General features: G+C 44.7%; 1 protein-coding gene across 1 annotated transcript; it reads left to right on the top strand.

Annotated features, from left to right (window-relative positions):
• The first annotated feature begins 19,517 nt into the window (after positions 1 to 19,517).
• SESN2 (sestrin 2) lies at positions 19,518 to 46,695 on the top strand. The gene is made up of 10 exons (XM_007522426.3): positions 19,518 to 19,943; positions 31,759 to 31,824; positions 37,491 to 37,688; positions 38,100 to 38,282; positions 38,380 to 38,592; positions 39,510 to 39,660; positions 40,371 to 40,489; positions 40,834 to 41,024; positions 44,100 to 44,244; positions 44,883 to 46,695. The coding sequence occupies exons 1-10, from the start codon at positions 19,860 to 19,862 to the stop codon at positions 44,967 to 44,969; spliced, it is 1,437 nt and encodes a 478-aa protein (XP_007522488.1). The 5' UTR covers positions 19,518 to 19,859; the 3' UTR covers positions 44,970 to 46,695.
• Positions 46,696 to 71,739: the final 25,044 nt, after the last annotated feature.

Consider the following 71,739-nt stretch of genomic DNA (forward strand, 5'->3'; position numbering starts at 1 on the left):
TTGATTGACTGATCCTCTGAGCATTAAGTAGTGTCCTATCCAACAACTGACAACAATAACAATCACAACAACGATAAAACAACGAAGGGAACAAAAGGGGAAAAATAGCCTCCAGGAGCAGTGGATTTGTAGTGCAGGCACCAAGCCCCAGCCATAACCCTGGAGACAAAATAAATAATTAAAATAAATTTTAAAAATTTTAAAAGATTTAAAAAATAGCATTCCATATAATACAATAATACAATTTGAAAAATGTTTCCCAAGTGTATGGCATATCTGTTTACAAGTACCTACCAGAGATTGGTTTGAGGGCAAAAATACTGAAAGAATAGGAGCAGTTGTCTCAGATTTTAAAGAAGGCTTGGAGGAGTCGAGCGGTAGTGCAGCGGGTTAGGCACAGGTGGCTCAAAGCCCAAGGACTGGACCCGCAGAAGGATCCCAGCTCAAGCCCCCGGCTCCCCACCTGTAAGGGAGTCGCTTCTGAAGAGGTAAAGCAGGTCTGCAGGTGTCTTTCTCTCTCCCTCTCTGGCTTCCCCTCCTCTCTCCATTTCTCTCTGTCCTGTCCAAAAAGGATGACATCAATAACAACAATAATAACTACAACAATAAAACAAGGGCAACAAAAGGGAATAAATAAATACTTTAAAAAAGAAAATGTTTAAAATTTTTAAAAATAATTGTCCGGAAGGTGGTACAGTGGATAAAAGCATCAGACTCTCGGGCATGAGGTCCTGAGTTCAGTCCCCAGCGGCACATGTATCAGAGTGATGTCTGGTTCTTTCTCTCCTCCTATCTTTCTTATAAATAGATAAATTCTTTAAAAATAAATAAATAAGTGGGGGTATAGCATAATGGTTATGCAAAGAGACTCATCCCTGAGGCTCTCAAGTCCCAGGTTCAAACCCCCCATACCACCATAAGCCAGAGCTGAGCAGTGCTCTGGTTAAAAATAATAATAATAATAAAATTTAAAAATAAGGGAGTCGGGTGATAGCACAGTGGGTTAAGCACACGTGGTGCAAAGCGCAAGGACCAGTTTAAGAATCCCGGTTTGAACCCTGGCTCCCCACCTGCAGGTGAGTCGCTTCAGAGGCAGTGAAACAGGTTTGCAGGTGTCTTTCTCTCGCCCTCTCTGTCTTCCCTTCCTCTCTCCATTTCTCTCTGTCCTATCCAACAACAACAACATCAATAACAACAATAACTACAACAATAAAACAAGAAGGGCAACAAAAGGGAATGAATAAATAAATATTTTTAAAAATAAATAAGTAAATAAAATAAAGAAGGCTTGGACAAATGATGAATCAGGAGTCGAGAGCATGTGCAAGACTTGGGTTCAAACTTTTTGAATTACATGGAAATACCCTGGGGGAATCTTCATGAATGGTGGAGCAATGCTGTGTCTCTGATTTTGAGAATTAAAAAATTTAATTTCTGTGGATTTTTTTTTTTTTACCAGAGCACTGCTTAGCTCTGGCTTATTGTGGTGCATGGGATTGAACCTGGGACTTCGGAGCCTCAGGCATTAGAGTCTCTTTGCATAATCAATATGCTATCTACCCCTACCCTGGATTTTTATATAATGAAGTTGTTTAATAATTACAAAAAACGGGTGGTAGCGCAGCGGTTAAGGGCACATGGGCTAAGCACACAGAACAGCGTAAGGATCCTTGTTGGAGCACCTGTCATCCCACCTGTAGGGTGGTGGCCTCATGAGCGGTGAAGCAGGTCTGCAGGTGTCTGTCTTTCTCTCCCCATCTCTGTATTCCCCTCCTCTCTCCATTTCTCTCTGTCCTAGCCACCAACAATGACGTCAATGACAGCAATAATAATAATAACCACAACAATGATAAAACGACAAAGGTGGAGAAATAGCCTCCAGGAGCAGTGGGTTCATGGTGCAGGCACCAAGCCCCAGCAATAACCCTGGAGGCAAAAAAATAAAAATTAAAAAAATAACAATTACAAAAAACATTTGGGAGGCAATTTACAATTACTTGCTTATTAAATCGCTTATTCTAGTATACTATTAGTTTAATTTTACAATCAAAATAACTGAAGCAGGAAATTATAAATTAACTTCTTCAGAGTCATACCAGATTTGTACTAATGAGAAATTTACAACAGAACTCCTGCTCCCAGTCTTGAGTTGCAGTTTTAGTGGAGTAGTTCCACTACCTATTAGATCCCTCCCTCTTCAATATGAGTTAAGTCTTGGTGGAAGGGGCAGGGCATGCCTGAATGACGAGGGATAAAGGCAGGGCCCCCTGGCAATACATGCAGAGGTGCCAGTGGTTGGCCTTGATAGTGTTTTGGCTGCCACGTGAACCCACTCCATCAACATGTTAGTGCCTGCCTAGATGATGCAAGCACCCTCTTTTTAAAAAAAACAATTTTAATATATCTATTTTCCCTCCTGCTACCCTTGTTTTATTGTTGTAGTTATTATTGTTATTGATGTCGTCGTTGTTGGATAGGACAGAGAGAAATGGAGAGAGGAGGGGAAGACAGGGGGGAGAGAAAGAGAGACACCTGCAGACCTGCTTCACCACCAGTGAAGTGACTCCCCTACAGGTGGGGAGCCAGGGGCTCCAACCAAGATCCTTCTGCCGGTCCTTGAGCTTTGCACCATGTGTGCTTAACCCACTGCACTACCGTCCCACCGCCGCAAGCACCCTCTTTTCAAGCACCGTCTTTTAGTAGACCCTACTTTGAGTTTTTCATAACAAAGTCTGAAGTTCTCATACAGAGGTACATTGAAATACCTCAAAGGAATTTTTTTAAAAAAATCAATATTCTTCTTCTTCTTCTAGCATTTGCCCTTCTTCCGTAGCCAGTCAACAGCGTCAGGTTGAGCCTGATGTAAAGTTTCGAGACCTCCTTTGAATCTGGAGAGGTGGCAGTCATTGACTATGTGGGTCATAGTCTGTCTGTAGCTGCAGGGGCAGTTCGGATCGCCTCTGGCTCCCCAGCGATGGAACATAGCGGCGCACCGGCCATGGCCTGTATAAATATTCTACGACCTATTAAATCCAAATCTTTAAGGACTGGGGCCTGGACAACAGGTATTTTCAAGAGTTCTCCAAGTTTTTCTTTTTTATTATTATTTTTTTAATTAATTATTTTCCCTCAGGGCCCTGCTCAGATCTGGCTGAAGGTGGTGCTGGGGATTGAACCTGGGACCTCAGAGCCTCATGCAGGAGCATTTTTAAAAATATTTATTTATTCCTTTTTATTGCCCTTATTGTTTGTTGTTGTACTTATTGTTGTTATTGATGTCGTCGTTGTTGGATAGGACAGAGAGAAATGGAGAGAGGAGGGGAAGACAGAGAGGGAAAGAGAAAGATAGACACCTGCAGACCTTCTTCACCGCCTGTGAAGCAGCCCCCTGTTGGCTGGGAGCTCGAACCCGGATCCTTATGCTTTGTGCCAGGTGCGCTTAACCCGCTGCATTACCCCGCGACTCCCTCCACGTTTTTCTAATACGGAGCTATACCACTAGTGTATGGAATCAGGCAGTAGTAGCCCCTTAAGCACAGGTGGCTCAAAGCCCAAGGACCAGCGTAAGGATCCCTGTTCGAGCCCCTGGCTCCCTACCTGTAGGGGAGTCACTTCACAAGTGGTGAAGCAGGTCTGCAGGTGTCTATCTTTCTCTCCCCCTCTCTGTCTTCCCCTCCTCTCGCCATTTCCCTCTGTCCTATCCAACAATGACAACATCAATAACAACAATAATTACAACAATAAAACAACAAGGGCAACAAAAGGGAATAAATACTCAGGGAGTCAGGCGGTAGCACAGCAGGTTAAGCACACTTGTCACAAAGCGCAAGGACCTGCTTAAGGATCCCGGTTCAAGTCCCCAGCCCCCCACCTACAGGGGGGTCGCTTCATAGGTGGCGAAGCAGGTCTTCAGGTGTCTTTCTCTCCCCCTCTGTCTTCCCTTCCTCTCTCCATTTCTCTGTCCTACCCAACAAAGACAACATCAATAACAATAATAATAACTACAACAATAAAGAACAACGGCAACAGAAGGGAATAAATATTTTTTAATTTAAAAATAAATACTTAAAAAACGTTTACAAAATTTTTTTTTAAATGTAGTGGCTGGGTGGTGGCACACCTGGTTGAGCACACGTCCAGGGAGAAGCAAGGGCGAAGGGCCTGAGATAAGAATAGCTTAGCCTGGTCATATAACAGCAAAGTAAGCCAGAGTAACTGTAGCAGAGTGATAAGGGAAGAGAAAACCTGAAGGTGAGATTATGTAATTGTTAGGAATATTTCCACCTCTGGATGTTTCATTCCATTTAGTTTAGTACAAACTGAACTTCTTTTTTTAACTTTTTCTTTTCTCCCCCTGCCCCCCCCCCCTTTTTTTTGCCTCCAGGATTATCTTATCGCTGGGGCTCCGTGCTTGCACTAGGAATCCACTGCTCCTGGGGGCCATTTTTTTCCCCTTTTATTGCTTTTGTTGTTGTTATTGTTGTCATTGTTGTTGGCTAGGATAGAGAGAATTCTAGAGAGGAGGGGAAGACAGAAAGGGAGAGAGAGATAATTCATGAAGATCATCCTAATAAAATTAACAGTAACAATAAGGTGAGAATCTACTTGTTAGGTTTCACACAAAATATTTCATAATGTTATCCTTTATCTGGAGAGTAAAATGAGATACACAGATGGGATTTAAGGGTGTATTACTTTATGCTCTACTCCCTCAAAAAATGAAAAATCAAAATTGACAAGAAATCTAGGAACATTAAGTAATAGGTGGAAAAATGGTACTAATGTTTTCCATAGTGGTTATAACCAATAACATCCAGAAGGAAAACTAGGGAGAGAAAAAAAAAAGAAACTAGGAAAAGATTAGCAAAGTGATAATCCTCTCCTAAAATCAAATGCATGAGCTGGACAGACAGCATAATGGTAATGTGAAAGACTTTCGTGTCTGAGGCTCAGAAGTCTCAGGTCTAATCCTCAGAACCACTGTATGCCATTTTCCTCGTCTCTTTTCTTAAAAAAAAAAAAAAAAAGAAAGAAAGAAAGAAAGGGAGAGAGACAGCAGCAAACCTGCTTCACCTCTTATAAGTGGTCCCCCGCAGGGGGGGAGCCGGTGGCTTGAATCTGGATCCTTATGCCGGTCCGGTCCTTGCACTTTGTGCCACGAGCGCTTAACCCACTGCGCTACTGCCCAACCCCCTCTCTCCCCTTCTCTACCCCTCAATTTCTGTCTCAATTTCTCTCTGTCCTATCCAACAAAAATTAAATGGAAAAAATAGCCTCCAGGAACAGTAGATTCTTAGTGCAGGCACTGAGCCCCAGGGATAACTCTGGAAGAATATATATATATATATATATATATATAGAGAGAGAGAGAGAGAGAGAGAGAGAGAGAGAGAGAGAGAGACCTGGAGCCCTGCTTCACCACTGAGGCTTGAACCTGGGTCCTTGCACATTATAACTTGAGCACTAAGCCAGGTGTGCCACAGCCTGCCCTCCTAACCCCACCCCATGTGCTGTCTCTAAGTTTTCTACTCAAGCTCTTATAGTTTTTGGAGACAATGAGACAGCCAAAGAGAGTGTAAAGAGACCAAAATACTGAAGTTTCCTTCATTCCAATGGAGACCGGGCTTGAATCTGGGTCATACAAATGGCAAACCAGCATACTATCCAAATGAGCTATTTTGTTGACACTCAAAACCCTATTCCGTATCTTTTTTCTTTCTTTCTTTTTTTTAAAAAAGATTTTATTTATTTATGAGAAAGATAGGAGGAGAGAGGAAGAACCAGACATCACTCTGGCACATGTGCTGCCGGGGACTGAACTCACGACCTCATGCTTGAGAGTCCAAAGCTTTTACCACTGCACCACCTCCCGGACCACACCATATCTTTTTTTTTTTTTTGCCTCCAGGGTTATTGCTGGGGTTCAGTGCCTGCAACCTGAATCCACTACTCCAGGAGGCCATTTTTCCCCTCTTTTGTTGCCCTTGTTGTTGTAGCCTTGTTGTGGTTATCATTGTTATTGTTGATGTCCTTCACTGTTGGACAGGACAGAGAGAAATGGAGAGAGGAGGGGGAAGACAGAGAGGGGGAGAGATAGACAGACACCTGCAGACCTGCTTCACCGCTTGTGAAGCAACTCCCCTGCAGGTGGGGAGCCCAGGGCTCGAATCGGGATCCTTACACCAGTCCTTGTGCTTTGCGCCACGTGGGCTTAACTCGCTGCGCCACCACCCGACCCCTATCTTTTTTCTTTTTTAAAGATTTTAATTATTGAGCCGCTGGCTCCCCACCTGCAGGGGAGTCGCTTGACAAGCGGTGAAGCAGGTCTGTAGGTGTCTTTCTCTCCCCCTCTCTGTCTTCCCCACCTCTCTCCTTTCTCTCTGTCCTGTCCAACGACGACGACATCAATAACAACAACAATAATATCTACAACAATAAAAAACCAAGATTTTATTTATTTATTCATAAAGAAGATAAGCAGAGAGAGATATCACTCTGGTACATGTGCTGCTTGGGACTGAACTCTGGACCTCATACTTGAGAGTCCAAGGCTTTATCCACCAACTCACTTCCTAGACCTTTTTCCTTTATTTTGCTCATTTTAAAATATTTTATGTACTGGAGCCAGGTGGTTGCCCACCTGGTTGAGCGCACATGTTGCAGTGCGCAAGGACCCAGGTTCGGCTCTCTTGGTCCCCACCTGCAGGGGGAAAGCTTCACAAGTGGTGAAGCAGGGCTGCAGGTGTCTCTCTGTCTCTCTCCCTCTCTATCACCCCTTCCCTCTCAATTTCTGACTGTCTCTATCCAGCAAATAAAGATAAAAAAATTAAAAAATATTTTATCTATTATTGAACAGAGACAGAAATTAAGAGGGGAAGAGGAGAGAGAGGGAGGCAGACAGAGAAACACTTGTAGCTCTGCTTCACCACTTGAGAAGGTTTCCCCTCCAGGTGGGGAACAGAACCTTGAACCCAGTCCTTGTGCATTGTAATGTGTGCTATCAACCCCGTGTGCCACTGCCAGGTCCCCTCCTTCTTTAAATAAATGCATTTTTCAGGGGCTGAGAGGTGGCTCACCGGGTTAAGCAGACATAGTATGAAATGCAAGGATCTGCTCAAGAATCAGGTTCAAATTCCCGGTTCCCCACCTGCGGGGGTGGGGGGGTTTACTTCACAAGCGGTGAAGGAGGTCTGCAGGTGTCTATCTTTCTCTCTCCCTCTCTATTTTCTCCTCCTCTGTCAAAATTTCTCTTGGCCCTATCCAATTAAAAAAAAAAAGGAGGGCAGGGGTAGATAGTACAATGGTTATGCAAAAAGACTCTCATGCCTGAGGCTCCAAAGTCTCAGGTTCAATCCTCTGTACCACCATAAGCCAGAGCTAATCAGTTCCCTGGTAGAAAGAAAGAAAGAGAGAGAGAAAGGAAGAAAGAAAGAAAGAAAGAAAAAGTTGGTCTCTAGGAGCAGTGGATTTGTAGTGCTAGCATTGAGCCCCAGTGATAACCCTGGAGGGAAAATAAATAAATGCATTTGTTACTTCTTTCGGAACTTGGTTTCAGATTTTCCCTCATTTTCCAAGACCAAGCCCACTCTACCATTAGTGGGTGCCTTTTCCATGTTTATTAAGCTGATAGTGGTTGTTTTGTTTTTATTTTATTTATTTATTTATTAGATATAGTGAGAAATTGAGAAGGGAGGGGGATATAGAGAAGGAAAGAAACAGAGAGACACCTGCAGCCCTACTTCACCACTCTGAAGCTTTCCCCCTGCAGGTAGAGAGACCAGAGGCTTGAACTTGAGTCCTTGAGCACTATGGGTACCTTTTCTTTCTTTTTTTTTATTTCAATTTTTCTCCCTTTTGTTGCCCTTGTTTATCGCTGTTGTTATTATTGCTGTCATTGTTGTTGGGTAGGACAGAGAGAAATGGAGAGAGGAGGGGAAGACAGAGAGAGGTGGAGAGAAAGATAGACACCTGCAGACCTGCTTCACCTCTTGTGAAGTGATCCCCCTTGCAGGTGGGGAGCCGGGGGCTGGAACTAACCCGGATCATTGTAGGGGTCCTTGCGCTTCATACCGGGTATACTTAACCCAGTGTGCCAACGCCCAGCCTCTCAATTTCTCTTTGTCCTAACCAGTAAAATGAAAAAAAAAAAAAAAAAAATCCATCAGGAGCACAGAACTCATATTGCTGGCACCGAGCTCCAGCAATAAAAATAAAAATAAATAAAAATTAAAAAAGGACGGAGGGGGAGTCTGGCGGTAGCGCAGCGGATTAAGCACAGGTGGTGCAAAGCGCAAGGACCTGGCATAAGGATCCAGGTTCGAGCCCCCGGCTCCCCACCTGCAGGGGAGTCCTTCACAGGCGGTGAAGCAGGTCTGCAGGTGTCTGTCATTCTCTCCCGCTCTCTGTCTTCCTCTCCTCTCTCCATTTCTCTCTGTCCTATCCAACAACAACATCAATAACAACTACAATAATAACTACAACAATAAAAATAAGGGCAACAAAAAGGAAAATAAATAAATAAAATTTAAAAAAAATGGACGGAGGGAGACACCGGTAGCATTGCTGCAACACTTGCAAAGCTGTGTGAGGCTTGAGATCGGGTCCTTATGCATTGTAATATGTGCACTCAACCTGCATTGAAAGAAGCTTCAGTGCTGTGACCTCTCTCTGCCTCTTTCTTTTTTTTTTATAGTAGTCAAGTCATATCTCTCTCTCTCTCTCTATATATATATATATATTTTTTTTTTTTTTTTTTTTTTTTAACCAGAGCATTAATCAGCTCTGGTTTATGGTGGTGCAGGGGACTGAACCTGGAACTTCGGTGCCTCAGGCATAAGAGTCTTTTTTGCATAAGCATTATGCTATTTACCCCCGCCCATCTCTTTATTTTTTTAATCTTTATTTATTCCCTTTTGTTGCACTTGTTTTATTGTTGTAGTTATTATTGTTATTGATGTCGTTGTTGTTGGATAGGACAGAGAGAAATGGAGAGAGGAGGGGAAGACAGAGAGGGAAGAGAAAGATAAACACCTGCTGACCTGCTTCACCGCCAGCCTGTGAGGCGACTCCTGCAGGTGGAGAGCCAGGGGCTCCAACCAGATTCTTACAATGGTCCTTGCCCTTTGTGCCACGTGTGTGCTACCGTCTGACTCCCTCTCTGCTTCTTTCTAAAAACAAACAACAGGGAGTCGGGCGGTATCCAACAATGGCACATCAATAACAACAACAATAAATACAACAATAAGACAAGGGCAACAAAAAGGAATAAGTAAACAATAAAGGGACCTGGTGGTGACTCATCAGGTAGAGCACACACTTGAACATGCTCAATGACTAATATGCTATCCTGCGCACCTTTTCATTTCACAGAGAGCGTCTAAAAACACAGTTTTCTCCTTCTGTTCCTTTGCTGCTTGGTGTTTCATTGTGTTGTTTAAACTGCTGATTATTTTTAATCAGTCTCCTTTGCTGAACATTTTGATCGCTTCCTGTCTACAGTTGTTACAACAGAACAACGAAGAGGAGTAATACCAATTAAAGGCAAAATAAGTCAATTAAGAGTTAAAATAATAGGAAAAAATATTTTTTAAAAAACCCACAAACGCTGGTAGGAATATCATTATCATTTCGGCTGTTTGCCTTAATATATTCTGTATTTTGAAATTTTCTACAATAAATTTATCGCTTCTAAAATGGATTTAAAAAAAAAAAAACGCTCGTTAAAAAGTAAAAGAGAAAAAAAAAAAAGGAAAACCTTCCCTGCCTCTTACTCCCCCACGAGGAGGCGGGGCCCGGTGGAGGCGGCTCCGCCGTATGTCTGCACCAATCAGAGCCCGGTTGGCAGGCCAGCCAGAGGGATTTGGAAACTCTCCCGGCCACGAAAATAGCTTTAGGGTTTAGTTTCCTTAAGAAGCCTGGAAGCCTGGGCCTATCCTGCGTCGCTGAGGCCTGCTATTGGCTGCCAGGTAACCCCGCCCATCTCCCTGGTTATTGGTGCAGGAGGTTTACGTCAGGGGAGCCTGTTGCTGAGCAAAAAAGTAGACCTGTTGGTTTTAAACTCATGGTACACATTAAGACTGCAAAGGTAAAAAAAAAAAAGGTAAAAAAAAAAAAAAAAAAAAAAAGACTGCAAAGGTACCGGCCCTCCTCAGGAGAAGAAGCGACAAAAACCAGCTACCGTTTATTCATTTCTGATGAATGTCGGATTCTGTGTTCCAAACTTCTAGTTATTCATGGTTATAAACACCTTTTTTTGAACACCCACTATCTGCCAATCTCTGACCTAGATACTTTAAAATAAGAACAGTACTAGCAAGATAAGTGATAATTGCAGCTTATAGAACACTTCATCTGCATCAAGCCACAAGGCTTGATGTTTAGGAATTTGTATGCGTTAGTTTTGTTGTTTGCTTTGTAACAATTTATGGGTGAGATCAAGAGGAAGAGAGTATCACTTTGGCACATGCAACCCCCAGAGATTGAACTCAGGCGCATGCTTGAGGATCCTACGATTTATCCTCTGTCCCACCTCCCTGCATTGCTTGTCTTCACAACAATCCTTGTTGTTGTAAGCTTTATTGCCCCCATTTAACACAATAGGAAACAAGTTCAGGGAGTTGATGTGATTTACCCAGGTTCACGCAGTTAGTTAGAAAGGGTTAAAGCTGGAAACTGAAAATCCATTTTAAGGAATTGATTTGTTTGAAAGAATAGAAATTGAGAGGGAAGGAAGATAGGGAGAGACAGATATACTGCTTCACTGCTTGTGGGAGAGGTGGAGGTTGAACCTCGCCTGGTCCTTGTGCATGGTAATGCATACACTTAAGCAGGTGCACCACTGCACAGGACCTCAAGTTATTATTATTATTAATTATTATTATTATTTCACCAGAGCACTGCTCAGCTCTGGTTTATGGTGGTGTGGGGGATTGAACCTGGGACTGTGGAGCCTCAGGCATGAGAGTCTCTTTGCATAACCATTATGTTATCTCTCCCCCACCCTGTCATCAAGTTATTTTTTTTTAAAGATTTATTTATTAACTAGAAAGAACCAGAGCAATGCCACAGATAGAACTCTGGAGCTCATTCTTGAGAGTTCAATGCTCTTGCCACTATGCACACCCGAGCTTGCCCAAGTTAATAAATTAATTGATTATTTATTTATTCAGTTTACTGCTCGGCTTGTGCTTATGAAATACCGCTGGTAAACTGGTGTTATCTCCAACTCCTTTCTTCAGAGATAGATCTCAGGGTGATGGTCTGAGGATGGGGTGTAGTGAGAAAACGAGTAAAGAGGGTTGAAATGTGAGGCTCTAGACAGTCTCTTATGGTGCTAATGATTTACACTCGGAGTGGGGTGTGTGTGTGTGTGTGTGTGTGTGTGTTTGGGGAGGGATTCCAGTATCTTCGGATCTCATATACTGGAGGACCTAGACAAATAGTTTCTCTCTAGGCCTCAAGCTTCCATCCTGTCAATAATGGAAAAAACCAAAACAAGGCGCAGTGCATTCGGACTGGGATATCTTTTGGGAGTCTGGTCCCTGATAATGGAGGGATCCAGCAACCGCACGATCTTTATATAATTGTTGTCTAGCCTCTTTTCGGATATTTAGGTGTCTTTGGTCCTAACCATCCTATAAACTCCAAAGTGCATGGGCCCCAAACCTACCCCACCTTCTGTTCTGAATTATGGTAGAATTCTGTCAGTAGGGGGCGCTAGGGACTCAATAAGTCAGCAAAGCCAAATTGGATTTCTTAGTGATTAATCAAAAGCACCCAGTCAGTTTAATTTAACAGGACTAAGTGAAAAAAAAATTTTTTTTTTTCAAACCAAAAGGTTTCTGTCCTCAGTATGCAGTCAAGGAAACCAAATCATGTACTGCCCAACAACTGTGCTTTCCAACATGTGGGAAGGACCAGAGTTAATTTCCATTCCTTTGTTTTACAGATGAAGAAACAGACTAAGAGCTAGAGGGGAAATTACCTTAGGTCATGTAGCTGAAAACTAGCATCTTAGTGGCCTAGGTAGTGTTATTAGAAAATTGGTGTTAGTTTCAGGAAGTTTATGGTAATCTTGCCTCTCCCCATGCCCCCAGGCCAGGAGACAATTTGATTTTGGTTGTGTAACTCTACTGTTTGAGAGATTTGTCAAGAAGGTGACCAAAGAACCCCCTCCCCCAACATTTAGCACACAATGCCTGCCTAGTGAGTATAGTCATTAAAATGAATGAATGAATGAATGCAAGCCTCTGAGGCTTAGTCAGCTTTGACTTCATCAAACCTGTTGCAGTTGGCTTTCTTTCTGGAAATCTCTCAGGAAGCATGGATTGTTATTCTAAGATGGGATGGGAATCATGGCAAGATAAGTAAAAAAAGAACTCTTTTCTCATCTAGGTTGATAAGTCAGCCCCAGGATGGTCAGTGTGCATAGACACTATACTAAAGTCATCCCAGACTTGGGGATTATAAAATTAATTCAGGAAGAATGAATACAAAACAAACGAAAATTCCAATAGGGTTAAAATCCTGAAAGGGTCTAAAGTGGAAGAAACCTCAAAAACATTCCAGATTCTCTCTATCCAATCTAGATGAACCAGTCTTCAGGGCTGGATGGTGATTGAGGAATAAAAATAATAATTTGACCAATCAGTGGCCTCAGCATAGCTGATGCAAGAGCAGAGTGTGGATGGCAATAGGAGGTGGGGACCTTTACTGAACCAAAAACGCCAGGTGTGGGGGAAAGGAGGGAGAAGCCCAGATAGTGTCACCAGACCAGACTCTACTGGGCCTGAAGCTTCCTCACTGGATTTCCAGAGGTCAGCACAGTGCCTGCCACACAGTACATAGTCAATACATGTTTACTGAATGAATGAGAGAGGGAAAAAGCCAGAGAGCTCTGACCAGCAGTTTGCTCTGAGTAGTTTCAATGATTCACCTTTTCACTGGTTCCTTTTGTTGTGGTTCCAGCTGCCCTAGGCCACCTACAGATGAGAACTTGATTTTCATGGAAACTGTCTAGTAAAGAAAGTGTGCTGGCCCATCAGTTAGAGGCCTGACATTTATGTTTCTCACTCCCTGGTAACATATTGGAATTCTACTCTACCTATCAGCTCCTACTACCAGCCTGTAAATATTGTGAATATTTCACATATTCAGGTCCTTCTCTCATCAGAGATACAGTGGAGTTTCTGCTTCGGAGTCATTTCTTACTCAACAGATTACTAAACTATCTGACTTGGGTCAACAAACTTCTTGAACTTCAGTTTCCTCATCTATGAGGGCATAATGCCTACATCACCAGGTTGTGGTAAGAGCTACTGAGATAACAGATGTATCCTGGACTAGTGGAGCTCAGTAAGTGGCAGTATCTGTGCCTCTTTTGAGCTTTTCTTCCATGGAGATTGAGACACAAATGCATAACCCACTTCAGATTATTAGTATCTCTTGTTTTTCCTTTTTACAAAATAACTTGTAAATGAAGCCTTGGGAATGATTTAATCACTTAACTATTCTTTTTTTACCAGACCACTATTCAGCTCTGGCTTATCCTGGTGCGGGGGTGGGGTGGGGGTGGGGGGGGTGGGGGTGGGGGTAGAGGGTGGGGTGGGGGGAATTAAACCTGGGACTTTGGAGCCTCAGGCATGAGACTGTTTTGCATAGCCATTATGCTATCTACTCTCCACCCTATCACTTAGCTATTCTATTTTTTTAAGAATTTATTTATTCATAAATAGGAGGAGAGATAGGAGAGAAAGAACCAGACATCACTGTGGTACATGTGCTACTGGGGATAGAACTCAGGAGCTCATGGTTGAGAATCCAATGCTTTATCCACTGTATGACACTTAACTATTCTAAAAAGAGTTACTCTGTAGAGGATAGTAACTCATACTCATTCTGAAAATCCTTAACTGAAGATTCAGCATGTGCTAGTAGGGATCACAGAGACCATTAAACACAATCCCCTGCCTTTAAAGAGCTCTGGAGGGCTGGGAAGTTAGCATAATGGTTATGTAAAAAGTCTTTTATGCTTGAGAAAGCAAAGGTCCCAGGTTTAATCCCCAGCACTTCCATAAACCAGAACTGAGAAGTGCTCTGGTAAATGAATAAATAAATATAGGAATAGAGAATTCTGGCATAGCCTGGTGCAATCTAAAGAAGATATTTTGTAACCTTGGCATGAAGTTTCCACTTTCTGAGTTTAAGATTCCTTACTTTACAGAAGCTGTAATAATATGCCACTGTTAGAGGGGAGGAGGAAGATACATAAATATGACAGCAAGGCTGCATCAACTTTAAGGATCCATGGTAGTACAAGAAGTAGTCACAATGTTTGGAGGGCTAGTAGTGATTGCATTCCCTTCAGTTGAAGTCACTTTTGTTTGTTTGTTTTAAATGTTTTTATTTATTTATTATTGGATAGAGACATGAGGAATTGAGAAGGGAGGGGGCAACAGAGAGGGAGAGAGAGAGAGAGACCCCTGCAGCCCTGCTCCACCTTGTGTGAAGCTTCCCCCCTGCAGGTAGGGACCAGGGGCTTGAACTTTCAACTTTGCGCACTGCAATGTGTGCACTTAACCAGGTGCGCCACCGCCTGGCCCCCTTGTTTGTTTGTTTAAAACTTTTTTAAACAAACAAATGCGTTATCCACTGTGCTACCTCCCAGACCACTGTTTTAGACTTTTTAAAAAATATTTATTTATTTATTTATTCCCTTTTATTGCCCTTGCTGTTTTTTTTGTTGTTGTTGTTATTGCAGTTATTATTGTTGTTGTCATTGTTGGATAGGACAGAGAGAAATGGAGAGAGCAGGGGAAGACAGAGAGGGGGAGAGAAAGACACCAGAGACCTGTTTCACTGCTTATGAAACGACAACTCCCCTGCAGGTGGGGAGCCAGGGGCTTGAACCTTGATCCTTACACCAGTCCTTGCACTTTGCGCCACCTGCGCTTAACCTGATATGCTACCGCCTGACTCCTTAATTTGTTTTTTAAGGTGATGTGATTTTATTTTATTTTTATGTGAGGCAAATAGACTGCACTGTTCAGGATTAAACTCAGGGCCTCATGCACGCCAGACATGTGCTCCACTGCTAAGGCACCTCCCTGACCTAGGAAGTGGCATTTTGAAGCCTTCATTTAGGTCACAAACTCAATGTAGGTGTTGGATGCTGGGTAGAATTTAAAGAGAAGAGATTTTCAGAGATAACTACAAGAACTGCCAGAAAGACATGAAGGCCAAACAAGGAACATGGATGTAGCAGGACCAGACAAGTAAGTGAAGGCAGATTTTGAGTTCGAGTATAGGGGTGCTCGCCTTTATTCTATAACCGATTCAATATTAGTAAAATGTTTAAATCTGACATTGACATTAAAGAGTTAATTTTTATTTTTATTTATTTATTTTTTTTCTTTTCCTCCTTCAGGGTTATTGCTGGGCTCGGTGCCTGCACCATGAATCCACCGCTCCTGGAGGCCATTTTTCCCCCCTTTTGTTGCCCTTGTTGTAGCTTCGTTGTGGTTATTATTATTGCCCTTGTTGACGCAATTCGTTGTTGGATAGGACAGAGAGAAATGGAGAGAGGAGGGGAAGACAGAGAAGGGGAGAGAAAGATAGACACCTGCAGATCTGCTTCACCGCCTGTGAAGTGACTCCCCTGCAGGTGGGGAGCCGGGGGCTCAAACCGGGATCCTTACGCCGGTCCAAGCGCTTTGCGCCACATGCGCTTAACCCACTACGCCACCGCCCGACCCCCTTTATTTTTATTTTTAAGTAGAGTTGCTCAGTTTATGGTGGTGCTGGGGATTGAACCTGGGACCTCTGTTGCCTCAGGCATGAAAGTCATTTACATAACTATTATGCTGTCTCTCAGACTCCAAAGCAAAGATTTATTATTTATGAGAGAATTTCATGAGACAGAGAAGAACGGAAAGAGACAAGCTAGAGCACCACTTTAGTGTATGTGGTACAGGTGATCAAACTGGAAACCTCAGGTACACATGTTCAAAGATACAGCGATAGAGCTATTGCTGCTGGTCACTTTGATTTTAGTTTATGGGAGAAGTGACCAGAGCACCACTCTGCTCCTTCATATACAGCGTGTTTGTAGTGGGGACCAAACAGGGCCTCACATATGCAACAAATGCCACCTCCCTAGTCACATGAATTAATTTTAAAAATGAAAGCTGAGGTGGGGGAGACAGCATAATGGTTATGGAAACAGACTCTCATGCCTGAGGCTCTTAAGTCCCAGGTTCAATCCCCAGCCCACCATACCAGAACTGAGCAGTGCTCTGGTATTTCTCTCTCTGTGTGTGTGTCTCTCTCTGCAGCTCTCTCAAAAATAAAATAAAATAAAAATGAAAAGCTGAATCTATTTATAGAAAGTTTGTCTTTTTTAATATATTTATTTATTACTGGATAGAGACAAATAGAAATTGAGAGGGAAAGGGAAGACAGAGAGAGGGAAAGAGACAGAGAGACACCTGAAACCCTGTTTCATCACTTGTGAAACTTTCCCTCTGTGGATTGGGAACGGGACTTGAACTTGGGTCCTTATATACTGTAATGTGTGCGCTTAACCAGGTGTGACACCACCTGGCCTCTTATCTATCTTTTTTTTTCTTTAAACTTTTAATTTTATTTTTATTTTTTTAATTTTTTGATATTTATTTCCTTTTGTGGCCCTTGTTGTCTTGTTGTTGTTGTTATTATTGTTGTTATTGATGTCATCTTTGTTGGATTGGACAGAGAGAAATGGAGAGAGGAGGGGAAGACAGAGAGGGGGAGAGAGAGAGACACCTGCAAACCTGCTTCACCTTTTGTGAAGCAACTCCCCTACAGGTGGGGAGTCCGGGGCTCTAACCCGGATCCTTACCTAGGTCCTTGCGCTTTGCACCACGTGCGCTTAACCCACTGTGCTACTGCCCGACTCCCTGTCTTTCTTTCTTTCTTTCCTTCTTTCTTTCAAGACTTACTTATTAATGAGAGGAGAGAAAGAACCAGACATCACTCTAGTATGTGTGCTGCTGGGGGCTGAACTTGGGACCTCATATTTGAGAGTCCAGTGCTTTATCTACTGTGCCACCTCCCAGACCACGCCTCTTATTTTTCTATTTTTAATCAGAACAAGGTCAGCTCTGGTTGATGATGGTGTTACGGCACTGAACCTGGGATCAGGGGCCAGGTGGTGGCCCACTTGGTTAAGGGCACACACTACAGTGTGCAAGGACCCAGGTTCAAGCCCCTGGTCCCCACTTACAGAGGCAAAGTTTCATGAGTAGTTAAGCAGGGCTACAGGTGTATCTCTCTCCCTCTCTATCTCCCCCTCCCCTCTCAATTTCTCTGTCTCTATCCAATAATAAATACTTAAAATATTAAAGGGAAGACTTTGAACCTGGGAGCTCACAGCTTCAGGCATGAAATTGTTTGCATAACCATTATGTTATTCCCCAGCCTCAAAGCTGAATCTAATTTAGAGGGGAATTCCAAGAAAAGATTATGACACCAAGGGCATTACTGACAAGACATTGTGCTAAGTAACATACAGCAGAAGACAAGATGACTGGATATGGTTTCTGGCCTCAAGGGGCTTATAACTAAAAGGATCAGATAAGACATATACAAATAAAATTGCAATACAAGGTAGAGTGTGGTAAGTGTTATAATGGAGATCCAGTCCAAGAGCCACACTCAGCAGAGGGTGAGATTTAATTTCCTTCTCCCAAGAGGCTGAAGACAGGAGGTCAGAGGGTCATCTCTGGAATTATAAGCCTACACTCAGAAAGTCTCAGAGAGAGCACGTTGGAAATCATCTGGTCCTCCTCCACTGCTACTGTGATTCTCTATCTAAAGTAAACAGTGGGCCTAGGAGACAGCAAAGACTTTCATGCTTGAGCCCAGGTTTATTCCCCAGCACCACAGGGTAAATCAGAGCTGAGCAGTGACTTTAAAATTGAAACAAAAAGTGGATCAGTGAAGAAAGACTGCGAAGGAACAAGCTCTGTGGGAAGGGAACAGAAAAAGATGAGGTGTTGTTTAAGGGTGTCTTAACCTTTTTTTTTTTAATTTAATTTTTTATTTTTTAACCAGAACACTATTCAGCTCTGTCTTATGGTGGAGTGGGAGATTGAACCTGAGACTTTGGAGCCTCAGGCATGAGAGTCTGTTTGCATAACCATTATGCCATCTACCCTCCACCTGGGGTGACTTAACCTTAAACGAGGAGTTAAAGGCTAGAAAATGAGACTGGGGAGGTTAAGGGTGTGTCTGGAGGGAGTCCGTCGGTAGCCAGCGGGTTAAGCGCACGTGGGCAAAGCGCAAGGACAGCGTAAGGATCCGGTTCGAGCCCCGGCTCCCCCACCTGTAGGAGAGTCGCTTCATAGGTGGTGAAGCAGGTCTGCAGGTGTCTTTCTTTCCCCCTCTGTCTCCCTCTCCTCTCTCCATTTCTCTCTGTCCTATCCAACAACAACGACATCAGTAACAACAACAATAATAACTACAGCAACAATAAAAAGACAACAAGGACAACAAAATAAAATAAATAAATAAATAAATAAATAAATAAACTTTAAAAAAAAGTGTGTCGGGAGAGGAGGAATAAAAACAGAAACTAGAGTGGTCCGGGATGTGGCGCACTGGACTCTCAAGCATGAGGTCCTGAGTTCAATCCCCGGCAGCACACGTACCAGAGTGATGGCTGGTTCTTTCTCTCCTCTCTTTCTCATGAATAAATAAATAAATTCTTTAAAAAAAAAAAAAAAAACAGAAACTAGAGCAACACCCAAGTTCCAGGAGTGGGAGGAGAAAGGAGTCAGAGGGGTGGGTGGTGGTAGCCGGAGGGGGGGATGGGGCGGAAAGATGAGAAAAGACCCAATAGAACATATCGGTACAAAATTTCTAGAAGAGTGGTGGCTAGGATGGAGGACAGGACTGGAGGCCCCTACAGAGCAGAAGTAGTGGTGGGGGGAAGCAATAGGAAATGGGGGTAACCAAGAGGTTGTCAACCAAACATCAATAAACGCAGGGTTTCCAGAAACTGTAGGCATAAAGTAGATCCCCCTGTGCCAAGGACATTTAAAGGCGAAGGCCCCCTACAGGCTACGAGTATACAAAGATCTCCAAAGACCTGACAATCGTTTCTATAATTAGCAACACAGCTCCTAACCCTAACTAGTCTCTCCAGGAAATGAAAAGGTGAAGAACGTATCTAAGAGGGATTTCACACCCAGTTCTCCGGCCCAACCCGGAGATGAAGTGCAGTTTCATCACTCAGCTCCTAATGACTCTCCGGGTTGTCACTCTCGTAGGGTATTGCCAACAATCTGACTAAACCCTTTTGCAAAAGTTTGCCCCATTCGTCGGTAGCTGACTACAACTCCCAGACTTCCTAGGCGCTTCCTTGGTGCCGATTGGCCGAACTGTCGGCTCCAGAGGGCGGTTCCGCCCCCGCCTCCCTGGGAAACAGGCTCCTGATTGGCCGTGGCGCCGAGCTTTTGTGTCCCCGCCCTCCCCCGGGGACCGCAGAGGGCTGAGCGGCGCCGCTGGTGTCAGAGCCGGGCGGACGCGGGCAGCTCCGCGGCGGGGATGCTGAGCAGCGCCGGGTACTGCGGGCGAGTGGGGCACATCGGGCCGTGAAAGAACCCTGCGCCGCGGCCAATCCCGAGGCCAGCACCGCCGTGGCAGCCAAGCGAAGGGACAGTTCACTCAGCCGCGGCCGTTCCCGGATCCCGGGTCCTCGGAGGGTTCTGGAACCTCGAGAGACACCCGGGGCTCCAGAGGCGCCCGGCGGCCCCCGCGACCGTCCAGACCCGCGTCGGTGCCCCGTGGCCGGCGAGCCGCGGCTGGGTGCGGCGGACACCATGATCGTCGCGGACCCCGAGTGCCGCGCCGAGCTCAAGGACTACCTGCCGTTCGCTCCGGGCAGCGGCCCCCGCGCCGGGGAGGTAAGCGGCGGCCGGCGACGCCACTCTTCCCCTTGAGCCCGAGCGGCGCCCCGGCTCGGGGCCGCTCCAGAGCCCGGTCGGTGCGCCCCCGGGGTTGGGCTGGGGGCTGGGCTGGGGGCACGTAACCCGCCGCCGGGTTGCATCAACCGCGCGCCTCCGCGACCCGCCCGCCCCCCGGGCCGCTCCGACTCCCGGCCAATGGGCGCCCAGCCTCGCGCCTGTCTCGGCTCCGGGCTCCGGGAGAGGCTTCAAGTCCGGGCAAATCCCGGCCCGCAGCCCGACCACTCCTCCTTCCCGCCCCTTTCCGCAGTCCCTTTTTCACCATCGGGGCCCGGCGGGCGGCGCTGGTCCCGCGTCGCGGGGCACCGGGCCCCCGGCCGACGGCGAAGGCCGCCCGCATCCCCGCATCCCGGGCTGGGAGCCGCGCTGGGGCCTCGGCAGAGCTGCGGGGCGGGGGGCGGCCGCGTCCTGGGCTCAGTGCCCGCTAGACGGTGGGCTGCGCAGGCGAGGTCTGGAGGTTCCAGAAGTTTGTTTCCCGGGCTGTCCCTTTGCTGTAAGGCCGAGCCCGGTCATTCCCCTCCCGCCCGCGCCCCACCCCAGCACCCGCACCGCCGCCGCTGATAATGGACGGACGCCTCATCACTTACTGAGCGCGTACTGGATGAGTCGCTAGGTTTTTGCCTCTTCTCTTAGTCCTCGGGACTAAACTAACAAAATGAATCCGTAGCAGCGCCTCACTTCTCGAGACGAGACAATTGAACCCCCTGTACGCCGACGACGAGGCTTCCTTCACTGATCCTATTGGTAGCACTTTCTTCTGGTCCGGGCAGCTCTAGATCTTCCCACTGTATCTGGCACTTCGTGCTGTTTTGCTTTTTTCTTTAGTTTTCAGAGACCGGAGCATGATGCAAGTACATTGCGGGAGTGGGGGTGGGGGTGGTCAGACCCGGGCTAGTCCTAAACTGTGACGCTGGGAAAATTGCTGCCCTTCGCTGAGCAGCCTCCTTACTGTAATCCAGCTTCCAGTAGTTTGCGTCCTGGATTTTTATTGCATTGCTTTTACCATTTTCCCCACCATGATTTAGGAGCCCCACGTGGGGAGAAGGGTTAAAAAAGGGGGGGAAAAAAAACCCGCCACTCAGCTGTGTGTCATAGACCAAATCATTTGTTCTAAGCCTGTTTACTGTGTGTGTGTGTGTGTATGTGTGTGTGTGTGTGTGTGTGTGTGTGTGTGAACTAATGCTATTTTTTTTTATTCCCTTTTGTTGCCCTTGTTGTTTTATTGTTGTAGTTATTGTTGTTGTTGTCGTTGTTGGATAGGACAGAGAGAAATGGAGAGAGGAGGGGAAGACAGAGAGGAGGAGAGAAAGATAGACACCTGCAGACCTGCTTCACCGCCTGTGAAGCGACTCCCCTGCAGGTGGGGAGCCGGGGCTCGAACCGGATCCTTACGCTGTCCTTGCGCTTTGCCCCACGTGCGCTTAACCCGCTGCGCTACAGCCCGACTCCCGAACTAATGCTATTTTTGAGAAAACCTGAACAGAGAACCAGTGCAGACAAGTGCTGGGTTCATACCCTGACCCTTCCATTCACTTGCTCTATAACCTTGGCCAACTGATCACTTTTCTGATCTGCAACTTCCTCCCATGGGGATTTGATAGTATCCTTGTGGAAGATTAACTGAGAATACAAGTAAAGGCCAAAACGTGATACTGGAACATAGTAACTATGTCATAGGTGGTAGCTGTTGTTAGAATGTGTCCTTAGCTCATCTCCCTATGCTCAGTGGGAACTGGCCTGTCTCCTTCAATGAGACTTGGCATTACCTTCTCTGGAACAGTGCCTGGGAAGTGGTTTGGACGCACTCTGAGGGAAAAGCCTTTAGATGGAAGTTACTAGTGGGGGAAGAGGGAGAGAATGGTATTAGAATCATTTCCACCCCTCCCCCCCATTTCCTCTCAAGAGGAATGAACCTTGGGGATCTGAAGATTACTTATCTGGTAGTGTGTGTGTGTGCCTTGCAGTGTGTGTGTGTGTGTGTGTGTGTTTGTGGCATGGGGTGGGTTTGAGCCCCAGCACCACATGGAAGTGCCATGGCACAGAAAGGCTGTAATGTCTCTGAAATAGAGTAAATAAAGGACCAAGAAGGAAGCACCATTGGTAATGCAATAGATGATCATGCTTCAGGCACCAGAGTCCCCAGGTTCAGTCCTTGTTACCACAATAAACCAGAGCATTTTTCACTGAAATAAATATATATACACATATACATATATATTTATTTCAGTGAAAAATACCACAAGGGAACAGTGAAATTAGACATGTCCAAGGCCCCTATGTCACAAAAAGGAAAGAAAACCTTGGGAGATGTTTTAAGTAGAGTCCCTAGCAGGCAGTAGAGCATTGAATTTACAGAGCCTGGTGCCTGGACTTCCCCCCACACCATCTGAGCCACCTAATAAATGCTCATAGCTACTTGCCCAGTGCTTCCTTACTTGACCCTATGAACTGTGCAGGCTTTGAAGTCAGTTCTAGAACTGGACTTAGAAAAAACCTCATTGACCTGTTTCTGAAAAAGGGATAATGGCACCTATTTCCAACTCTGAGTGGTTATGAGGGATTGGCCAGATCAGATATGTCAAGTACATAGCCTCCTCCTGAGCTCATGGTGGGCATACAAGTTTATGGCACCACACACATCCCCCTGTGCCTCTTACACTTGTCTACTTAACCCTCAAGTGTAATCCCAGGTCAGCAGATCACAGCTGGTGTGGTTGAGGTGGGTTAGGATGGAGGGGGAGTCTCTGCCTCTTTACAGTTGGTAGAGATGTCAATAGCTAAGTCCCAGGGGTCATAGGCTCTGGATAGGAGATCAAGAACGAAGACTGAGGCTACTCTTAAAGAGTCTCTTCTGGACAATAGATAGAACCTTGGGAGCTAGACTGAGCTGAGTTCAAATCTCATTGACCATTTGCCAGCTGGTAGTTAACCTTTGGAATCTTACTCTTTGCTTGTGTGCAAATGAGAGGTATCTCCCACCACAAAATGAAGATTAGACGGGACCTATGTGCAAGAGCCTCAGCTAATATAATCACTAACAGTTGGTGAGCATTTAAATTAGAAGCCAAGCACTGAATTTGGAGGTGTTTGACCTTTACAATTTGCCCTAAGACTTTCTTTTGGGGCCAGGTGGTGGTGCACCTGGTTGAGTGTACCCATTACAATGCCCAAGGACCCAGGTTCAAACTCCTGGTCCCTACTGCAGAGGGAAAGCTTTGCAAGTGGTGAAGCAGTGTTGCAGGTGTCTCTCTGTCTCTCTTCCTCTCTTTCACTTCCTTCTCTCTCGATTTCTGGCTGTCTCTATTACATGTGTGTTTTCACTGTTAGAACTTAGGAACAACAACTATTGGTCTGTTTTCTGTGCTATATTATCTGTGTTACCTTGGGTAGGCCATCTGCCTCCTTTGGTTTCCTTTTTTTTAAAAATTTATTTATTCATTTAATAATGTTTGACAAGACCATAGGATAAGAGCGGTACAATTTCACACAGTTCCCACCACCAGAGTTCTACATCCCATCCCTCCTCCCATTGGAAGCTTTCCTGTTCTTTAGCCCTCTGGGAGCATGGACCCAGGATCATAATGGGGTGCAGAAAGTGGAAAGTCTGACTTCTGTAATTGCTTCTCTGCTGAACATGGGTGTTGGCAGGTCGATCCATACTCTCAGCCTGCTCTATCTTTTCCTAGTGGGGCAGGGGTCTGGAGAGGTGGGGGTCCAGGGTACATTGGTGAGGTCATCTGCTCAGGGAAGTCAGGTTGACATCATGGTAGCACCTGCAACTTGATGGCCGAAAAAGCATTAAGATGTAAAGCAGCACACTGTTTAATAATCAGAAACCTAAAGGCAAGAATATAACAGATGAGATTTGAGGTATCCATTTTGGAAAAAGCTAGTAGGTCTATTTTAGGTATATTCCAAGGGCCCATGACTTTACTAGTTTTTGCCTGAGCCTGATAGCTAACATGCTGGTGGGCTTAAGAGTATTGTCGGGGAGATGGTGTCAGAGTTGGGAATAGGAATAGAAAGCTGGATCAGGGAAGAGAGCAGCTCCCAAATATGGGGAAAGTATATAAATCTTGTTAACTGTAAAACCCATTGGTTTGATCTGGGGCCCATATTCAGCACAGGAGCCTGTGTAACCCCTTTCTTCTTTTTTAATTAATTAGTTTTTACTAGAGCACTGCTCAGCTCTAGCTTATGGTGATGTGGGGGGTTGAACCTAGAACAACAATAATAACTACAACAACAACAAGGGCAACAAAAAGGAAATAAATATTTATTTATTTATTGCCTCCAGAGTTATTGCTGGGGCTCGGTGCCAGCACTACGAATCCACTATTCCTGGAAGCCATTTTTTCCTTTTAGTTGCCCTTGTTCATTGTTGTTGTTATTGCTGTTGTTGTTGTTGGACAGAACTGAGAGAAATCAAGAGAGGAGGGGAAGACAGAGGAGGAGAGAAAGATAGATACTTGCAGCCCTGCTTCACCACTCGTGAAACTTTTCCCCCACAAGTGGGCATCAGGGGCTTGAATCTACATCCTGTAATGTGTGCACTTAACCAGGTGCGCCACTGCCTGGCTGCCCAATAATTATTTTGATATTGAAACAGGTACAAAGGGAGAGAGACGCTAGACTGCTGATCAACTCTGGCTTATGGTGGTGCTGAGGACTGAACCTGGGATTCTCAGAGCCTCAAGCATGAAAATCTTTTTTTTTATATATTTATTCCCTTTTGATGCTCTTGTAGTTTTTTATAGTAGTTATTGTTGTTGTGGGATAGGACAGAGAGAAATGGAGAGAGGAGGGGAAGACAGAGAGGGAGAGAGAAAAATAGACACCAGCAGACCTGCTTCACTGCTTGTGAGGTGACTCCCCTGCAGGTGGGGAGCCAGAGGCTCGAAACTGAATCCTTACGCCAGTCCTTGCGCTTTGCAACACCTGCGCTTAAACCGCTGTACTACCGCCTAACTCCCGCATGAAAATCTTTTGCAGAACCTTACACTGTCTCCCCAGCCTGGAGATTTTAAATTACGGATTTAATTTTTGAGCCAGGAGGTAGCTCATCCATTAATGCTCCAGGCCCTAGACTTAAACTCTGGCAGCACTGTATAGGGGACATGTTACAAATGGTAGAATAGTGCTATGGTATCTGTTTCTGTCTTCCTCTTCCTTCCCCTTTCTCCCTATCTTAAAAAAGCAAAAGGGGGAGTCCGGCGGTAGCGCAGCAGGTTAAGCGCATGTGGCGTAAAGCTCAAGGACCAAAGCTCAGGGACCAGCGTAAGGATCCCGGTTCGAGCCTACTGCTCCCCACCTGCAGGGGAGTCGCTTCACAGGAGATGGAGGAGGTCTGCAGGTGTCTTTCTCTCCCCCTCTCTGTCTTCCCCTCCTCTCTCCATTTCTCTCTGTCCTATCCAACAATGACATCAATAACAACAACAAAACAAGGGCAACAAAAGAGAAAATAAATAAATAAAAATACAAAAAGCAAAAGAGGGAAACAACAAAGTAGGAACCAGTCGATTGCACTTTACTATGTGCTAGGATCCTGGTTCAAGCCCCCAGTCACCATATAGGAATACCATGCAAAGGGGAAACTTTATGAGCGACAGAGTGCTGCTGTGGAGTCTTTCCTTTTTTCCTTCTCTGATTCTCAACCTCTATCTGAAAAAAAAGAGAGAGTCAGCTACAGGCAGAGGAATAGTGCATGTTCCAGGCCCTCATGATAAAAGGAGGAAAACAAAATGGCCCAGAGGAGTGTACTCTGGGCTGTGGGGGATATGTGTGTATGTATGTATGTATGTATGTATATATATATATATATCATATTTAACTGCTTAGCCACCATGACCTTTTTTAAAAATGAATTTATGTGGCTCCTTTTTTTTTAATCTCTTTTTTTAATATTTATTTTATTTATTTATTCCCTTTTGTTGCCCTTGTTGTTTTATTGTTGTAGTTATTATTGTTGTGGTTGTTGGATAGGACAGAGAGAAATGGAGAGAGGAGGAGAGAAAGATAGACACCTGCAGACCTGCTTTACCGCCTGTGAAGCGACTCCCCTACAGGTGGGGAGCTGGGGTTCGAACCGGGATCCTTATGCGGGTCCTTGTGCTTTGTGCCACCTGCGCTTAACCTGCTGCGCTACAGCCCAACTCCCCCCCTTTTTTTTTTTAAGATTTTATTTATTCATGAGAAAGAGGAGAGAAAGAACCAGACATCACTCTGGTACATGTGCTGCTGGGAATTGAACTTGGGACCTCACAATTGAGAGTCCAGTGCTTTATCCACTGCACCACCTCCCAGACCTCCCATAAACCTGTTTTTAATGCCTATGTAGATATAGAATTTCCCATCATTGCAGATAGTTCTTGTGGATTGTGCAGTGCCAGCCATTGGGGTAACAGGGAACTAAATTCAGTTTGTGCCCTCAAGGTAGGAAGGAGTACTTTATGCCAGGTGCTATGATTGGGGGGCAGTGAATCTCCTGGGATGTGGGCAGGAAGAGCAAGCTTTTCACTCTGGTGAATCCCATTTGCAAAGTTTGGGGCTGTTTCTCATGAGAAGTTTAGAGAAACCTAGTATCCCAACTAGTTACCTCCTCCTTCCTGGATGAGCCACCAGGAATGACTTGACCTCTCTGATACTATCCCTCATCTGTAAAACGGAATATAGTGCGACCTTAACTTGTATGCGAAACATACGTCTGCTCATTGGTAATTATTAATTTTAAATTTTATTTATTTATATATATTTATAGCAAAGCAGTACACTACCCAAGTAAGCTCTTCTGCCAGTCCAGTGTATTTATTTCATTATTGATTTACAAAACTGTGAGATAACAAGCATATAACTCTGCACTATTCCCATCACCAGAGTTCTGTGACCCCAATCCCTCCAGTGGAAATTGCAGTAGTTCTCCCATGGTCACAGATACGGGTTGACTATGATTTCTGCAATTACACTGCCAGTCCTATTTATTTATTTTTAAATTATTAAAAAAAATATCTTTATTTATTGGATAGAGACAGTCAGAAATAAAGAGGGAGGGGGGTTATAGAGAGGGAGAGAGATAGAGAGACACCTGCAGCCCTGCTTCAGCACTCCTAAAGCTTTCCCCCTGTAGGTGGGGACTGGGAGCTCAAACCTGGGTCCTTGCACATTGTAATACATGCATTCAACCAAGTGCGCCACCACCCGGCCCCTTATTTATTTATTTTTGCCATCAAGTTTATTGCTGGGTGCTTACACATTTAATCCATCAGTCCCACCAGCCATTTTTAATCAGTTAATTATTTAATATTTTATTTATTGGGTAGAGGCAGAGAAATTGAGAGAGGGTAGGGAGAGGCAGAGAGAGACAATAGTAGCACTGCTTCACCACTTGTGAAGCTTCCCCCCTGCAAGCGGGCACTGGGGACTGGACCTGAATCCGGGTCCTTGTGAATGGTAACATATGCTTTCTTCTGGGTATGCCACTGCCCAGCCCCTATTTATTTATTGTTGATGGAGACAGAGGCAGAGAGATAGTGAAAGACCACAGCGCTGAAGCTCCCTTCAAATGTAGTGGGGGCAGGACTCACATCTAGGTCACACATGACAAAGCAGCACACTATCCAAAGTGAGCTAATGCACTGGCTGCATCTGCTATTACTGATTTCCTGTCCCAAGGAACAGAAGAGGGCTGGTTTTAATTTTATTTATTTATTTAAATTAGCTTTATTTATTAGAGACAGGCAGAAATCAAGAAGGAAGGGGAGATAGAGAGGAAGAGAAGCAGAGATACCTGCAGCCCTGCTTCACCACTTGCAAAACTTTCCCCCTGCAGCTGGGGACTGGGGGTTTGAACCTGGATCCTTGTGCATAGTAACATGTGCTCTCAACCTGGTGTACCACCACCCGGCCCCAAGAGGGCTGGTTTTTAGAGGCAGCATCTCTTGGCAGTGAGTAGGTAGGTGATTTGTTTCCTCTGACCTTCTGGGTGTCATTCATGGTCAGGGAAGCTTTTGAGTGCTGCACCCTGGATTCAAGTTGACTCAGTTTTGCTCTTTAGGGCATGGTACTTTGTTTTTTTTTAAAACTTTATTTATTCCCTTTTGTTGCCCTTGCTGTTTTATTGTTGTAGTTGTAGTTTTATTGTTGTCATTGTTGTTGGATAGGACAGAGAGAAGTGGAGAGAGGAGGGGGAAGACAGAGAGAGGGAGAGAAAGATAGACACCTGCAGACCTGCTTCACCGCCTGTGAAGCGACTCCCCTGCAGGTGGGGAGCCAGGGCTTGAACCGGGATCCTTATGCCAGTCCTTGTGCTTTGCACCATGTGCACTTAAGCCACTACGCTACAGCCCGACTCCCAGGGCATGGTACTTTCTATTCCCTGTAGCTGGAATAGTGGTTGCCTAGAACTTCACAGATCCCGCTACCTTCTTAATGTCTTACTATCAACTCAAAGATCATCTCCTTAGTAGTTTTCTCTGTCTACTCAGACTAAAATCTTGCACATCCCTCCCCACCCCATTGTCCACTCTCTCCTAGTTCTACTTCATTTACTCTAAGTTGTCTATAGTTTAGTATTCTCTCTCTCTTTTGCCACCAGGTTTATTTCTGGGGCTCTGCGCTGACACTATGAATCCACCACTACCTGTGGCCATTTTACCTTTTTTAAATTTTTTTTTTCCTTTCTAATTTTTATTAGATAGGGCAGAGAGAAATTGAGAGAAGAGAAGATAGAGAAGGGGGGGAGAGAAAGAAACCTGCAGACCTGCTTCACCACGAAGTATCCCCCCTTCAGGTAGGGAGCAGTGGCTCAAACTCCAGTCCTTGCTGTTAGTAATATTTGTGCTTAACTGGGTGCACCACAGCCTGGCTCCCTATAGTTTAGAATTCTGCTCACCAATTGTTTTGACTTTTTCCATTACGCTACAGATTCTGTGAGGCTTCCCCACCACCACCACCACACCCCTATCCCTGTGCTCTTGCTGCCTGCAATGTAGTCATCAAAAGTATTGAATAGTTACTGAAGGAACAGATAAGTTCTGATTCCACTGGGGAAATACAGTGTCTTCTATACTTGAGGAAGAGATCAATGAATGATGCAAAACAGTGACCCAGTACTCTGGCTGGACATTACTCTGGCCATCACCCAATTAAACTAGAGTTGCTGTAGGTGGGACCTGGCATTGATTTTTTTTTTTTTTTTTATCTTTTCACAAGGGATTCTAATGTGCTGCTGGAATTGTCTATGTTTGAAATAACAATGAGCTTAATGGTTGCTGACTTGTATTAAGTGCTTACCCTGTAAGAGGGACAGAAGTAAGGGCTTTCTGGGTATTATCTCATTAAATCCTCTCGACAACCCTGGGAAAGTCTGTGCTCCTCTCCCCATTATTTGGTGAGGAAACTGAGTCTTAACATAGCTACCACACAGTGGGTGTGTTGAGTCAGTTTGTGTCAAAAACCCCTATTTAAATTTCTTTTTTCCTCCAGAGCACTGCTCAGATCTGGCATATAGTGGTGCTGAGGATTGAGCCAGGACCCAGACATGAAAGTCTTTTGCATAATCATTATGCTGTCTCCCTAGCCACCCCATCTTTTTTTTCTTTTCAGATTAGTTGGATTATTTTTTTTTTCTTTCATTTAGTAAAACAGAGAAATTGAGAGAGGAGGGAAGGGTACAGAGGAGGAGACATCTGAAGCACTGCTTCAAAGCTTGCAAAGCTTCACCTTTGCAGATGGGGTCCAGAGTTTTGAACCTAGGTCCTTAAGCATGATAATGCCTGCGCTCAACTAGGTGAGCCACTGCCTGACCTCACTTTATTTAATTCAGTTAAAGACAGACTTTCACGCACCATTGCAGCACATGAGGTTGTAGAGATCAAACCAGGTTTTCCAACAGGGAAGCCTCAGGCACAAAAGGCTGAGGCTGCCCCAGCACAGCTGTTTATTTCCCCAGCTGCAAGACCCCTATCTTTATCTGTACTCTTTAGTATTGTGATCATCATCAGAGTTGGGAAGTGCTGATGGATGCAAACCTGCCACTCAAAGATTGTAGTTATCAGCCCCTCCCCTTGGACATTTATAGGGCAGATTTGAGTGAGAAAGGCTTCCCAAGGTTGCCTGGTGGGTCCTCCCTGTCTTTCCAGTCCCTCTACACCCACCCCTGTTCTGCTTTGCCCTCCCGCACCACATCTGGCTGTGGTTGGTTTTTCCCTCTGTCCTCAGGTCCCCTGAGGGGAAGGTCCAGTTTGTGGAGTCAGCAATTCTTATCTCCCAGACCTTGCTGTTAGCCTATTTCTCTTCAGTGAGGGAGGAGGGAAGCTGAAACTGGAGTACTTGGGGACTGTGTTGTTTTCTATACTGGACTTGGACCTGTCTGGCCTGACAACTCTTAGAAGTGTGCCTTGAAAGGTACCTGAACAGTAAGCCCAACCTTCTTTGTCCATAGTTAAGGCCCAGAGATCCTAGGTTACTTTTTTTTAACAATATTTATTTTTTATTATTTATTTTCCCTTTTGTTGCCCTTGTTTTATTGGTGTTGCAGTTATTTTTGTTGTTGTTGATGTCGTCGTTGTTAGGACAGAGAGAAATAGAGAGAGGAGGGGAAGACAGGGGGAGAGAAAGATAGACACTTGCAGACTCCCCTGCAGGTGGGGAGACAGGGGCTCGAACCGGGATCCTTAAGCTGACCTTTGCGTTTCACAACACATGCACCTAACCCGCTGCGCTATTGCCCGACCCCCAAATATTTATTTATTCCCTTTTGTTGAGGTTCAGGGAGGATGTTTGGTTTTGTTTGTTTTGCTAATTTGGTGTACAGGGTAGATAGGATTGTACAGGCTATGGAAAAGCCACTGATGAGGCTATGGGTGGCTGTTCACACCAGCCATATTATTAGTCTGTGAGGTGGTCATGATGGGAAGGATAAAGAAATAACAGAAATGGAAGCTACATTGTAGGAGTCTAGAGTATTGGATAGCCTGCCTTTTAGATACAAATGAGGAGAATCTGTTGTTTTAAGTTTCTATTTATTCACTGTTTATTCAAGTACAAGAGAAAGAACCAGAGGGGCAGGGGTAGATAGCACAATGGTCATGCAAAGTGTCTCATGCCCGAGGCTCCAAAGTCCCAGGTTCAATTCCCTGCAACACCACAAGTCAGAGCTGAGCAGTGCTTTGGTTAAAAGAAGAAGAAAAGAACCAGAGCATCACTTTGGGACATACTATGCCAGGGATTGAATTCAGGGTTTCATGCTTGAGAGTCCAGTACTTTATCCATTGAATCACTTCTTGGGCTGTGAGAAAGGCGCTGTTGTTTGTTTTAATGTGAAAGAGATACCAGAGCATCACCCCATCACTGATGACCTTCCGTTTCGTTTTTCCTTTTCTAACTGTACTGTGGTATGGGATAATGAATCCAGGGCCTCAAGTATTTTACTGTGGAGCTACCTATCCGGTCTCAGGAGGGCTTCTTCTAGTTCCTCGAGGGCTGTTTTTTCCCTATCACTGCTCTCTTTCTGGTTGAGGCTTTCTCTACTCACTTATCTCCCATCTGGTTCTCCATGCAGGGTGTACCCCCAAAATGGGTTTATATACTCAGTGTAACCTCCTGGGAGATGGCACCCTCCCTGCCACCCCCCACTAATAATTATTCTTAAAAAATAAATACATACCTCAGTGTGAGTCATCAGGTAGACTAAAGATATAGCCATCCTCTGAATATCCCCCTCTACCTACCTCCAGCTAACCAAAGCATGTCTTTCTAGGAGCCCAGGGAGAACCGGGCTCGAAGAGGCCCTCGCGGTCCCAGCGCCTTCATCCCTGTGGAGGAGGTAAGCTCAAAAGGGGTTTTGTTGGTCAGTGAGAGGGTGGAACTTGGGCATTGGGTGGATGGGGATCTTTCCTTGAATCTTAAAATAGCATCTTTGAAACTACCCCTTCAGGTTCCTGATTCAATCATTCCACAAAACAGCTCTGTGCAGCAGGTGTATCAACAACCTCTTTTTGCTGGGAAGAAACAGGTTCAAAGAGATAAAGTGATAACACAGCTGGCTTATAAACAAGCGTGATTCCCAGAGTAGGGCCTGTTTTTCCTTAGGGAGATAGAAGTGTCTGTTTGTCACCTCTGACCGTGCATTTATTTATTTATCTATCATTAAAAAATACTTTTTGATATTTATTTATTTATTTGCTAGAGACAGCCAGAAATCAAGAGGAAGGAGGAGAGAGACCTGCAGCATTGTTTCACCACTCGTAAAGTTTTTCCCCTGCAGGTGGGGACCAGGAGCTTGAACTCGGGTGCTTACATATTGTAACGTGTGCTCAACCAGGTGCACTACCACTCAGCTCCTGACAGTGCATTTATTTTTTTTAAAAAAGTTTTCTAGTGGGGTTAGGAAACTTGTTATGTAAAGAGACTCTCATGCTTGAGGCTCCAAACTCCCAGGTTCAATCCCTGCATTGCCATAAACCAGAGCTGAGCAGTGCTCTGGTTTTAAAAAAAAAAAAAAGTTTTCAACTTTAAAAGTAACACATTCGGGAGTCAGGCAGTAACACAGCAGGTTAAGCGCAGGTGGCGCAAAGTGCAATGACCGGCTTAAGGATCCCGGTTCCGAGCCCCCGGCTCCCCACCTGCAGGGGAGTCACTTCACAGGCGGTGAAGCAGGTCTGCAGGTGTCTGTCTTTCTCTCCCCCTCTCTGTCTTCCCCTCCTCTCTCCATTTCTCTCTGTCCTATCCAACAACGACATCAACTATAACTACAGCAATAAAACAACAAGGGCAACAAAAAAAGGAATAAATAAATAAATATAAAAAAAGTAACATGTTCATTATAAAATGCTCTGGCTTTTTTTTTGGGGGGGGTTTGTTTTGATTTTTATCTTTGCTGGGGCCTCACTACTTCAGGTTCATTTCTCACATAAAGAGAGAAACTGAGATAGACGAGAAGACACCATCGCACTAAAGTTTCCTCCAGTGTGGTAGAGGTCAGGTTCAGACTCAGGTTGTATATATGACAGAGCAGGCACACTAGCCAGGTAAGCTGTTCTACTTGATCCAGCTCTGTATTATTTTTTATGGTGCCAACCCACAGAGGTAATCACTACTAACCACTTATTAATAGAGGGCATAAGCATATTTGTTAATAGTGGGATATTTAAAAAATTTATTTGTCCCCTTTTGTTGCCCTTGTTGTTTAATTGTTGTAGTTATTGTTGTTGTTGGATAGGACAGAGAGAAATGGAGAGAGGAGGGGAAGACAGAGGGGGAGAGAAAGACAGACACCTGCAGACCTGCTTCCCTGCCTGTGAAGTGACTCCCCTGCAAGTGGGGAGCCAGGGGCTCGAACCTGGATCCTTACGCCAGTCCTTGCACTTTGCGCCACCTGCGTTTAACCTGCTGCACTACTGCCTGACTCCCCCCCTTTTTAAAAAGTATTTATTATTTATTCCCTTTTGTTGCCCTTGTTGTTTTATTGTTGTAATTATGATTGATGTTGTTGGATAGGACAGAGAGAAATGGCGAGAGGAGGGGAAGATGGGGAGAGAAAGACAGACACCTGCAGGCCTGCTTCACCGCCTGTGAAGTGACTCCCCTGCAAGTGGGGAGCCGGGGTCTCGAACAGGGATCCTTAAGCCAGTCCTTGTGGCTTTGTGCCACCTGCACTTAACCCGGTGTGCTACCAACCAACCCCCACCCCTTTAATTTTAAAGAGAGACTGAGGGAGCTAGAGAGAGAGGAGACACCACAACACTGCTTCCTTGTTCATGAAAACTTCCCCTGGTATAGGTGCTTATTCCCATGTGGTGCCATGGACTTGAACCCAGGTCCTCCTCACACATGGCCAAGTTTGTGCTCTACCTACCAGCTCTAAATGGGATTTAAATCCTGGTTTTGGCATTTACTATAACCTCAAGCAAGGAATGAAACCTCACTGGGCTTTGATTTCCTCATCTGTCAATGAGGGAAAATTATAGCATTTACTTCATAGGGTTACTGGGAACATGCAGTGACATGATACAGGGAAGCTCCAAGCACAAACCAGTATGAAGTGGGCACTCAGGAAATGTGAAATGTTTCTGTTTGAAATTTGAAATGTGCCTATTACTGCGTTTTGGCTGGTTTTCTTTCATTTTTATTTGTCTAATGAGAACGAGAACACCAGGAGAGACAGAGAGGGAGGAAAGATAATTTAGCACTGGTCCACCATCCGTGAAGCTGTCGGTGTTGTCAGTGGCATTCCCCTGTGGTAGCAGACCTTCGACCCAGGTGAAGAGTGTGCAGAGACAGGAACATGTTCTGGCTGGGGACCTCACACTTCAGATTCAAATGCTGACTCCACAGCTAGACCTCCTCAGTGGTCTGGCCTCTAAGTTGAGAGCAATGAGCCCCAACAGGCAGTGAAGAACAGTGAAACGACATGTACAGAGCCCCAGTTAAGGCCCTGGCACAGGTGGATGCTTAGGGAGAGGACTGGGGAGCGTGGGCCCTCTGTGTAGAGCCTGCCCCAGACGAGGGGCCTCCAGTCACCCCAAGCTCCTCAGCCCTGGGGGTTACACGTCTAGTGGGAAAGAACTTTTTTAAAAATATTTATTTATTATTTATTCCCTTTGCTGCCCTTGTTATTTTATTGTTGTAGTTATTGGTGTGATTGATGTTGGATAGGACAGAGAAATGGAGAGAGGAGGGGAAGACAGAGGGGGAGTGAAAGACAGACACCTGCAGACCTGCTTCACTGCCTGTGAAGCGACTCCCCTGCAGGTGGGGAGCCGGGGGCTCAAACCGGGATCCTTACACCGGTCCTTGGGCTTTGCGCCACCAGCACTTAATCCGCTGTGCTACCGCCCGACTCCCTTTTTTTAAAAAATAATTTTATTTATTAATGAGAAAGATAGGAAGAGAGAGAGAGAACAGACATCACTCTGGCACATGTGCGCCGGGGATCAAACTCTGGACCTCATGCTTGAGAGTCCAAAGCTTTATCACTGCACCACCTCCCGGACCCCGGGGAAGAACTTTTTAATTGGGCCGGTTCTGGAGGGGTGATGGAGGCAATCAAGCCAGTCCAACTTTGGCAGCCAGCCTGACCCCCTAGTACTGACTGTGCTGGTTGCCACACCACCTAAGCGGGGTGACGCAAGACCTAGCAGCTACTGCCAGTCCACCCTGGGAAGCCCTAGAGGCTGAATATGTGTGGTTCGGAGCCCAACATGAGGAATTAGGCTCAGTGTAGGCACACCGCCAAAGCCAGGTGAGCTGTGCCCATTATTGTTATTTTTTTAACCATAGCACTTCTCGGCTGTTTTATGGTGGTGCTGGGAATGGAACCTGGCACAAGAGTCTCTTTGCATAGCCATTATGCTGTCTTCTGCCAAAGCAGTGCCCCTCCCCTTTTCTTTTTGCCTCCAGGGTTATCACTGGGGCTTCACCGAATCCACTGCTCCTGGAGGCTGTTTTTTCCTTTTTGTTGCCCTTGTTGCATACCATTATTGTTACTGCTGTTGTTGTTGGATAGGACAGAGAGAAATCGAGAGAGGAGGGGAAGACAGAGAAGAGGAGAGAAAGATAGACAGACACCTGCAGACCTGTTTTACCACTTGTGAAGCCACCTCCTGCAGGTAGGGAGCCGGGGGCTTGAACCAGGATCCCCATGCAGGTCCCTCCCTACACTTCTCACCATGTACACTTAACCTGCTGTGCTACTGCCAGGCCCCCAGTGTCCATTATTTAATGGCTCTGAACTATGAGAAACTTAAGATTTTTAAAAATATTTATTTCCTTTTTGTTGTCCTTGTTTTTTTTGTTGTTGTTGTTGTTGTGGTGGTGGTGGTGGTTATTATTGTTGATGTCATTGTTGGATAGGACAGAGAGAAATGGAGAGAGGAGGGGAAGACAGAGGGGGAGAGAAAGATAGATACCTGCAAACCTGCTTCACCGCCTGTGAAGCGACTCCCCTGCAGGTGGAGAGTGGAGACTCAAACTGGGATCCTTATGCCGGTCCTTGCGCTTGTGCCACGTGCACTTAACCTGCTGCGCTACCACCCAACTCCTGAGAAACTGCATTTAAAAAAAAATATTTATTCCCTTTTGTTGCCCTTTTTTTATTGTAATTATTGTTGTTGTTCTTGATGTCGTCGTTACTGGATAGGACAGAGAGAAATGGAGAGAGGAGGGGAAGACAGAGAGAGGGAGAGAAAGACAGATACCTGCAGACCTGCTTCACCGCTCACCGCTTGTGAAGCGACTCCCCTCCAGGTGGGGAGCTGGGGCCTCTAACTGGGATCCTTACGCCTTCAGCGCCATGTGCAATTAAGCCTCAGCGCTACTGCCCAGCTCCCAAAAAATATATATATTTTACATTATATTTTTGGTCTTTGTTTCCAAGCACAGTTATTTTGCATGCAATTAATCCAACACTCTTTTATAGATAGGACAAAGAATTGAGTGGGGAGGGAGAGACAAAGAGATACCCGTAGCACTGCTTCAGCACTAATGAAACCTCCCCCCTGCATGTGGGGAGTGGGTGCTTTAATCTGGGTCCTTGCACATGGTAACATGTGCTCAACTGCCCCCCTTATTTGTTTTAATAAAAAGAGAGAGGAGAGGTGAGACCAGAGAACACTGCTCAGCTCTGGTTTATGATGGTGCTGGATTGAACCTGGCACCTCAGCCTCAAGCATGGAACCATTATGGCAGTTTGTGTTCTCTCTCCCTCTCTCTCCCTCTCTCTCCCTCTCTCCCTCTCTCCCTCTCTTTTGATGAAAGCACTGCTCAACTCTGGCTTATGGTAGTGCAGGCGAATGAACCCTGGACTTTGAAGCCTCAGACATGAAAGTCTCTTTGCATAACCATTGTGCTATCTACCCCTGCCCCATTTTGCTCTCTATGTCTGAGGTTTCCTATGTGAAAATAAGACTTTGATTGCATAGTAGTAATGACCGAATCCGTTAATATAAAGCACTTGAACTATTTGTGGCACATAGTGTTATTGAAATGTTGGCAGCAGGTTAAGTGCACCTGGTGCAAAGTGAAAGGACTGGCCTAAGGGCCCTGGTTCTAGCCCCCGGTTCACCACCTGTAGGGGGGTTGCTTCATAAGCAGTGAAGCAGGTCTGCAAGTGTCTATCTTTCTCTCCCCCTCTGTCTTCTCATCCTCTCTTGATTTCTCTCTGTCCTATTCAACAACAGCAGCAATAACAATAATAACAGCAAAAATGTGAGAAAATGGCCTCCAGGAGCAGTAGATTCTAGTGTAGGCACTGAGCCCCAGCAATGACCCTGGAGGCAAAAAAAAAAAAAAAAAAAAAAGTTGGCTCTTGATGTATAAAGTAGCTACTAAGTATTTACTTGATCACTTAAAGTAAATACATCTTTCCCTGCCCTTTTTCCCTGTTTATGGACATGTTGATGGTTCTCATTGTCTTGCTATTACAAACACATGGACATTCTTTTATGGTAAGAGCAAAAGGGAAGCCATCCTCTCTTGACCTTTGTGTGGCAGGTCCTTCGGGAAGGGCCTGAGAGCCTGGAGCAGCATCTGGGACTGGAGGCGCTGATGTCCACAGGACGGGTGGATAACTTGGCTATAGTGATGGGCCTGCACCCCGACTACCTCAGCAGCTTTTGGCGCCTACACTACCTGTTGCTGCACACAGATGGGCCACTGGCCAGCTCTTGGCGCCACTACATTGCCATTATGGTGAGCCTGTCTGAGCCTGACTCTTGTGGGGGTGGCCACATTAGGGATGGAAGGAGTGACAATGGGGTGTTCTCCTGTCCTCAGAGATCTCTTCACTGGGACTTCCCAATGCCATTAAACAAGGAAGGCATGCAGCACAGAACAAAGGGAAAGCCTTGACCTAATCTAATTCTCTACAGAATGTGACTTTGAAGAGGCAGATTTAGTGCCTGCTTCATAGATCGGGAATCTAAAATATCAATGAGTCAGATGATTTGCCCAAGGCCTTAGAACTAGTTAGTGCAGAGCTGGGATGAGAACCCACATTTCCTGCCTCTCAGGCAACCATGAGGCCTATTGGGTGCCCCACTGTGAAGGGGACATTGAAAGAAGAGGGTTCGTGACCTCGACTTTTGTCCACCACCTCCACAGGCTGCTGCTCGCCACCAGTGTTCCTACCTGGTGGGTTCCCACATGGCTGAATTTCTGCAGACTGGTGGAGACCCCGAATGGTTATTGGGCCTCCACCATGCCCCCAAGAAGCTACGCAAACTCAGTGAAATCAACAAGTTGCTGGCACACCGACCGTGGCTCATTACTAAGGAGCATATCCAGGTGCGGTGGACAGAGAGCTGGTCCTGGAGGGAGCTTAGTACTGGGGCTGGTCGCCATCAGGTAGGCACTGAGCACTCTGGCCTTCTTTCCTCTCTAGGCCTTGCTGAAGACAGGTGAGCACAGCTGGTCCCTGGCAGAGCTCATCCAGGCCCTGGTGTTGCTCACCCATTGCCACTCCCTGGCCTCCTTTGTATTTGGCTGTGGTATCCTTCCTGATGGGGACCCGGAAGGCAGCCCTGCCCCCCAGGCACCTTCGCCCCCCAGTGAGAGGAGCAGCCCCCCAAGCAGGGACTCATTGAACAACTTTGGGGTAAGTCACGAGCCTATAGTTTCTTTCCTCCTCTCCCTCCTCCCTCTCCTTCTCTCTCATTTATTTGTTTGTTTATTTTTTAGATTTTTTTTTTGATTATCTTCATTTATTTACTGGATAGAGACTGCCAGAAATCAAGAGGGAAGATGATAGAGAAGGAGAGAGACATAGAAACACCTGCAGCACAATTTCACTGCTACAAAGCTTTCCCTCTGCAGGCGGGGACCCAGGGACTTATTTATTTTATTTTTTCAGGGACTTTTTTAAAATTTAATTTTATATTTTTATTGTTGGACAGGGACAGAATAATTGAGAGGAGGGGGGAGATAGAAAGGGAGAGAGATAAAGAGATGCCTGCATCACTGCTTCACCGTTCATGCTCTGGCCTCCCTGGTGAAGCTTTCCCTCTGGAGATGGAGATAAAGGGCTTGAACCTGGGTCCTTGTACACTGTAATATGTGCACTCAACCAGGTGCGCCTCTGCTGCCCCCCCCCTTTTATTTCTTTTAAGATATATTTATTTCCTAAGACAAGAGAAAACCTACCAGGTAGAGTGTATTGGCCTGTGTCCAGCCTAGTTTGATCCCTGTCACCAAGTGCTATCATACTGCGGAAAGCTGTGGTGCTGTGGTGTCTCTGAGTGAAAAAGTCAGCTTGGATAGTGAAGTTGCACATGTGTGTTCATTCTCAAACTCCAGAAGGAAAAAAAAAAAAAAAGGGAAAGAACCAGGACATCACTCTAGTTGGTATTATTGGTGCCCAGGGATAAAATTCAGGACTTCATGGTTGCCCATGTGGTGCTCTGTCATGTTGCCATCAGATTTCTGTAGTTCTTTAAACTTCTGGAAAGTACAGACCCTATGAACTGCCTGGCACAGTGACTTGCTCGGATGGTCACCACTGGCTTCCTTCTCCAGGGCTTTGAGACAGCCCATGACGTGGAAGCCCTGATGGAACGCATGAGGCAACTTCAAGAGAGCCTGTTGAGGGATGAGGGAGCCTCCCAGGAGGAGATGGAGAATCGCTTTGAGTTGGAGAAGTCAGAGAGCCTGCTGGTGACTCCTTCAGGTACTGAACTGCAGGCATCCAGTGGCCACCCCCTTACCATCTCTGAGGAAGAGGTGCCTTATACCTCCATGTCTCCAGCCCCCTCTTCCCAAAGCTTCTAAGCTTGGGCTTATGGGCCCAATCTGATTCTGATTCTGATTCCTAGGCTGTTAGCTTTTCTGGCAGTGTCACCGCTGACAGTTTACTTCCTGTCTCCGGGCCTCAGTCTCCCCCCACATGAAGGATTGGTGCCTAGGACAAATGGGCAGCAGTGGCAAAGGTCTTAGCACAGACCCAACCCAGAGTATGCAGCTCCATAAATAACTGCGGTCTGTGGACCTGATTTCATCCCTTCTCCCAGGTCTGCACAGTGAAAGCATTTTCCCCCCCTCCCCTCTTTGATAGGACAGAGTTAAAGTCAGGAGGGAAGGGGAAATAGGGCTAGAGAAAGAGAAACATCTGCAGCACTGCTTCACATGTCAAACTTCTCCCCTGCAGGTAGGGACAGGAGGCTTGAACCCAGGTTCTTGCACATGGTAATGTGTGTGCTCAACCCAGTGTGCCACTGCCCAGACCCACAGCTGAAGTCTTAATGGCTTTCCACTTAATGGCTTTCCCTGACTGGCTCCTCTGCACTTATTTCCTTAGTACTTTATTGATGATTAGTCAGGAGTGGAGGCTTTTATGTGCCAGGCCCTGGCCTCACTATCACTTCTCTCTAACATCTCTAGCTGACATTCTAGAGCCTTCTCCACACCCAGACATGCTGTGCTTTGTGGAAGATCCTGCTTTTGGATATGAAGACTTCACTAGGCGAGGGGTTGCGGCGCCCCCCACCTTCCGTGCCCAGGTTGGTGTTCTTGCCAGAAGTACAAATGAGGAATGGGCAGATGATTTGAGTGTTTAGAGGTCTAGGGACCTTCTCTCTCTCTCTCAAGAGTCCTTGAAGGCAGTGGAAACTTTTGTGAATCGTGAAGGAACTTCTCTGTTTTGAACTCAGGGCCTCTGATCATAGAGAGGTCATGATCAAAGTTCATCCTCCTCTGCTCATTTGGTCCAAACCAAGCAGTGGGTTAGATTTGTGGGATGTGGAAGGGGCATTATGGAGGGCCATGGTGTGCTTCAAAAGACTAACTTTCTGACCAACTTCGGGCCCCAAGGATTCCAGTCCTTGATCTCTTATATATTTCTTAGGATTATACCTGGGAAGACCATGGCTACTCCCTGATCCAGCGTCTCTACCCCGAGGGTGGGCAACTACTGGATGAGAAGTTCCAAGCAGCCTATAGCCTCACCTACAACACCATCGCCATGCACAGTGGAGTGGACACCTCCATGCTCCGCAGGGCCATCTGGAACTATATCCATTGTGTCTTTGGCATCAGGTGAGCTCCTGTACCCTGTCATGGTGCTGTGTGCCCTCGCTTGGAATTCACAGTTGCTTCATTTCTTCGCTTCTTATTTATTTATTTTTTGACCAGAGCACTGCTCAGCTCTGGCTTATGGTGGTGCAGGTGGATTGAACCTGGGACTTTGGATCCTCAGGCATGGAAGTCACTTGTACAGCCGTTATGCTATCTACCCCCACTTTTCCTCCTCCTTAGAGAGCACTGCTTAACTCTGGTTTAAGGTGCTTTAGGGAATTGAACCTGGGACTTCCAGAGCCTCAGGCATGAGAGTCTCTTTACATAACTATCATGCCATCGCCTCCCTTTTTGTCTTTTCTTCTTGCCCACCTACCTGACATTACTGCTTTTCTTCTCTTTCTCTTCTTACCTTTTTTAAAAAAAATTTTAATATTTTTTTATGTATCCCCTTTTGTTGCCCTTGTTGTTTTATTGTTGTAGTTATTATTGTTGTTGTTATTAATGTTGTCATTGTTGGATAGGACAGAGAGAAATGGAGAGAGGAGGGGAAGACAGAGAGGAGGAGAGAAAGACAGACACCTGCAGACCTGCTTCATTGCCTGTGAAGCGACTTCATCTGCAGGTGGGGAGCCGGGGCTCCATGCAGGATCTTTACACCAGTCCTTGTGCTTTGCGCAACTTGCGCTTAACCCGCTGCAAAGCAAGCATTCTAATACTGAACATTATCTTCAGCTTCAAACATTATTTTTGTAGTTAGAAAAATCTCACTATGATAACACTGGAAATTCAGTCAATAAAAAACATTTTCTGAAATTCATTCTACCTCCCTACCATATCCTGTGACATTTTTCACTTGTTTTACTTATTTTGACCACAGAACTGCTCTGATCTGCCTTATGGTGGTGTCAGGGATTAAATCTGAGTCTTTGGAGCCTCAGACATGAAAGTCTTTTCAGTATAATCATTGTGATATTTCTCGACCCCATTATAAAGTTAATTATTAATGAGAAAGGACCAGAGAACCAGAGCATCATGTTAGCATGTACATTGCCTAGGATTGAACTCTGGACCTCAAGTTTGAGGATCCAATGTTTTTTTTAAATAAATATTTATTTATTCCCTTTTGTTGCCCTTGTTGTTTTATTGTTGTTGTAGTTGTTGTTGTTGTTACTCATGTCATTATTGTTGGATAGGACAGAGAGAAATGGAGAGAGGAGGGAAAGACAGAGGGGGGAGAGAAAGACAGACACCTGCAGACCTGCTTCACCGCCTGTGAAGCGACTCTTCTGCAGGTGTGGGGAGCCCAGGGCTCTAACTGGAATCCTTACACCGGTCCTTGTGCTTTGCACCACCTGTGCTTAGCCACTGCACTACCTCCTGACTCCCAGGATCCAACATTTTTATGTAGTGGATTCAACACTTCATGTAGTGCTCCATCTCCCTGTTTTCCTTCCCCCACCCCACTGTTTATCTTAATTATGTAGTTGAATTTGTATTGTTGAAATTATAATGGTTATTACTTGAATCCTATTCCTAATTTTGTTTTAAGATAAATGAATTCCTGTAATCCTGTTTTTTTTTTTTTGTTTTTTTTTTTGCCTTTGGGGCTCGGTGCCTGCACTACGAATCCATTGCTCCTGGAGGCTATTGTTTTACCTTTTTTGTTGCCCTTGTTGTTTATTGTTGTTGTTCTTGTTCTTGTTCTTGTCGGATAGGATAAAGAGAAATTGAGAGAGGATGGGAAGACAGAAAGAGGGAGAGAAAGATAGACACCTGCTGACCTGCTTCACTGCCTGCGAAGTGACCCTCCTCTCCCCCATAGGTGGGGGCCTGGGGGTTTAAACAGGAATCCTTAAGCCAGTCGGTGTGCTTTTTAAAAAAATTTATTTATTTATTTTCCTTTTTGTTGCCCTTGTTTTTTTTTTTTAATTGTTGTTGTTATTGATGTCATCTTTGTTAGATAGGACAGAGAGAAATGGAGAGAGGAGGGGAAGACAGGGGGGAGAGAAAGAGAGACACCTGGAGACCTGCTTCACTGCCTGTGAAGCACTCTTCTGCAGGTTGGGATCAAACTGGGATCCTTACGCTGGTCCTTGCACTACGTGCCAAGTGCGCTTAACCTGCTGTGTTACTGCCCGACTCCCGGGTTGGTGTGCTTTATGCCATGTGTGCTTAACCCATAACCCGCTGTGCTACCACCCAATCCCCAATCTTGGTTTTTCTAAGAAGTGAGACTGATAATACAGCATGTGTATTGTATATAGTAGCAGTGGTATGCAATAGTTTGGGAGATTTCATGAATACATGTTCATATGGCGGTTGGCTGGTATTCAGTACTGCATGCTTATTCTCTTTGCATTCTTTGGAGTGGTCCCTATGGCCTATGATATATGACATCAGCGGTTTTTATTTACTGTTTTTTTATTTGTTTATTAGCAACAGAGAGAACCAGAGCATCACAATGTACAATGCCAGGGATTGAACCTCACACTTTACTCACTGTGCCACCTCACAGGCTTAATAACTATTTTTCTTTTTTTTTTTTTTTTATCAGAGCACTGCTCAGCTCTGGCTTATGGTGGTTCAGGGGACTGAACCTGGGACTTTGGAGCCTCAGACATGAGAGTCTCTTTGCATAACCATTATGCTATGTACCCTCTGCCCAATAACTGTTTTTTTAAGAGGAACCAAGCTTCTAGTTACTTTTTTTTTTAATTTATGTATTTATTCACTTCTGTTACCCTTGTTTTATGGTTGTAGTTATTCTTGTTGTCGTCATTGTTGGACAGGACAGAGAGAAATGGAGAGAGGAGGGAAAGACAGAGAGGGGGAGAGAAAGGGAGACACCTGCAGACCTACTTCACCACTTGTGAAGAGACTCCCCTGTAAGTGGGGAGCTGGGAGCTCGAACCTGGATCCTTTTGCTGGTACTTGCGCTTTGCTGCGCTACCGCCCGACTCCCTTCTAGTTACTTACTACCATCTGTCTTTTCTTGCCATTCTGCTCCTCCGACTATAGGGCAGGGGGAGGGGAGAGGAGGAGCTACTTCTGGGAGGAGAGGGTGAGTGTTGCTATGGGGATCTTCCCATCCAGGTATGATGACTATGACTATGGGGAGGTGAACCAGCTCCTGGAGCGGAACCTGAAGGTCTATATCAAGACAGTGGCCTGCTACCCTGAGAAGACCACGCGAAGAATGTACAACCTCTTCTGGAGGCACTTCCGCCACTCGGAAAAGGTGTTGTGAGTGGGAGAGGAGCAAGAGGGAAGGAGACAAGCCTGGCTAGTGAGGGGGGCTAAGGGGCAGGACCCAGTGAGGTACCCTGACTATCCTGCCAGGTGGCACCCCTGGGCAATGTATTGTCTTGGGTTTAAATCCCACTCCACTCTCTGACTTGAGATTCTCTCTACTCAATTGTAAAATTGGAACATGCACCACAGGTCTTCTGTGGCCAGGAGCAGAGTTCAGATCCTAACACTGGCACTCAGTAGCTGTGTGTGTGTTTTGGCAGTCTTGTTTGCCTCTGTGCTTTGCAATGGGAATAGATACTGCCTACACATCAAGGTTACTCAGAGGCTCACTCAAGGTTACTCAAAGAGGCTCTGATCCCAAAGATAGGTGATCAGTGATAACTCTTGCTTGGGGCTCTGGGAATAAGAGGGGTTCTATTAGGGATAAAGGTGCTTGACACAAGGTCAGGACACTCCTGGAAAGGAAAGTATGAGGTAAGTGTCATTGCTGCTAGTGTGTGTGTGTGTGTGTGTGTGTGTGTGTGTGTGTGTGTGTGTGTGTGTCTGTCCTAATACTAGCAGTCTGGGAGGGTTGGAGACTGCAAGGAATGGCATCAGTTGCTGATACATCCTCTTCTGCTTCAGGTCCACGTGAATTTGCTGCTCCTAGAGGCCCGCATGCAAGCTGCCCTGCTCTATGCCCTCCGTGCCATCACCCGCTATATGACCTGACTCCCGTGCAGGACTGGGGTCTGAAGTCGCTGACCCTGGGGCATCATTCTCCCTGCAAGGACTTCTCTGTATGGAGACAGACCCTGATCCTTTTCTGTCCTGCACCTACCTGCCATGCTCTGAGGACCGGCTGTGTGTGCTGTGCAGCCCCCAAGCTGCATCCTCTTTTCCTCACTGGAATAGACTGGATCGTTAATTATGCTGACTCTGGGAGCTCAGCTCTGCCCCCGAGAGATGGCAGAGGACTAGCAGATGCTAAGGGGCCATGCCCTTCTTGCTGCTCACCCCAGAAAGCAGAGGGCGCAGGAAGGAGAGTGGGCTAACTTCTAATTTGTGTGCCAGCAGGCTGAGCCCGAGACACCACAAGTACTGTGCCCTTCTCAGCCTGCAAAGTCCCTGGCTGGCCACCTCCAGGGACTGACACTCCAACCAAGCGGCGTTGTCTTTCCTCCTCCCTCATTCCCAGATTTCATTACCTCTCATCTACCAGTTTACCCATCAATGTGAAAGTATCACAGCTGGTCTGTGGATCTGACTCCTCAAAAGTCTTATTTTGCTGAGCAGCCTGTAGATCCTTTATTCACTGGTTGCCCCAGTTCTAGCCAGTTGCTCTGACCCTTTAATCTCATGCCCTGGTAAAGACCATGCACATAAAAGAAAAAAAAAAGGTCATAACTAGAGAGTTTGAGGTCTCTGTTGATCATATTGTCTTCTGAAGAAGAGGAAGTATTGTATTATACATTCTTTGTATTGTGGTTCCTTATGGGTGAAGTTCTTCAGGGCTTCACTCCAGGAGCCATATTCAATGCCTGGGAGGAACAGGACAGGGAGAAACCTATTCTCCCTAAACCTCTGTAGACTGACACCCCACAGCCCCCCCCCCCCACATGTGTGTCCAAAAAACCCAAATCTTTTTAGGTGGCATGTGGCCCAGTGGGAGAGGTGGGAGACTCCAGTGGGCTCTGCCACTGGCCAAGTGACCACAGCCACACTGCCAAGAATTTACCTCCATTCCGTAATTGCAGGCTGTGGGGTGGGGCTAGGTTTCTATGACGTCTGAGTCACCTCTTTAGGATTCTCTGGCCAACCTGCTAGGAGAAAACTGCACATCTTGCAGGATTTTGAAGGCCGCTAGGGATCCCCCGCTTCAACTCTTGCAGTCTGTCTTGTAACTGCATTCCAAGGCCTGCTGTATACTCCATTCCCTATTCCTGGCCCCTCCCTTTGATTTTAGATAGATCACTTGGAGAATATGAGCTGCTGAAGACTAATCCCAGGCACCTTCTGTAGCAAACAAGCTGTGAATTTGTGACTCCCCTTGCCTTTTTTTTTTTTTGGGGGGGGGCAGTAGTTGCCTTCTATCTGACCAATTTGGAGGAGGTTGAAGAAAGGCAAGGGCCAACCAAGATGCTTCTTCTGACCATCCTATCTGGGGTGGGGCAGGGGAAGAGCTTGGTCAGTTTGCCACATTTCATACCCATGCAGGCATGGGGAAGCGACTGGCACTCCCTTCAGACCTCAGAGTCCTCCCTGCCATGAGGCTGGATGGAAAGGGAGAGAGGCCCCAGCACTGGGATTTGGATTCTAGAGGGGACATGATGTCTCTGTAAATGTCCCCCAGGTGGGTGGGAGGAGATATTCAGTGTTCAAGTACAGAAAGAAATCTTTGGCTTGCTACCAGTTACGTGTGATGAGAAATAAAAGTACACCAAGGTTTTGTTTTGTATTTCTTGTTACTGCGCTGTTTTTGCATTTCTTAAGGATCATGGTTCACTTATTAGCAAAAGCAGGGATCTAGGATTGCATCATGGACCTGACCTGCTAGCCCCTAACCTTCCTGGCATTTGTGCCCAGTGACTGCAGGGTTGGGGAGTGGTTGGCATTGGACTTCTATCCCTTGGGTCTCTAGTCCTACCACCCATCAGTCACTGGGGAATAATTGCCATGTGTTTTTGTTTTTCTTCTCTCTGAGTCATGCACTAGGCTGGGTACTAGGAGGCCCTTTTTGTGAATCTGCAGCAATCCTGTAAAAGAGAAATGAGGGGTTCAGGTAAAGTGACATTGCTGAGGTCAAGCAGTGAGTGAGTCAGCGGTAGAGGCAGGACTCCGGTGGAGTCAGGACTCCGACATATGGGATCTGCTTGACCCTGAGGCCTTCGCATTTTACCTTCCCATTTTTTTCCTCTACTGGGATCCCCCTTTGGCAATGGGAGGCTGTTTGAGAATTTCTGAGGGAAGTCCTTGGGTCTCTTGCCCTAGCATATCATACTGATCTTCTCATCTTTCCCTTTTCAAAGTGGGAAGACAGAATCAGGCATAAGGTATTAGATGTGGCACCGCTTACCCCACCACCCCCAAGTTGTGTGAGTGCCATTTTAATAAAGCTGTGTGACCTTGGATATGCTTTTTACCCTCTCTGGGCACCAGGAGCTCTAATTAACTGATCAGGAAAACCACAACATGACTAAGAGCTAAGACCTGCTGGCTAGACACTTCCTCTGAGCATTATCATAAAATGAAAACTGGGTCTCCTCCAGGAAGCCTTCTCTGGTTAACACAGTGTTGCCCTTTTTTCTCTTTGCTTACTTCCTCTCTTCTGTTTTATTCAGAATTCTCACATACTTCTTTTTCTTTCTTTCTTTTGCCTCCAGGGTTATTGCTGGGGCTAGGTGCCTGCACTACTAATCTATTGCTCCTGGAGGCCATTTTCCCATTTTTGTTGTTGTTGGACAGAACAGAGAGAAATTGAGAAAGGAGGAGAAGATAGGGAAAGGGGAGAGAAAGTTAGATACATGCAGACCTGCTTCACCACCCATGACGCGACCCCCTGTAGGTGGGGTGCTGGGGGCTCAAACCAGGATCCTTATGCTGGTCCTTGCACTTTGCACTATATGTGTTTAACCCAGTGCACTACCATCCGACCACCCCCCCTTTGAGATTTTATTTATCAGGTGGGGGTAGGTAGCATAATGGTTATGCATGCCTGAGCCTCCAAAGCCCAGGTTCAATCCCCCACACCACCATAAGCCAGAGCTGAGTAGTGCTCTGCTTAAAAAAAAAAAAAAGCATTAAGATTTCATTTATTAATGAGAAAAGTAGGAAGAGAGAGAACCAGACATCACTCTGGTACATGTGCTGCTGGGGACTGAACTCAGGACCTCATGCTTGAGAGCCTAATACTTTATCTACTGCACCACCTCCCAGACCACCTTCTTATTCTTTCTAAGCTCATTTGTGAGAGAAGTAAACCAAACATGAAATATAAAACATAGATTCTGGTCCTACATTAGTCATTTATTATCCCTGGGAAGGTGCTGGTTAATTTAACTATGTCTTGTTTACTCTGCCATAAAAGTAGGGGCACAACTTTTACATTTCCAGGTAGTACTGAGTGATGTTGCCAAATGTTTAAAAGCCTCCCAATTTTTACATGGAAAAAGTGTTACCATTTTTTGAAATATTATTCCCTTTTGTTGCCCTTGTTTTATTGTTGAAGTTATTATTGTTGTTGTTCTTGATGTCGTTGGATAGGTCAGAGAGAAATGGAGGGAGGAGGGGAAGGCAGGGGGAGAGAAAGATAGACACCTACAGACCTGCTTCACCACCTATGAAGTGACTCTCTTGCAGGTGGAGAGCTGGGGGCTGGAACTGGGGTCCTTACGCCCATCCTTGGGCTTTGTGCCACCTGTGCTTAACCCGCTGCGCTACCGCCCGACTCCCAGGTGTTACCATTCTTAGAGATGTAGGAAAATAACCTCAAATTGAGAGGACCTCAAGTTTGGATTTCAGCTTTGACATTTCAGATCTTCAAGATTATGAACAAGTTACTTCAGTTCTCCTTGCTCCATTTCTTTATCCCTACGATCACAGGAGGGTTGTGTGATTTACATAAGGAATGAAAACCAGCTAGCACAGTTCAAAATCAAGATAGGTTCCTGCCCCTTGGAATTTATTGTCTAGCCGAAGAAACAGACTTTAGATCATTACACAACTAATGGTTTAAATTACCATGATCAGCACTTGAAAGGAGAATTAAGACATGCTGTAAAAACATTTACAACCTAGCACGGCTTTTTTTTTCCATGGAAATATACTGGACATTTGCAGAAACTAATGCATCCAAAAAGAGCAGATTCCCACCCACCTTTTTGGAATCAGGAACAGTCAGAAAACTAACATTTACTCCTCTGTGGTGTATGTATGGTTTGATGCAGAATCCTGACGGTGTTCACTTAAATCTGCCCACACCCCAAATCCCCCTCCCCCCCTTTTTTTGCCTCCAGGTGTTATTGCTGGGGCTGGGTGCCTGCACTATGAATCCACTGCTCCTGGGGGCCATTTTTTCCCATTTTGTTGCCCTTGTTATTGTTACTGTTGCCATTAATGTTGTTGTTGGATAGGACAGAGAGAAATCAAGAGAAGAGGGGGTGATAGAGGGGTAGAGAAAGATAGACACCTGCAGACCTGCTTCACTTGTGAAGTGACCCCCCTGCAGGTAGTGATCAGGGCCTCGAATCCTGATCCTTCCAAGGATCCTTGTGCTTCATACTATGTGCACTTAACTGGGTGCCTGGACCCGGAAAGTTTTTTGCATAATCATTATGCTATCTTAACCCCAAGTCCATATTAATGATTTGAAAGATGTTTTGTTGAAACCTTCTTTTAGAACTGCCCTGGGTTGAAGGAACTCTAGCTCTTAGCTGTGCCACGCCAGGCGGTCGTCCACTGATGGGAGAAGAGCCTGGCCCCTTTGCCTCCATTTGAATAATTCTGAAGGATTCTCCCAATATGTGCTCCCTTAAGGATCAACTGACACCCGCTTTGCAGCTAACCTTTAGCCCAGTTCCACTTCTCACAGTCCTGTGATACTGATCTGTAATAAACCACCTAGGTGCAAATTTCCTTCTCAGAGTCTGCTTACCAGGATGTTTGAACCAGACAAATTCTTGTTATGGATGGGAAAAATAAAGACCATAGTTGGACCAAATAAAGGGCCAAAGTAGTTTCTCCCATCCTGCACCTGGAGACCTTCCCCTGAGGGGGAGAAGATTCAGTATACTGAATGCACGGTCTTGCCTCCAGGACTTCCCTGGGGCTTCATGCTTACCTGATTCCACCTCTCAGTAGACATTTTTTTCTAACCGCTTGTTAGAAGGTGAGAAAGATCACATCACCACATAGTAAAGTGTATGCTCTAGCGGGTAAGCTATCCATCCCCTTTCCTTCTTAGTAGCTTTTTTTTTTTTTTTTTTTTTTTTCCTCCAGGGTTATTACGGGGCTCGGTGCCTGCACCATGAATCCTCAGCTCCTGGAGGCCATTTTTCCCCCTTTTCTTGCCCTTGTTGTAGCCTCATTGTGGTTATTATTATTGCCATTGTTGATGTTGTTCGTTGTTGGATAGGACAGAGAGAAATGGAGGTAGGAGGGGAAGACAGAGAAGGGGGAGAGAAAGATAGACACCTGCAGACCTGCTTCACCACCTGTGAAGCGACTCCCCTGCAGGTGGGGAGCTGGGGGCTCAAACCGGGATCCATACTCCAGTCCTTGATCTTTGCGCCACATGCGCTTAACCCACTGCGCCACCACCCAACCCCCTCTTAGTAGCCTTCTTTCCCTCCTCTCCTGCTCTTCCCTCTTTCTCTTTACTTCGCACCTCCCTCTCTTCCCTCTCTTTTTCTGTCCTTTCTAAAAAATCTTTTACTTACTATTTTTTTTAAAGAAAGTATTTAATATTTATTTATTCCCTTTTGTTACTCTTGTTATTGCTGTCGGCATTGTTGGATAGGGCAGAGAAATGGAAAGAGGAGGGGAAGAAGGGGGGGTGATGGAGAGAGAGAGACACCTGCAGACCTGCTTCACCATCTATGAAGCAACTCCGGGGGCTTGGACCTGGATTCTTATACCGGTCCTTGTGCTTTGTGCCACGTGCGCTTAACCCGCTGCACTATATATTTGTAATTTTTTAAAAATATTTATTTTCCCTTTTGTTGCCCTTGTGTTTTTTTTTTATTGTTGTTGATGATGTTCATTGTTGGATAGGACAGAGAGAAATGGAGAGAGGAGGGGAAGACAGAGAGGGGGAGAGAAAGATAGACACCTGCAGACCTGCTTCATCACTTGTGAAGTGACTCCCTTCCAGGTGGGGAGCCGGGGCTCAAACCAGGATCCTTACGCAGATCCTTGCACTTTGCGCCACCTGCGCTTAACCCGCTGCGCTACTGTCGGAGTCCCTATTTTTTTTTTTTTAATAAGAAAGAGAAACTGTGGTCCGGGAGGTGGCGCAGTGGATAAAGCATTGGATTCTCAACCATGAGGTCCCGAGTTCGACCCCCGGCAGCACATGTACCAGAGTGATGGCTGGTTCTTTCTCTCCTCCTCCTTTCTCATGAATAAATAAATAAATTATTAAAAAAAAAAAACAAAGAGAAACATATACCAAAATACTGCTCAGCTCTGGTTTATGGTGTTTCTGGGGATTGTACCTGAGACTGGAGCCTCATGCATGAAAGTCTTTTGCATAACAATTATGCTTAGCATGTGGCATCGCAGTTTCCTAGAATTTGTTTCATCTATTTTATTTTATTGAATACTATCTGTATCTTTGATTACCCTGTTTAAAGAAAAAAAGGACAAATAAAATATGGCCAGGAAATTTAAAAAAAAAAAAAAAACAATTATGCTATCTCCTTAGACCTTCCTTTCTCCCTCTTCCTCTCCCTCCCTCCCTCTCTTTCTTCCTTTCATTTTTAAGAATTTAAAAAGATATATTTATTTATTCCCTTTTGTTGCCCTTGTTTTATTGTTGTAGTTATCATTGTTGGATAGGACAGAGAGAAATGGAGAGAGGAGGGGAAGAGAGAGGGGGAGAGAAAGACAGACACCTGCAGACCTGCTTCACTTGTGAAGTGTCCCCCACACCCCCGCAAGTGGGGAGTTGTGGGCTCGAACCGGGATCCTTACGTTCGTCATTGCACTTTGTGCCACCTGTGATTAACCCACTGTACTCCCCTCTTTCTTCCTTTCTATGTGGTAGAGACTGGGCTTGAACCTGGGTCATGCACAAGGCAAAGCATTGCACTATTTCATCAAACTTCACTCTTTCAAGTTTGAATATGTGTGATACCTCTAAAATCCAGGTTTGAGCTAGCTATGGTAGAAAAAGGGTTTGTTTGTTTATTTCTTTGGTTTTTGAGCCAGGGCCTTGCACACATGTGATTCTACTAACTTGCTGGCTGCTTTTCATTTAGATAGAGACAGGGAGAGGAAGGAAGAGACACTATACTAATGGAACACCGTCCAAGTGGTGCTGGGGCTAAACTAGGTCAAACATGGCATGACATATATATGTCCTGCATGATGAGCTCTCTCTGGATCAGGAGCAAAAATTATTTCACCTACTACCTAGTATCAGGTGTGTGTTTTTTATTTATAAAAAGGAAACACCGACAAAACCTTAGGATAAGAGAGCTACAACTCCACACAGTTTCCACCACCAGAACTCCATATCCCATCCCCTCCCCTGAGAGCTTCCCTATTCTTTATGCCTCTGGGAGTATGGACCCAGGGTCATTATAGGGTGTAGAAGGTGGAAGGTCTGGCTACTATAATTGCTTTCCCGCTGAACATGGGTGTTGGCAGGTCGATCCATACTCCCAGCCTGTCTCTCTTTCCCTAGTGGGGCGAGGATCTGGGCATGCATTGGTGGAGTCTTCTGCCCAGGGAAGTCCGGTTGGTATCATGCTAAAAAAAAGAGTTAACATATAGAGCCAAACAAATTGTTGACTAATCATGAGCATAAAGGCTGGAATATTGCAGATGAAGATTTGGGGTCTCAGGGCCAGGTGGTGGCTCACCTGGTTGAGTGCACATGTTACAGTGTGCAAGGCAGGTTTGAGTCCCCAGTCCTCACTTGCAGGAGGAAGCTTCATGAGTCGTGAAGCAAGGCTATAGGTATCTCCTCTATCACCCCCTACCGTCTCAATTTCTGGCTGTCTCTATTCAATAAATAAATAAAGATAATAAAAAAGATTTGGGGGTCTCTGTTTTTTTATTTATTTAAAAAAGGAGACAACCATAGGATAAGAGGGGTACAGCTCCACACAGTTCCCACCACCAGATCTCTATATCCCATCTCCTCCCCTGATAGCTTTCCTATTCTTTATCCCTCTAGGAGTATGGACCCAAGGTCATTGTGGGATGCAGAAGGTGGAAGGTCTGGCTTCTGTAGGGGTCTCTGTTTTGAAGATAGCTAGTAGGCCTATTTCAGTTATATTCCAAAAGGCCCATGACTACTAGTTTTTTTTTCTGAGCTTGAAATCTGGTATGCAGTTTGACCCAAGTTATTGTCTGGGGAGATGATATCATGGCTGGAAAAAGGGCTAGAAAGCTAGATCAGGGGGACCAGGTCTTGGCGCACCCGGTTGAGCACACATGTTACAATGTGCAAGGACCTGGGTTTGAGCCCCCAGTCCCCACCTGCAGGGGGAAATCTTCACAAGTGGTGAAGCATTACTGCAGGTGTCTCTCTGTCTCTCATTCTCTCTATCCCTCCCTTCCCTTTCGATTTCTGACTATCTCTATCCAATCAATAAATAAAGGTAATAAAAAAAAATAAAATTAAAAAAAAAAGAAAGCTGGATCAGGGAAGAGAGTAGCTCCCAAATATAGGAAAGGGGTATAAATATTGCTGACTGTATCAGGTATTTTTTTATTTAGGAGAGAAGAGGAGCACTCTGTCACAGGTGATGCTGGGGACAGAACTCAGGATTTCCTGCTTGAGAGTCCAAGACATTATCCACTGCATGACCTCCCAAGCCACTGTATCACTTCTGACTTCACTGTTAGTTCCTGTTAAGGAAACACTTGAGCTTCTGTTCCAGTTCTGAGTGTCTGAACTGACATTTGAAAGAGGGACTCTTCTCTCATCCACATCAACATTACCAAGGCTACCTTATCCCCAGACACTACAATATCGCAGTGAGTGAGTCATAAGTTCTGGCTCTGGTGGGCCTAAATATCCAGCGTCAAAAATGAACATCATACAAATACTTGAAATGAGTCCTGGGGAAATAAAAAAAACAGGCAACTACAGGGCACAGCAGGGGCACCTCACTCAGTGTGGGAGTTCCCAGAGGAATAGCCTGGACATGAGACTTAAAGTATCAGTCAAGCATGGGGGAGTAGGGGAGAAAGAAATACAGAATAATGATTTCTGGTAGAGAAGATTCAAAGTAGTTAAGAGAAGGCAGCCCAGTGGAGGTAGATAGCATAATGGTTATGCAAACAGACTCCTGCCACAGGCTCCAAAGTCCCAGGTTCAACCCCCACACCACCATAAACCAGAGCTGAGCAGTGCTCTGGTTAAAAAAAAAAAAAAAAAAGTGAAAAAAAAATGTCTATGCCTGAGGCTCCAAAGAGAAGACAGCCTGGAAGAGACAGAGATAGGGAAAATGGCAGTGGGGCGGTGGCCCGCCGGGTTAAACACGCAAAGCACAAGGACCTTCGGAGAAAGATCCCGGTTCGAGCCCCCGGTTCCCCACCTGCACAGGAGTCGCTTCACAAGCGATCAAGCAGGTCTGCAGGTGTCTGTCTTTCTCTCCCCCTGTCTTCCCCTCCTCTCTCCATTTCTCTCTGTCCTATCCGAAACAACAGACAGCATCAATAACCCCAACAATGTTAAACAACTAGGGCAACATAAGGGAAAATAAATAAACATGTAAAAAAAGAAAGAAATAGGGAAACTGTGGGGAGTCAGGCAGTTGTGCAGCAGGTTAAGTGCACATGGCGCAAAGCACAAGGACTAGAGGAAGGATCCCAGTTCAAACCCCGGCTCCCTACTTGCAGAGGAGTCGCTTCACAGGCGTTGAAGCTGGTCTGCAGGCGTCTTTCTCTCCCTCTCTGTCCTATCCAACAACGACATCAATAACAATAGCAATGGAATAATAAGGGCAACAAAAAAAGAATAAATAAATAAATATTTGGGGGAAAAAAGGAAATAGGGAAAATGTGAGAAAGGATATGGCAGAATCAAGGACACAACCTGAAGAAAGCATCTCCTGCCTCCAGCACTACTGAGCCATATGGGTGTCAGGAAATGTACTCCCAAGCTAAACCCAAGGTGCAAAATGTGATTCAGATACATGTAGATAGCTACAAATGATGTCAAAATTCACCTCTGCTGAATTTTTTCTCCATTCTTTATCCTACCACCCCTTTTATTTATTTTTATTTAAAATTTTTTATTTATTTCCCCTTTTGTTGCCCTTGTTTTATTGTTGTAGTTATTACTGTTGTTGATGTTATCGTTGTTGGCTAGGACAGAGAGAAGTGGAGAGAGGAAGGGAAGACAGAGAGGGGGAGAGAAATAGACACCTGCAGACCTGCTTAACCGCTTGTGAAGCAACTCCCCTTCAGGTGGGGAGCCAGGGCCTCGAACCAGGATCTTTACTCCGGTCCTTGCGCTTCGCGCCATGTGCGAAGCGGTACCGCCCGACTCCCTTTTATTTATTTACTTTTTTACCAGAACACTGTTCAGCTCTGGCTTATGGTGTGGTGCACGGGATTGAACCTGGGACCATGGAGTCTCAGGCATGAGTCTCTATCTAATCATTATGCTATCTCTCCCACTTTCTTTCTCTCTTTTTTAAAATATTTATTTATTTATTTTCCATTTTGCTGCCCTTGTTGTTTAACATTGTTGTGTTTATTGATGTGGTTGTTGTTGGATAGGACAGAGAGAAATGGAGAGAGGAGGGGAAGACAGAGAGGGGAGAGAAAGACACCTGCAGATCTGCTTCACCGCTTGTAAAGCGACTCCCCTGCAGGTGGGGAGCCGGGGGCTCAAACCGGGATCCTTAGGCGGATTCTTGTGCTTTGTGCCACGTGCTTTAACCTGCTGCGCCACCACCCGACTCCCTCTTTTTCTCTTTTTTTAAAAATATTTTCCGCAGCACTGCTTCGTCACATGTAAAGCTTTTCCGCAAGTGGGGACTGGGGGTTCAATCAGGGTCCTTGGGCACTGCGTCATGTGCGCTCAACCAGGTGCGCCACCACCCGGCCTCCCCCCCCTTTTTTTTTTTCATTTTTATTGGGGAGTTAATATTGATTTACAAAATTACAAGATAGCAGGGATATAATTCTCTCTCTCTTGCTGATTTTTTTCCCTTAAGCCTTAGTACTTACAGAGTACTAAGCATAAGGACCCATGCAAGGACCCAGTTATAAGTTCCCGGCTCCCCACCTGCAGCCTGGACGTTTCACAAGCAGTGAAGCAGGTCTCCAGGTGTCTCTCTTTCTCTCTCCCTCCCTCTATCCCTCCCTCTTCTCTCTGCCTTCCTCGTACTTCTTAATTTCTCTCTGCTGCTATTCAAAAATAAATAAATAAATATTTTATTTATTTCACAAGTGATAGGTAGATTAACAGAATCAAAGTATTGCTCTGGCATGTGTGGTGCTGAGTATAGAACTCAGTATCTCGGAGTCGGGCAGGTGGCGCAAAGCGCAAGGACTGGCATAAGGATCCCGGTTGGAGCCCCCGGCTCCCCACCTGCAGGGGAGTCACTTCACAGGCAGTGAAGCAGGTCTGCAGGTGTCTTTCTCTCCCCCTCTCTGTCTTCTCCTCCTCTCTCCATTTCTCTCGGGGCTATCCAACAACAATGACATCAATCATAACTACAACAATAAAACAGCAAGGGGTGGAGGGTAGATAGCATAATGGTTATGCAAACAGACTCTCATGCCTGAGGCTTCAAAGTCTCAGGTTCAAGCCCCCACACCATCATAAGCCAGAGCTGAACAGTGCTCTGGCTAAAAAAAAAGAAAAGAAAAGAAAGAAAGAAAGAAAGAAAGAAAAAAAAAAAAAGAGGAAGCCATAAAAAAATAAATAAAAATAAATAAAACAGCAAGGACAACTAAAGGGAATAAATAATAAATAAATATTTTCAACAAGGGCAACAAAAGGGGGGAAGAAGCAAAAATTAAAACAAAAAACACCTCAGTATCTCATGCTTCTGAGTCCAGTGCTTTATCCACTCACCACCTCCTAGGCTGCCTTTATGGTATTTTTGTTATAGCAACTCAAAGTGATTAAGATAGTAGATAATGTTTATTGGAAGTGGTAGAGAAGACAGTAAGACTTTCTTTTTTTCTTTCTTTCTTTCTTCTTTCCTTTCTTAATTTATTTATTCACGAGGAAGATAGGAGGAGAGAGACAATTAACCAGACATCACTCTGGTACATGTGTTGCAGGTGGTTGAACTCGAGACTTCATGCTTGGAATGCAATGCTTTTTCTACTGCGCCACCTCCCAGACCACGATAGTAAGACTTTTTTTTTTTTTTGCCTCCAGGGTTATTTCTGGGGCTGGGTGCCTGCACCACGAATAATAATAATAGTCCTGGAGACTATTATTTTCCCTTTTTATTGCCCTTGTTGTTTTATCATTGTGGTTTTATTGTTGTTGTTATTGATGGCATTCTTGGATAGGACAGAAAGAAATGGAGAGAGGAAGGGAAGACAGAGATGGGGAGAGAAAGATAGACACCTGAGACCTGCTTCACTGCTTGTGAGGTGACCCCCCTCCCCTGCAGGTGGGGAGATAGGGATCCAACCGGGATCCTTACTCCAGTCCTTGCCCTTCACGCCATGTACACTTAACCCACTGTGCTACTTACTGCCCGACCTGATAGTAAGACTTTCTTTTTTTTTATTTTAATTTTTTTATTTATAAAAAGGAAGCATTGACAAAACCATAGGATAAGAGGAGTACAACTTTGCACAATTCCCACCACCAGACCTCTGTATCCCATTCCCTACCCTGATATTCCTATTCTTTACCCCTCTGGGAGTATGGACCCAAGGTCATTGTGGGATGCAGAAGGTGGAAGGTCTGGCTTCTGTAATTGCTTCCCCGCTGAACATGGGCGTTGACAAATCAATCCATACTCCCAGCCTGCCTCTCTCTTTCTCTAGTGGAGAAGGGCTCTGGGGAAGTGGAGCTCCAGGACACATTGGTGGGGTTGTCTGTCCAGGGAAGTCTGGTTGGCATCATGCTGGCATCTGGAACCTAGTGGCTGAAAAGAGAGTTAAGATACAAAGCCAAACAAACTGTTGAGCAGTCATGGACCTAAGGGCTGTAATAGTGCAGATGCAGTGTTTGGGGGTGGTCCTCCATTCTGTAGATAGCTAGTGGGCATATTTTAGTTATATTTCAAAGGGCCTGTAGCTTTACTAGTGTTGTGGTTTTTGTTTTGTTTTTTTGTTTTTTGCCTGAGTCTGAAATCTGGTATGCAGGTGGATCAAAGTTATTGTCTGGGGAGATGATGTCATGGCTGGAAAAAGACCAGAAAGCTTGATCAGGGAAGAGAGTGGCTCCCTAATATGGAAAAGGGGTATAAATATTGTTGACTGTAAACCCCATCGATTTGATGTAATCTGGGGCCCATAATTAGCTTAGGAGCCTGTGTGACCTCTGCATCCCTGTAGATCTGAGCTCATGTTTTGTGGTCCTGAGTAGGAACATTCCATGCTGCCCCAGTATAGTAAGACTTTCTAAGTGCCAGGTATGACACTAAATACTTTGCAGGCATTATAATAGAGTCAATTATCTTTCCATTTTGTCAGATGGCAAAATTGAACTTGGACTCAAGAGTGAGGAGCCATCCAAAACATTTCTCTGGCTCCCCATCTCTATGCTAAGTATCTGGTCCTTCTTTGACCCTAGCCCTACCTGAGTGCTTCTATTTTTCTGAGCTTTTTTCTTTTTCTGCCCAGTATTAGAACTAGTTATGTGGTTGAATCATTTCCTTATTTGCCTATTTGATTGCATATTCTGAGAAGGCAACTTTTTTTTTTTTTGTCTGGTTTGCTTGTTCACTGCTTTGTTTCCAGAGCAGAAAGCATGACTTGAATAAATAAAATAGTTGTATTGTGGCCTAGGAGGGTCAGCAGTGGGTAAATTATTGAAACCTCAAGCATGAGGTCCTGGGTTTGACCCATAGCAGTACATGTGCCTAAGTGATGATCTGGTTCTCTCTGATCAATGCACAAATAAATATTTTAAAAATAAATTAAAATAAAACAAAGCAGGTGTGGGATATATGTTTGCATCCATCACTAGCACTGCTGGACCTTTGTTCCTGTTGTCTCTTCCAGCTGGTTGCCAGTTATGTTGCCAACTTGCTTATGCTCCAGGTCAATCTGGTGTCTAGAGAAAGAGACTGGACTTTGGAACAGACATCGGAGTGCCAGCCCATCTGGAATGAAGCAGAGTATAAATAAACAGAACCAAGTGCGTATATGACCTTTGATAATGTTCTTTGATTTACTTACCTATAAAATGGGAACATTAACATCTAGTTACATTACATCTCTTATGCTTTAATTAGATTAATTAATTTTTTAAAAGATTTTATTTATTTATTCATGAGAAAGATAGGAGAGAAAGAAAGAACCATATAACTCTGGTACATGTGCTGCCAGGGACTGAACTCAGGACCTCATATTTGAGAGTCCAGTGCTTTATCCACTGTGCTACCTCCCGGATCACATAATTAATTTTTTATATTTACTTATTTTCACTTTTGTTGCCCTTGTTTTTTCTTATAGTTGTTGTAGTTGTTATTGTTGTTATTGATGTCGTTGTCATTAGATAGGACAGAGAGAAATGGAGAGAGGAGGGGAAGACAGAGAAGGGGAGAGAAAGATAGACACATGCAGACCTGCTTCACCGCCTATGAAGCAACTCCCCTGCAGGTGGGGAGCCGGGGACTCGAATCGGGGTCCTTGGGCTTCACTCCATGTGCACTTAACCTATTGCCCTACTCCCCTAGATTAACAATAGAGTTGGTCTGATTCTTTCCTTCAGTGAAAGATAAGGGTTAGACAATATCATTTTCTTAGACGCATTGACTTTTGTTGACCCAGCAGTTTGTACACGTACATTTTCAGCCCTCCTGAGCCAACATTTTTTATTCTAAGAAAAAAAAAAAGAGAAAGAGCAATAGAAAGATCTCCCCCAGGGGCTGGAGAAACAGCATAATGGTTATGCAAACAGACTCTCATGCCTGAGGCTCTGAGGTCCCTGGTTCAATCCCCAGCTCCACCATAACCAGAGCTGAGCAGTCCTCTGATCTTTCTCTCTGTCATTCTCTGTATCTCTCTCTCAATAACATAAAATATATGAAATAAAGAAAGGAAGAAAGAAAGAAAGAAAGAAAGAAAGAAAGAAAGAAAGAAAGAAAGAAAGACATATCGCAGCAAAGTAAAAGACTCTGGGGTGGGTGGGTGGGGAGAATACAGGTCCATGAAGGATGATAGAGGACCTAGTGAGGGTTGTATTGTTATATGGGAAACTGGGGAATGTTATGCATGTACAAACTATTGTATTTACTGTTGAATGTAAAACATTAATTCCCCAATAAAGAAAGAAAATTAAAAAAAAAAGAAAGAAAGAGAAAATTTCCCCAGCACCATGGCTTTCCCACATGGGACTAGAACTAGAAACTGGCCTGCATACATGGCAAGGCACATGTGGTACCCAGAGAACTATCTCTCTGACTCTCATAGAGTATTTCCTTATCTATGAAATGGGAGTTGTGAAATGACAGGTAATACAGAATTGCCACCATCTGGAATGTTCTTCCAAACCTGGGTGGGTCTAGCTCCTTCTAAGCCTTCAGTACATTCCCTTTATATCTCATTATTTAACAAAATTATCTCACTTCACTAGGCCCAATACAATATTTTTCCAAAAATTAATTTTTGTCATATAAAGGTGAAAATAAGTTCTGTTGTGGAGGGGAAAAAATAACAAACTTACAGCCATAAACAGCAGTGATTCTCTTTAAACTGTTTTGTGTGTATATACAAAAAAATCTTCATTTTATCTATCTCTCTATATATTATATATGTAATATATATGTATATATATATATATATATATATACATAATTTATTTTTTTGCCTCCAGGGTTATTGCTGGGGCTCAGTGCCTGCACTATGAATCCACTGCTCCTGGAGGCTATTTTTCCCTTTTGTTGCACTTGTTGTTTATTGTTGTTGTTACTATTATTGTTGTTATTGCTGTCATTGGATAGGACAAAAATTGAGAAAGAACAAGAATATAGAGAGAAGGAGAGAAAGACACCCGCAGACCTGCTTCACCGCTTGTGAAGCAACCTCCCCTGCAGGTGAGGAGCCAGGGGCTCAAACTGGGATCCTTAAGCTGGTCCTTGCACTTTGTGCACTTACCCCACTGAGCTACCGCCTGGCCCTCTCTATGCTTTTCTAGTAAGCCTTTTGTGACATAGGTTATGGTCTCTCATGCCTGAGGCTCCGAAGTCCCAGGTTCAATCTCTGCACCACCATACACCAGAGCTGAACAGTGCTCTGGTAACAAAAAAAAAAAAAAAGAATCAGTGGAGTGGGGTATGCAAATAAAGCATAATGATTATATAAACAGACTCTCTTGGCTGAGGATCCAAAGTCCCAGGTTCAATCACCTGCACCACCATAAACCAGAGCTGAGCAGTGCTTGGGTAAAAAAAAAAAAAAAAAGAACCAGGCAAAGGGCCAGGTGATGGCAGTGGTACAGCTGGTTAAGCACTCACAATACAGTACACAATGACACAAGGACGTAGGTTCAAGCCCCTGGTCCCCACCTGCAGGGGGAAAGCTTCACAAGTGGTTAAGCAGGGCTGCAGGTGTGTCTCTCTGTCTATCTTCCCCTTCTCTCTCAGTTTCTCTCTGTTTGTATCTAATAATAAATAAATAAGTAAATAAATAAAATATATATAAAAGAACTAGACAGATATTTATTTATTAAAAGAGCTGAAAATAGACTACAAAAGATTTATTTAATCTTGTTTTTTTATTTCTTTATTGGGGAATTAATGTTTTACATTCAACAGTAAATACAATAGTTTGTACATACATAACATTCCCCAGTTTCCCATATAACAATACAACCCTTACTAGGTCCTCTATTGTTGTTTTTGACGGGTTAGGTTTTCGCCGGGCTGGCTTCACGGGCAGGTAACAGACGACCAGGGACTCATAGTTGAGCTGTAGGCAGTATCTCTTTATTCATGCAGGACGCAGCACAATCTAAGAGGAGCTAAGCTAAACTCAAGGTAAAGTACTCTAAAACTCACAATGCTGTCTTTATATATACTTCCCAAGTAGGGTGGAAACAGGATGTGACATAGAGAGGGTGGAGAGAAAAGTGACTGGTGAAAATCAGAGTGTGACAAAGAGGGGGCAGATTAGGCAAGAATCCTATCACTGAACCACAAATGCCCTGGAGGGAGGGTGGAACTTGTTAACAGTGGTTATGTAAATAAAATAGTGTTAAGCAGGGGGGATTTAAACCAAATGAAACAGAAGGGGTCTCATGCATACCAACACTCTATCATCCTTCATGGATCTGTATTCTCCCCACCCACCCACCCCAGAGTCTTTTACTTTGGTGCAATATGCCAATTTATTTAATCTTGTGGTCTGGGAGGTGGCTCAATAGATAAAGCATTAGACTCAAGCATGAGGTCCTGAGTTCAATCCCTGGCAGCACATGTACCAGAGTGGTGTCTGGTTCTTGCTCTCTCTTACTGCCTATTTTCATGAATAATAATAATAATAAAGACTGAATTTGATTCTCTTCCTTACATTTGCCAAAATGATGCTCTTTTGCTCTCTCTCATTTTATTTAATTAGTTAATTAATTAATTTTAAACTTATATATTTTTTATTTTTTAGCCAGAGCACTGTTCAGCTCTAGCTTATGGTGGTGTGGGGGATTGAACCTAGGACTTTGGAGCCTCAGGCATGAGAATTTGTTTGCATAACCATTATGCTATCTACCCTCTGCCATTTAAAAATATATTTATTTATTTATTCCCTTTTGTTGCCTTTGTTTTTTTATTGTTGTAGTTATTATTGTTGTTATTGATGTCGTCATTGTTGGATAAAACAGAGAGAAATGGAGAGAAGAGGGGAAGACAGAGAGGGGAAGGGAAAGACAGACACCTGCAGGCCTGCTTCACCGCTTGTGAAGCAACTCCCCTGCAGGTGGGGAGCGGGGGGCTCTAACCGGGATCCTGAAGCCGGTCCTTACGCTTTGCGCCACCACTGTGCTACCGCCCGACTCCTTCATTTTATTTTATTTTATTTTATTTTATTTTATTTTATTTTACTTTACTTTACTTTACTTTCTTTTATTTTATTTTATTTTATTTTGCCTCCAGGTTTATTGCTGGGGCTCAATGCCTGCACCATGAATCCACTGACCCTGGAGGCCATTTCCCCCCCTTTTGTTGCTCTTGTTGTTGTAGCCTTGTGGTTATTATTGTTGTTGTTGATGTTGTTGGATAGGACAGAGAGAAATGGAGAGAGGAGGGGAAGTCAGGGGGAGAGAAAGAGAGACACCTGCAGACCTGCTTCACTGCCTGTGAAGCGACTCCCCTGCAAGTGGGGAGCCGGGGGCTTGAACCGCCGGTCCTTGTGCTTTGCGCCACTGCTGTGCTACTGCCCGACTCCTTCATTTTATTTTTAAGAAGGAGAGAGAGAGACCAGCGCACTGCTCAGCTCTTGGCATGTAGCAATGTCAGGAACTGAATCTAACTAGAACTTCTGTCATAAAAGTCTAGTATACTACTGCTGTGCTATCTCCCTAGCCCAAAACAATCTTTTCATTCTAATGCATTTGCTAGTTAACACAACAGTCATTTGATGACTTCATAATAACTAAGTAGAGAAAATAATAATTTTTCTATTCAGTAACCATTGATATAAACTACATTTACAAAATTGCATGAGGGTGATCCGGGAGGTGGCACAGTGATAAGGCATTGGTGAGGTCCTGAATTCAGTCCCCAGAAGCTTATGTACCATAGTGATGTCTGGTTCTTTCCCTCTCTTCTATCATTCCTCATGAATAAATCAAGTCTAAAAAAAGAGTTGCACAAAGTAGACAAATTGTTTATGTGGTCTCTGAATTTATACCTGAAGTTCCTGGTTTAATTTATACCTGAAGTTCCTGGTTTAATATGCAACACTGAAGTTTCAGTGTTGCATATTCTTTGACTTCTCTGTCTCTCTCTCTTTCTCTCTCATGATTTAAATAATATATATTTTAATATTTATTTATTTATTCCCTTTTGTTACCCTTGTTGTAGTTATCATTGTTGTCGTAGTTGGATAGGACAGAAAGAAATGGAGGGGCAGGGAGACAGAGAAGGAGGAGAGAAAGATAGACAACTGTAGACCTGCTACACCACCTGTGAAGTGACTCCTTTGCAGGTGGGGAGCCGGGGGCTTGAACCAGGATCCTTGCGCTTTGCATCATCTGCGCTTTACCCGTTGCGCTACCGCCTGACTCCCAAATAATAATATAAATACTTAAAACATAAACAGATGAAACCAAGAAAGTGATCCAGAGTGTAGAACTCCATGCATGAGGCTCTGGATTTGATCCCCAGTACTATGTATGCCAGAGCCAAGTGCTGACTCAGCACTCTCTCTCTTTCTCTCTCATAAAATCTAATTTAAAAACATTAATTTCAATATTTAGTAATGAGAGAGAAAGAGAGAGAAGGAAGAAGAGAAGAGAAGAGAAGAGAAGAGAAGAGAAGAGAAGAGAAGAGAAGAGAAGAGAGAACCAGAGCTTCATTTTGGCAGGTGGAATGCTGAGGAAATGAACTCTAGGTCCTCGTGGTTGAGAGTTTGGTGCTTTATTCACAGGACCACTTCCCAGGCCATGCAAATAAATATTAAATAAACAAATAAATTAGTACATACATACATACATACGTAAACTAAACAGAACGGCAAAATAAGCCCACTGAATTTGTTTGTTTGTTTTTAAGATAGAGAGGCAGAGAGAGAGAGTCCTAATCAGAGAGGGTTGGACTTGAACATGGGTCATGCATGTAGCAAAGCAGCATGATATCCAAGTGAATTATTTCACAGGCCTGGCTATTGAAGACATTTAAGATATTTAAGCAGTGTTTGGGAAAGTGAGTTAAAAATTACCACTATAGCAGGGCTGGTAAAATAGCTCACTTGGATAGTGTATTGCTTTATCATGTGTGTGACCAAAGTTCAAACCCAGCCTCTACCACATTGAAGGAAGCTGGGGTTCAATGCCTACATGACAACTCCACCTCTCTGGGTGGTGATTGTCTTTTTTTCATCTTCCTTTCCTTCTTTCTGCCTGTCTCTGCCATTCTAAACGACAGAAACAAAAACAGAGGAAAAAAATTATTGTGGTCCGGGAGACAGCGCAATAGGTAAGGCATTGGACTCTCAAGCATGAGGTCCTGAGTTCAATCCCTGGCAACACATGTACCAGAGTGATGTCTGGTTCTTTCTCTCTCTCCTCCTATCTTTCTCATAAATAAGTTAAAAAATATTTTACTAAAAATCACATTGTTTCTTTTTCAGTACAACATATCATGGGTATGTTATTGCTATGTCTTATTTTTTTAATATTTGTTTATTCATTTATTCCCTTTTGTTGCCCTTTGTTGTTTTATTGTTGTAGTTATTATTGTTGTGTTTGATGTTGTCGTTGTTAGATAGGATAGAGAGAAATGGAGAGAAGAGGGGAAGACAGAGAGGTGTAGAGAAAGATAGACACTTGCAGACCTGATTCACTGCTTGTGAAGCGACTCCCCTGCAGGTGGGGAGCCGGGGCTCGAACCGGGATCTTTAAGCCAGTCCTTGCGCTTTGCACCATGTGTGCTTAACCCGCTGCACTACCGCCCAACTCCCTGCTATGTCTTATTAATGACAACACTGACCTTGATCACTTGAAATGTTACACATGTACAAACTACTGTATTTTATTGTTGGTTGTAAACCGTTAGCCCCCCAATAAAGAAAAACAACTTTTTTAGTTTTTTGTTTGTTTTTATAAGAGCACTACTTAATTCTGGTGTATGGAGGAACTAGGGAATTAACCTGGATGGCACTTCATGCTTTTTTTTTCTTTTTTTTCTCTTCTTTAATTTTTTTATATTTATTTATTTATTTTCCCTTTTGTTGCCCTTGTTGTTTTTTATTGTTGTTGTAGTTATTATTGTTGTTATTGCTTTATGCTTTTTTAAAAAAACATTTAATTATTCCCTTTTGTTTCCCTTTTTGTTTTACTGTAGTTATTATTGATGTCATCGTTGTTGGATAGGGCAGAGAGAAATGGAGAGAGGAATAGAAGCCAGAGAAGGGGAAAGAAAGATAGAGACCCACAGACCTGCTTCACTGCTTGTGAAGCGACTCCCCTGCAGGTGGGGAGCCCGGGGCTCAAACCGGGATCCTTACACTGGTCCTTGTACTTTGTACCATGTGCGCTTAACCCACTGCACTACCACCCAACTCCCGCACTTTGTGCTTTTAAGTCCACAATTATAGCCACTATGCCACCTTTCAGTTTGATACAGCATTAAGCATTATTTTTAATAGTTGTATATGTAATACAGGGTTTCTCACCCGATTTTTTAACACTCTAGGTCTAGTCTGAGTTGTGAGAGCTATCTTGTGCATTTGGAAATGTATTTTGGTGTTTGTTTGGCTACCAGGATTTTCTATGGGCTTGCTGTTGAATTCTCTTTATGTTTGTTGCTGTCTGCATGCATGCATGTATTTTGTTTTTCGACAGAGGATGACAGGTAGAGAGGAGGGACACCACAGCACCACTCCACCGCTTGTGAAGCTTCCTTTTTGCAAGGTGCTCCCATGAGCTGGCTGGGCTCAAACCCAGACCCTTGAACTTGGCAAAGTGCATGCTCTGCCTAATAGGCTATCTCCTGGCACCAGGGAAACATATGCTAGTAATATCACTGACCCCTGCTTTCCTTTTGCATTTTTGTGACAACCAAATCTCCAAACATTGATATGCTTCCTGAGGGACAAGATAGACCCTTGTTAACACTGGGCTGGTAGTTAAAAGTGAAAATTCTGGGAGTCGGGCTGTAGCGCAGCGGGTTAAGCGCAGGTGGCGCAAAGTACAAGGACCGACATAAGAATCCCGGTTCGAACCCCGGCTCCCCACCTGCAGGGAAGTCGCTTCACAGGTGGTGAAGCAGGTCTGCAGGTGTCTATCTTTCTCTCCTCCTCTATGTCTTCCCCTCCTCTCTCCATTTCTCTCTGTCCTATCCAACAACAACAATAATAATAACTACAACAATAAAACAAGGGCAACAAAAGGGAATAAATAAATACATAAAATAAATAAATATTTAAAAAATTTTTGTTCAGCGGGGAAGCAATTACAGAAGCCAGACCTTATACCTTCTGCAACCCACAATGACCCTGGGTCCATGCTCTCAGAGGGATAGAGAATGGGAAAGCTATCGGGGGAGGGGGTGGGATATGGAGATTGGGCGGTGGGAATTGTGTGGAGTTGTACCCCTCCTACCCTATGGTTTTGTTAATTAATCCTTTCTTAAATAAAAAAAATTTTTAAAAAAGTGAAAATTCAAATGAACAATGACAAAAAATGTTTTAAAAACAAATGAAAATTTTGACAACTAAGTGGTGGAACTGTGTATGCTCAAGGTCCCAAAGTGGGGGGGATTATCATACCTACCATTTAAAAAATTTATTATATTTTATTTATTTGATACAGACAGTCAGAAATTGAGAGAAAGGGGGAGATAGAGAGGGAGAGAGACAGAGAGACACCTGCAGCACTGCTTCACCTACTTGTGAAGCTTTCCCCCTGCAGGTTGGGACTGGGGGCTTGAACCTGGGTTCTTATTCATAGTAACATGTGTACTCAACCAGGTACACCACCACCCAGCCCCTGTCTACCATTTTTGTATTATCTCAGAGTGACTTTACCACTTAAGCCTTCATTTCCACATTTGTGAAAAAGAATATAAATAGTACCTACGTCATGGCGTTTCTATCCATTCAATTAAATCAGTGGTTCTCACTCTTGAGAAGAAACTGCCCCACAGGACATATGGCAGAGTCTGGAATATCTTTGATTGTTATAAATTCAAATTACTAATAATAACTTTGGAAGGGCTGGGCAGTAGCGCAGAAGCTTAAGCTCACATGGTGCAAAGCACAAGGACCATCGTAAAGATCCCAGTTCAAGTCCCTGGCTCCTAACCTGCAGAGGAGTCCCTTCACAGGTAGTGACGCAGGTCTGCAGGTGTCTATCTTTCTCTCCCCATCTCTGTCTTCCCCTTCTCTCTCCATTTCTCTCTGTCCTATCCAACAATGACAGCGATAGTGATAATAACAACAACGATAAACAACAAGGACACCAAAAGGGGAAAAAACGGCTTCCAGGATCAGTGGATTTGTAGTGCAGGCACTGAGCCCCAGCAATAACTCCGGAGGCAATAATAAATAAATAAATAAATAAATAGCAACACCTTTGGGTGGATAACCAGGGGTGCAGCTACACAGCCCACAATACAGAGGACAGTCCTTGGCATAGGCTGGAATATCTAGCCCAAAACATCAACAGAAATCTCCTGTTAGGGCCAGGTGATGGCAACCCTGGTTGAGCACAATGTTACAGTGCACAAGGACTCAGGTTCAAGCCACTGGTTCCCACCTGCATGGGGAAAGCTTCACAAGTGGTGAAGTAGTGCTGCAGGTGTCTCTCTCTCTCCGTCTCTATCACCCCCTTCCCTCTCAATTTCTGGCTGTGTCTATCTAGTAAGTAAAGATAATAAAAAGTTTTTTAAAAAGAGAGAAATCTTCTGTTAAAGCCAGTAACAGTTTCAAAACAACTCTGGACACACATCAAATACTTAGTAAACAGACAACAAATAAGTTGGGGGAAAACAAGTGCAGGAGTTAGCAGATCTTGCTTTCCTGGGTACTTTTCCAGAATATCTCACCATAGATTATGACGGCTCAAAATTAAGAAGTGGCTTTTACCACCACAAATTCCTCAGAAGCCAAAGGCTGAGCAGCATGTTCAAGACCTGCTGTCTTGGACCTTGTACTCCACTGTGTGTGGTGGGGAGCGTGGGGTGGCGGGACAACTACTACGGATGGATGGGCGGATGGGACTTCCCCTGCGGTTCAGCTGTTGTCTGGGTTACCGCAAACAAAGGCTGTCCCTGATCCAGGATTTACAGCTGGAGGACGCCTCCCGCTTTAAAGAAGTACCAGGAACACACAACCTAGGTCAGCAGAAACTAAGGGGGGGGGGTAAGGGGTATGTGTGTCACATGGCCTGGTGGCATAGGTAGGATTAACTGGTGAGGGACAGACCACAGTCCAGGGGAAAGTGCAGCTAAACAGGAATTTGATTCCATTCAACAGAGTCAAGCATTCAGGAACATTCATTGCCCTCCTACTGTGTGCCAAGCACTGTCCCTCCAATGCCTCTTTAGTGGGCAAAAGACCTGAATGTTGTGATCTGAGAGGTAAAGCATTGGTCTCTAGGGCTGGGGAGAGAGCATAACGACTTTCATAACTGAGGCTCTGTGGTCCCAGGTTCAATCCCCAACACCACTATAAGCCAGATCCGATCAGTGAAAGCTTTGCGAGTGGTAAAGCAGGTTTGCAGGTGTCTTTCTATCTCTTTCCCTCTTTGTCTCCCCCTTCCTCTCAATTTCTGACTGTCTCTATCCAATAAATAATTAAAGATAATAATTTTTTAATTATATTTTTAAATTTTATTTTTATATTTAGTTATTTTCCCTTTTGTTGCCCTTGTTTTTTATTGTTGTTGTAGTTATTATTGTTGTTATTGATGTCGCCTTTGTTAGATAGGACAGAGAGAAATGGAAAGAGGAGGGGAAGACAGAGAGGGGGAGAGAAAGACACCTGCAAACCTGCTTCACCGCCTGTGAAGTGACTTCCCTGCAGGTGGGGAGCCGGGGGCTCAAACCGAGATACTTACGCCGGTCTTTGCGCTTTGCGCCATGTGCACTTAACCCGCTGAGCTACCACCCGACTCCCTAAATTATTATTTTTTTAATTTTATTTATTTACTAATGAGAAAGATAGGAGGAGAGAGAAAGCCTGACATCACTCTGGTACATGTGCTGCCAGGAATTGAACTTGAAACCTCCTTTTTTGAGAGTCCAGTGCTTTATCCATTGAGCCACCTCTTGGACCACTCCCTAAATTATTTTTTTTAAAAAAGTTGTGGGATGGATTGGAGAAACAGCATAATGATTAGGCAAATGACTACTGTGCCTAGGGCCCTAAAGTTTAAAGCCCTGGGTTCAATCCTTAGCACCATAAAAAGCCACAGCTGGGGGCAAGGTGGTGGCGCACCTGGTTGAGCGCACATGTTACAATGCAAAAGGACCCAGGTTCGAGCTCCTGGTCCCCACCTGCAGGGGGAAAGCTTCATGAGTGGTGAAGTAGAGCTGCAGGTATCTCTCTGTCTCTCTCCCTCTCTATCTTACCCTCCCCTCTCAATTTCTGGCTGTCTCTATTCAATAAATAAATAAAGCTAATATAAAAAAAATTTTAAAAGCCAGAGCTGAGCAGTCTTTTTTTATTTTTCTTTTCTTTCTTTATTTATTATTGGATAGAGATAGAGAGAAATTGAGAGGAGTGGGGTATATAGAGAGGGAGAGGAAGACAGAGAGGTACCTGCAGCCCCACTTCACCACTTGTGAAGCTTTCCCCCTGCAGGTGCAGACCAGAGGCTTGAACCTGGGATCATGTGCATTGTAATGATTGCACTTAACCAGGTGCACCACTGCCTGGCCCCAACCTGAGCAGTCTTTTGGTCTCTGTCTTTCCCTCTCTTTGTATCTTTTTCTATCTCATTAAGATAAATATATTGATTTTTTAATTTTTTTAAATTTTTTAAAATATTTTATTTTATTTTATTTATTCCCTTTTGTTGCCCTTGTTGTTTTATTGTTGTAGTTATTATTGATGTCATTGTTGTTGGATAGGACAGAGAGAAATGGAGAGAGGAGGGGAAGACAGAGAGGGGGAGAGAAAGACAGACACCTGCAGACCTGCTTCACTGCCTGTGAAGGGACCTGCCTGCAGGTGGGGAGCCGGGGGCTCAAACTGGGATCCTGACGCCGTTCCTTGAGCTTAGCGCCACCTGCGCTTAACCTGTTGTGCTACAGCCCGACTCCCAGTATATTGATTTTTTAAAAAGTTGTGTAGGGGGGCAGCAGTGGTGCAACTGGTTAAGCGCACACATTACAGTGCACAAGGGCCCAGGTTCAAGTCCCTGGTCCCCACCTGGAGGGGGAAAACTTCACAAGTGGTGAAGGAGTTCTGCATGTGTCTGTCTCTCTGTCTCTCTCCCTCTCTATCTTCCCCTCCTCTCTCAATTTCTCTCTGTCTCAATCCAATAATAAATAAGTAAAATCATGAAAAAATAAAAACAAGAAGTTGTAGGGTATAAATTCAATGTGAATTTTTTTTGGCTACTTAAAAAATATGAGATGGGGGGTAGGTGGTAACGCAGTGAGTGAAGTGCATATGGCACAAAGCACAAAGACGGGAGTAAGGATCCGGGTTCCAGCCCCCAGCTCCCCTCCTGCATGGAGGTCACTTCACAAGTGGTCTTTCTTTCCCCCTCTCTGTCTTCCCCTCCTCTCTCAATTTATCTCTGTCCTATTCAACAACAATGACAGCAATAACAATAACAACAACAACAGGGGCCAGGTGGTGGTGCATCTGGTTGAGTGCACATGTTACTATGCACAAGAACCCAGGTTCGAGCCTCCGGTCCCCACTGTGGGGGAGGCTTTGTGAGTGGTGAAGCAAGGCTGTCGGTGTCTCTCTCTACCCCCCTTCCTTAATTTCTGGCTATCTTTATCCAATA

This window comes from Erinaceus europaeus, chromosome 13 (genome assembly GCF_950295315.1).
Source record: "Erinaceus europaeus chromosome 13, mEriEur2.1, whole genome shotgun sequence".
NCBI classification, from domain to species: domain Eukaryota; kingdom Metazoa; phylum Chordata; class Mammalia; order Eulipotyphla; family Erinaceidae; genus Erinaceus; species Erinaceus europaeus.

Coding starts and splice junctions, on each gene's coding strand:
- SESN2 (XM_007522426.3), top strand. CDS start 19,860: ATGATCGTCGCGGACCCCGAGTGCCGCGCCGAGCTCAAGGACTACCTG. Junction 39,661..40,370: donor CCTGCTGGTGACTCCTTCAG/GTACTGAACTGC, acceptor TAACATCTCTAG/CTGACATTCTAGAGCCTTCT. Junction 44,245..44,882: donor ACTTCCGCCACTCGGAAAAG/GTGTTGTGAGTG, acceptor CTTCTGCTTCAG/GTCCACGTGAATTTGCTGCT.